The sequence below is a fragment of the Enhydra lutris genome, unplaced genomic scaffold (genome assembly GCF_002288905.1).
Source record: "Enhydra lutris kenyoni isolate GAN:26980312 unplaced genomic scaffold, ASM228890v2 scaffoldscaffold46, whole genome shotgun sequence".
Lineage (NCBI taxonomy): Eukaryota > Metazoa > Chordata > Mammalia > Carnivora > Mustelidae > Enhydra > Enhydra lutris.
Genome location: NW_019154130.1, coordinates 2,668,691 through 2,740,779, shown reverse-complemented (window position 1 = coordinate 2,740,779; position 72,089 = coordinate 2,668,691).

The window sequence follows — 72,089 nt, the reverse complement described above, 5'->3', positions numbered from 1 at the left end:
GCTGGGCAGGAATGCATTGTCTCTTAGAACCTTCTTAGAACCAGAGCAGTCCTGTGTTCCGTGTGGGGCTGGACACAGCAGGGGCCCGTCTGTCTGCTCACTCCAGCTTCCCTGCAAACGGGCCTGCCTTTGTTTTCTGCCTCACCGGCTGTCCACAAACACATCTGAGGAATAATTCCAGGGCTTCAAAGAGAGAAGATACTCGTGTTTCATGGTGTGTTCTTGGATCGTCCGCCCGCGGAGAGCAGAAAGTGGGGCCAGGCCCGAGGGCGGCATGCCTGGGCCGAATGAAGATGCCTCACTTTTGTAATTAGAGAAAGATGAAGGGGTGACGGTCTACTCGGGGTCAACTCTTTAGGGGGTGGGGAATAGTGGTTTGATGATGAGTTTCATCCCACAGTTTTCATTTATTCAAAATAAGAGTTGCTGACACACACACATACACACACGCGTGCGTGTGAGCACACACACAGGTATGGCTTCTCTGGAAAATTCGGAATGCTGTGATGCTGAGCCCATGTCTCCATGTGGGAACAAGTGCTAGAGCTGTGTGGGGATCCATGTTCAAGGACACTTGCTGAAGATGGGAAAGCAACTTGACTGAGGGCTGTCACCTGAGGTGGAGGGCCCCTGTGATGGGGTTACAGTCAGGGAGGGATGGGGCCCAGCTTTGAGCACGGCGTGCGTAGGTGGGAAGTGAGAGCCGAGGGCAGGGTCTCAGGGTGGTGGGTGGAAAATGACCCAGAGGAAACATGGGGGTGGAGGGTGGTTCTATCTAAAACCATCATTTTTTTAAAAAGATTTTATTTATTTATTTGAAAGAGAGTGAGTGAGTGAGCGAGAGAGATTGAGCAGGGGAAGGGGCAGAGGGAGAAGGAGAAGCAGACTCCCCACGGAGCTCCATCCTGGGACTCCGGGATCATGACCTGAGCCAAAGGCAGGGCTTCACTAACTGAGCCCTCAGAGGCCCCACAGCTACACCCATGTAAAGGATTCTTGTTGAAGACAGACCAGGTGGTCGGACGTCACCTGGGGGGTGGGGCTGGAGGCTGAGGAACCCGATCAGACCTGGAGGGTGGGGGTGCTGCTTAGGCCGACTTAGCAGGGTGCTCACTGGAAGGAAGTGTACAGAAACAACTCAGAGAAGGTTCTGGGGCCTGAGTAAAGTTTAGTCAAAGAGCCTTTCTCCGTGGCAGCCACATCTTTAGGTGGCATTCATGCTGGGTTCACTGGGGCCCCCATTTGGGTCTGCCATATGATGTACCTTGTCCTTCCACTAAGTGTCATCCACTTGGAGGCTGTGGATGCTTGAATGTGTGACCCTAATAAATTTGAACATTTTATGTTGATTTAATCAGACGGAAGCTGCCTTGGCCCCTCTGGCTAACCTAGTAGTGTTTAAGCTTTGGCAAGCCCATGGTTGATTACCTAAACCTTTCTTGATCTATACATCATGCGTTTGAAGGGGTACAGGATGAGACAGCCCAAAATATGACTCTTTGCCATAAAGATTATTTTGAGTTGAAAGTAATCAAAACCCAGCAGATGTGGGAAAGGCTCTCTGCCTCCCCCAGAACCATCTACTTAACCTTGGAAAGGAGAGCCAGCATCTGGAAGACAAGTCTTCACGAGGCCCCCGACCCCATAACAGAAGGACCTCATCTGCATAATAGAATTCCCTTGTTTGTCCGACATCTACCTCCACCTTCTTGCCAGTCAGATTTCTCCCCTTTGCATCCTCAGACACCCTACCTTTCTCCTCAGTTCACAGACGCTTCCCATTGCCTCATTGTCTTGGGACTTTCCAGCGTACGTGGATTCCTCATAGGAGTGTCTATTAAATTTGATTTTCTCCTGTTACATCTGTGTCTCATGCCCATCTGAATCCAAGTCCAGATTAGAAGGACCACAGGGCAGAGGAAAGTCTTCCTTCCCGACACATTCTTCTTCTTTTCAATAAGTTTGATTTTTACATAATCTTTACACTCTGCACTCAATGTGGGGCTTTGTTGAAAGACAACCCAGGAGGGCCAGCTGCTCACTCTTAGAGAAGGAGCAGAAGGTCGGGGGTGGGAAGGTTCAGGATCTGCAGAGCTGGAAGCCCAGGGAGGAGCCAACCAAAATGGAGACCCAGGCTGCCCATTCCGAGCCCAAGTCAAGTGAGCCCTCCATGTGCTGATGCGCAGGGAGATTTTCTTCTTATGGGAAGGATGGTTTAGGGGGCTGGCTCCATGTTTCCCCCTAACTGTGCAGAGTGCAAGGCTGGTCACGTGGTTAGACCAAGTTTTGCCCGTGTGCGGAGGAACTATAATTTACTTTCTCCCGTCCCCCTTTTCATCAAGGAAAACCCATTTTCACATCCGTTCTGCTAATTGACATGCCAATAAATCTTCCAAGAAATATCTGTTTCTGTACGTGATATACTAGCTAGCAAGGCACAGGCAGAGTTGACAGGGATTCGTAGAAACTTCTGGAATGTGATCTTTCTAATTAGGTGTTAGCTAATCATTGCCGGAAGTGCGAGTATCTGATTAACTGGTAGCCTTAGGACATAGATGAAAACAAATTACTTTCATGTTACATTGTCAGGGCTAAACAAGAAAGGAAACTCAAGAAAACCCAACAGGGGTTTAGCAGGATTTCTTCAGATGTTTTAAATTCACCCTCGAATTGCAACGACACCTGTTCCATTTCCCTTGAGGGTAGGTAAACGGGAATCCTTGCATAGCTGTAATGTTCCTGATGGTCTCAGAAAGAGTGGACTGTCTCCCATGAATGCAACCAAGAATTTTACTCTCGCAAATTCCGGAAGGAGCTTAACACCTCAACCGCCATCTTCCCCTGGGTTATGCACCCATGGAAATTGCCAGCCACTCTGTGAACTGATAACAAATTGAGCCATTCCAATTCTTCTGCATATTGAGTACTGGTGGGACGTCATTCTCTACCATGGGTAAAAGTGGTTCAATGAAAGGTGGGATATACGGAGAAGGGGAAGCCTTTCAAGGGCTGGCAGTAGGAACAGAGAACCATCCAGCATCAGCCAACACAGACAGTAGACACTGCGGTGTTGGTGTCCCAGCTCACTTCTTCAGCTACAGCATCAAATTCCATTTGGAGTCAGCTAGCCTTGTACACGGGAATTTTAATGAGGCTTTCTTTCTGGCCAGTTAGAGCATCAAACGTCCACCTCCTTTCCTGTTGCAGTGTCTGGTTCCCAGGGAGGCACATGGCTGGGACTGGGTCAGTCGTTATCCCCAGCCCTGGACGCCATGGCCGCCGTCTGAGGCTGGGGCTTGTGAAGCTGATTATTAGAAAAAGTGTGAGTTCTGGGACTCTTGAGAAGTTATCTGAGAAGATCAGGATATTTTTTCTCACAGTACCACCAAACATGTGACCCATTAAAGCCCAAGGCAGTGGTTGAACCTGAAAATAAAGCCAGCGTTACCGAAGACACGGTGGACGAGAAGGGAGCACCCTGACGCAGTGTTTGACGCTCTTAATCTAGTCACGGAGTCCGATCGACTCTTGGACTTTTGGGTCCTATGCAGCCCTTTTGTTGAAACGGATTTGTGTGGGGTTTCCATAAACTTGCACCCAAAAGAGCATCATCACTTCTTTAAATTCTCACTGAACCCACCACGGTGTCCACCCATGAATGGGAAGGAGCACAAGAGAGGCAGCCCCCTGCAGGCCGGTGGGGCACCCATCTCTGGGGGGCGGTGGTCCCAGGCAGGGCACTGGAATGACAGGCAGGAATAAGCAGTGAGTGGTCAGTCTTTAGTCTTTAGTGGTCAGGCGGACCTGGCCCTGGACAGCAAGACAGAGCAAAATCCAGATGCAGACAGCCAATCATCACAGCGGTCCCCAAACAGGGAACTCAATACCAAGAAACAGCTTTCCTATGAGGACCACTGAGAGCCAGCCTCCTTCATCCATCCCCAGGACTGCTGGGTCACGGGACATTGACTTTGATCTGCAGCCCCCACACTCCCACGATGGTTAGACCAAAAGGGCAGGAGAACATTGCAGGACCAGAATAAAATGGGGGAGATTACAGCCTTAAGATTCAGAAGAAGAGATATTCTGATAAAGACGTTTCCTTTGGTCTAAAGTATCTTGGCCCTGACTTTGTGCCCACAAAGAAGGCTGGTCCTGTGGGCAGGAGCAAAAGAGCTCTCTAACTCTTGTCACTGAGGCCCCTGAGTAGACGGGCTGGAAATGTTGTCTCTGACCCTCGTCCATTTTAGGAACTGGGAGAATAAAGGAGAGGAACCTGGGAAAACAGAAGAAAGCTGGAAACAGCAAGTGGAGGGAGGGGCCCTCAATTTCTCTGGCTTCTCCCTATATGAATAAAGCCAAGGGTGGCGACAGATGTACCCTTCCCTCTGTGTAGCCCGTAGTCTCACCCCCACCCCTCTCATGGCCTCCTTTCCACCAGCAAATACCCAGTCCTGAAGGGTTCGTAAACTCCATGAACCGGTTCTCCTGAGTGCATGCGGTGCCGTCTGCCAAGCAGCTAAGAGGAGGAAGGGAGGAGGCTGTGTCCTGAAGGTGAACAGATCTGGGCAAACACAGAAATGAAGCTGGGCTACACAGCATATCTGCTGTGATGCTGGTTTAGAAATCTAATCAGAGGACAGTCTCCATGGACAGAATTTTTGCAGTTATGCACGCTCCCCCCCCGCCCACCGAATTGTGCCTCTTATTCTAGAGTAGAAATGAGATTTTTCTTGGTGCTCTGAAGGCCAAGGGGGCTTCTGTACCTTAGGACTATCATTAATGTCAACGGCAGAGAGTGATTTATTATTAAAGCCGCATAAATATTTAACACTTGGATGCCAGACCCCGCGGCTGCGTTGATGCTCTTAGAGATTTTTGCTCCTTTGCCATCATGGTGAAAATTAAACAAACATCTTAAACGAGCCTCTAAAATTAAACCTGCCCCAAATATAAATAATTCACATTAAAATGAGTGGATTCCAGAGGTTAATGTCTGGTGGTGAAGGCGGTTTCTTCCAGCCTAGTGTACTCCCTGTCCTCATTTCCTTTCCTCTTCCTCTGCTCTGCGGGGCAGGGATCAGGCCTCATCCTAAGAAGCCACTGTGTCTCACAGGTATGTTCATCTTTAAGGTGTGAAGCCTCATCTAAGTCCCTAGGAGTTGCTTTTTACCCCAGAGGCAGACCACCCATCAGCTCAGGTCATGATCTCCAGGTCCCGGGATCGAGCCCCACCCCTCCTGCTTATGGTCTCTCTCTCTCAAATGAATAAATAAAAAAAAAATATTTTTTTTAAAGAAAGAAAACAGCAAGATTTCTTTCTTTAAAGAAGAAAAAATAAGTTCCTGATAAAGATTGATGCCCAGTGAATGTTGGTTGGTATCAACTATCTGCATGCCTTATGTTTTAAAAGATTGTATGTATTTCTTTGAGAAAGAGATTGAAAGAGAGAGAGAGAGAGAGTGCGTGCATGCCCAGGGTGGGGGGGTGGTCAGAGAGAGTGGGGGTCCTAAGCAGACTCTGCGCTTACCGTGGAGCCCAGCGCAGGGCTCAATGTCACGACCCTGAGATCATGACCTGAGCCGAAACCGAGAACTGGATGTTTAACCGACAGCACCCCCCAGACGCCCCTTGTGTGTGTGCTTTAAAAAAACATCCATTTCTGGTAAGAAAGCAGAACTCATCACTTCCCTGGAATTATGGCTGGGAATTCATTTCCCCATCGAAGAATATGGAGTTCAAAGCAAAAGTATGGCAATGTCGATACAAAAACGGTGATTCCCGTCACCTCACTGGGCATTTGAGGAGTTGAGAACACAGGTGCCAAGTTTCACGGTGTCAGCGGGGAACCCACATATTCTAAAAGCACCAGCGTGTGAAATGTTTGTTTCCTACACCGGCTTTAAAGCCGTCATGCCTCCTCAACCAGATTTCTGAGTATCCCGGGTTTCCACACATGTGATTTTTTTCGAGAGGTGGAGTCATGCCGTCGTTAAGGGATGTTCCCGATGTGTCACTGACTGAGAGGCTGTGGAGGAGCTAGAAACCCTCTCAAGTCTCCACTTCTGGCCGGTCATGTGGGAAGAGGATCAACGCCTGTCCCGCCAGGTGCACCATGCACAGCCCTTAGTGCAGAATGTGACCCCTGGTAAGAGTCCAGAATGAGGAACCCGCGTTACCGTGGTGCTGGCCTGGGGAACCAGCCCTCCCCAAGCCCCACACATACCCTGAGCAGGATTCAGTCCCCAGGTCATGGAGCCCGTCGGTTTCAAGACCCCTTCATTGTAGACTAAGGGCTGTCTCTTCATTAGGCATGAGGCGAGGACATTGCCACCATGCCCAACCCTCTCTCTCCCTGGTACCTTGCCACTCCCAGGCAATTCAAGTCCTTTCCAAAAAGCGTTTTCCTTGCTCACTGCTCTTGACCCTGTGTGTTCAGGAAACGGGCAAGAGACTTCAAGCATCACAGAACCAGTTGTCAGAAAGTTTGTGCCTCGTTTTGGAATTCTTGATGGTTTTAAGCAAAATTCCAATGATAGCATCCTGTCTCACAAGTTTCTAGGGCATGATAAGGTACTTAAAACACAAGCTTTAATACTTAGAATAAAAAAGAATGGCTTGAGTGCCCAAGTATCTGTATACAACTTTGGCTTTTGTTGAATTTTTGTTCTGGTTCAGCGGCTCTGGATTCTTCAAGGAGCATAATTACTACTTAAAACCATTATAGATGCAAAAACATGCTAACTGTATAACTTATGGCTAGTTTAAAGGCTTTCCAAGAGTAGTTTTGACCACAAATAATTTCCTTCTTCTGTGCCGATTGTAAAGAGGAAAATTTGTCTGTTGTATAGGATTCCATGTTGCTGGAATGTACAAAAAATTCTCTGAAAGTATCCTGAAGTAAATGAGACACCGTCCCTGCTCTCAAATGGATTTTAGTCTGGTAGAAGAGAATAAAAAACCCACAGATAACTGATGATTTGAAACATCATAATAGTAATTATGAAAATTCATGTCTAATAAGTTCTGATTCTATGTAAAACAATGTTGTAATTTTTTATTAAAAATTAAATCCTCAGGACAACACTATCAGGTAAGTGCCCTTATGATTTCAATATTACAGACACACGGGGTACAGCACCGAGGGGTGAAGACCTTGCCAAAAGTCATGCAGGAAGTGAAGAGAACCAGAGCTGAAACCCAGACAAGTCAGCTCTATAAGCAAATGTTGATGGTGTAGGTACCAAGGAAGCACTCAAAAGACCGTACTAACTTCCCAGATCAAGGGCGTCTACGGAATAACGATGCTGGGAAACGTGGAAACATAAGGGCAAAGGTGGGAAGTGGCAGGGAGTTAATTTAGGTGGGATTCGGAGAGCAAGTGTAGGGAAACTCAACTCCCTCATTCCCAGGCCTTTGCTGAGCACCTGGTATGTGTCATGTGATCTTTTAGGGTCGGGAGTGATGAGGCAGAGCAGGATGGAGGTGGGGTCCTCGTCTTCCTTCTTGGGACTTACACTCTTGGGGGAGAGTCAGATGACACACAAGTCATCCAGAGGATAGCAAGTAGTGATGAGTGTTTGGAGAACCACAGACAGAAGCTCTGAGTACATTCTGGGTGCAGGAATTCCTGCTGAGCTAAGCCCTCCCCACCCTGTCAGGCCCTACCCATGGCTGCTCACAGTCACTGGAATACCTTCATTTCTTAGCTAAATTGTCACCTGTTCAGAGACGTCTTGTCGGACGGCCCTAGCATTTCTTGGCACTTGGTGGACAGAGAGGGCCAGCGAGGCTGGATGGACTGGGGGAGGGAAAAACAGAGAGAGGAAAAGCGGATGCCGTCAAAGAGGGCCTGGCTGGGAGGAGGGAGGAGTCTAGATTTCATTCTAAGACACATGGGAGGATGCCGGAGTGTTTCGAGCAGGACAGTGGCATCCTGTGATCTGTGCTTTTACTCCATCCCTTGGCCTACCCTGGGGAGAAGGGATCATGGGGCTGTGCAGAGACAGAGAAACAGAGGTGTAGACATCACTCTCTGTCTCCCTCTAGAAACAGACAAGTAGGTTAACAGGTGGGGGCTTCCAAATACAGGCTGAGGGATGTGACCTTCATTCAAGTGGCGACAAGTATGCTTTTTAAGCTTGGCTTCTACCGCCCTTCTGGGATGGATGACCGCCGGGGGCCACTGCCGTGGGTGTGAGTGAAACCCCGACACCCAGTCATGTGAATCAGCTCGGTGGGATCTAAGCGTGGATCTCCGCACCGAAGAATTCTGGGCCACGTTTCTAATTCTTCAGCCATCATCAATTTCACTGCTAGTCTACGTCCTCCAAGGTACAAGATATGCCCAGAAGCTAATTTTCAAAGTGATGAACTTAATATCCTTACTAGTTTCATGGCCAAATCTCATTTGGAAAGATGCTTTGTGTGGTTCCAAAAGGGCTTGTTTGTTTGTTTGTTTTGGGCTCTGCCCCCCTTTTGAGGCCACAGTAGGATTTCTAGAGTGGAAGTCCAAAGAAGCCTGTATGGATGGTAGATAACAGATTCAGAGACAGATGTAGATAAGATATAAGGTAGGGATCTATGCAGTTATAGATATGGGCTATATGAAGATGGAGAATAAATACAGAATCCCATGTACAAGTGTGGATCTAGAATAAAGATATGTGGAATACGTATGGAGAGCTGTGAACATGATAGAGGAGACAGGTGCAGACAGATGAATGAAATCGGCCCAAATCTAGAGTACAGCATGGATGTGGAATTTTCCTGCTTATTAGTCTAGCCATTCTCCTGCCACTATCTGTGCCATCAGAGCAACGTTAGCGCCGTGGGTCTGGAAATAAGCCGGACAAAACTAGAAAAACAGTAAAGTCCCAGTGACATCACCCATTGCCAAAAGATTCTCCACGGAAGAAGAAAAATCCCCAAAAAGGAAACTGTGTTTGGCCTTAAACTCGCTTTGTAGATGAGCCTGAAAGATTCTAAAACCTCATCAACCCAGTCTGAGAAAGATCCTCAGGGATCTTTCGTGGCCGCTGGCCTTGAGTGCCTTTTCTGGGCCACCTACGTCATCTCAGGAACTGATTTCCCTGTTGGAGGGCTATCCTGCCTGAATTCACGCCGCAGCCCGCTGGGGATTCCTCACGTTGGCATAAGAGCCCCTCGGACTGTCTCCTTCAGAAAGAGGAGCCCGCGGCCCTTTCAAGAAAGACCATTTATTTAAGGGTTGTTGGCATTTAACACCATATCCTCCTGTGAACCTGTTCCCATGGGTGTTCTCCTAAGGGCGGGCTGTCACTTGCTTGAAGCGCTTGAAAAGTACTAGCAGGAAACATACGTATTTCTAGCAGGTGCTCAAATGTCAAGCCCCGAGGCCGCGTGTCATCGAGCTACAGAATCACGCTCAGTCAGAATAGATCGTGGCTCGCTGGAGAAATTATTGCATCACTAACCAGTCCTCCCAGTTTCCCTCGTGGGTGACTTCACCGGGTTCCAAACTGCAGAAACTAGGGCATGCCATTCGACAGAGAACCTGGGGACTGGCAGGCGCTAAACTTCTCTTTGGGGCTTTATTTTTCTTTGCCTGTTGGCCATTTCATGATGTCTGCCATATTTACCTTCATTTATTTTATTTCCTCCAGACTTTATTTTCTCGTGGCAATTTTAGGTCCACGGCAACCTTGGAGGAAGGACCAGAGATTTCCTCTCTGGTCCCTGTCCCCACACATGCACGGGTCCCCTGTGGTCAGTGCCCCCCACCCACCCCCTGAGATGGATCATTTGTTACAGCTGTTGAGCCCACGGTGACTCACCATCAGCCCGGACTCTGTAAGTTGACATTAGGATTCACTCCTGGTGTTACCCCTTCTGTGGGTTTGGGCAAATGTATCATGACATGAATCCATCATTGTAGAGTGATTCAGAGTGGTTTTACTTCCCTAAAAATCCTTTTTTTTTTTTTTTTTCTATTTGTTCCCTCTTTCCTAACCCCTGGCAACCACCCATCCTTTCATGGTCTCCACAGCTCTGCCTTTTCTGGAATGTCATAGACCTAGAACCCCACAGTATTTAACCTCCTCAGATTGGCTTCTTGCACTTAGTAACATACATTTAAGGGTCCCCTGTGTCTTTTTGTGAACGAATAGCTACCATCCTTTTAGTGCTGAATAATATTCTATTGTCTGGTTGGACCCTATTTACCTACTAAAGGAAATCTGGTTTGTTTCCAAATTTTGATAGTTACGAATAAAGTTACTGTACACATCCCTACGTCCAAGTTTTTGCATCGAAATAAGTTGTCAGTGCCTCTGGATAAATACTGAGAGACACAATGGATGGATTGTTTTGTAAGAGTATATTCAGTTTTGGAAGAAACCACCAAACTGTCTTCCAAAGTGGCCCTACCCTTTTGTGTTCCCACCAGCAACAATGAGAGCTCCTGTCTCCATTCTGACTGGCACTGGGTGTTGTCAGTGTTCCGGATTTTGGCGACTCTGATAGGTGTGTGTGTAGAGGTTGTTTTAATTTGCATCTCCCTGATGACATACGATGGAGCACATTCTCGTATGCTAATTTCCCACGAGAATCTCTTCTTTGGGGAGGTGTCCATTGAGATCTTTGAGCCTTTTTTTTTTTTTTAAAATCAGGCTCTTTTGTTATTGTTGAATTTGAGTTCTTTGTATAGCTCGATAACGGACCTTTACCAGGTATGTCTTCTGCAAATATTTTCTCTCAATTTGTAGCTTGTCCTCTCATTCTCTTGATGCTGTCTTTTGATGGAGTAAAAATTACCAGTTATTTCTTTCATGGGTCGTGACTTTGGGATTGTATCTAAAAAATCATCGCTATGCCCCGGGTCATCTAGATTTTTCTCTGATCCATATTTTCCGGGTGTTTTACAGTTTTGTGTTTTGCAGGCAGGTCTATGATGCATTTGAGCTCATCATCGTGAAGGATGTATGGTCTGTGTCTAGATTTCTTGTTTTGTATGTGGATGCCCTGTTGTTCCAGTATTATTTGAAGAGGCTATCTTTATTCCCATGCTTTGCCTCTGCTTTTCTTCTCAAAGAACAGTTGATTGGATTCACATGGGTCTCTTTCTGGGCTCCCTGTCCTGTTTCACTCATCTGTTTATCTCCGCTTTCGCTAATACCTCATGCTCTCAATTGTAGTAGCTTTATAGTAAGTCCTGATTCCTCTAGCATCAGTCTTCCAAATTTGTTCTTCTCCTCCAATATTACTTTGGCTCTTCTGGGTCTTTTCCTTCTCTATATGAACTTTAGAATTAGTATGTGAATATGCACAGAAATAACTTGCTGGGATTTTGATCAGGATTGCACCGAACCCATAGATCAGGTTGAAACACTTGACATCTTGACAATATTAAGTCTTTCCATCCATGAACCAGAAACATCTCTGCATGTATTTAGTGTTTCCTTTATTTCATTTGTCAGAGTTGTATAATTTTCTGCATATAGATCTTTTTCATATATTATTATAGTTATACCTGAGTATTTCATTTTTGGGTCTGCTAATGCAAATTGTATTTTGTTTTTAATTTCAGATTCTGCTTGTTCATTGCCAATAGATGAGAAAGTGATCGACTTTTTGTATTAAGCTTGTGTCCTGCAACTTTGCTGTGATTCATTTATTTTTCATGGTAATCCTCAAACTGGAATTTGTTCTTAGGGTGATAAAGCAATTATCTATTTGGAATTAATCTTTGTCCTTCAGTAAATGAACTCACGTTGGCCAGAAAAAAAAAAAAACCTGCTGGTTGAAAGAAAGTGTGAAAAGTTTTTGTTTGTTTGTTTTTCCCCAGCTATCCAGGCGGATGTAATGTCTAATTGATTGTCCTCCACCATAGCAGAAACCCCAGGTCCTTGCATGCAGCTGAGGGCTGGGCTGTCACTAAACCAGTGTGCCCCACTTCCATCAGGCTTGATGGTTAATTCTATGTAGCGATTTGACTCATAACAGGATGCTCAGCCCAGACATTTGGTTGAACTTTATACACCAGACATTTGGTGTATCTGAGGTGGTGCTTCTGAGTGAGATTAACATATGAATCGTAACTAAAGCAGATTGCTCTCCCAGGGGTGGTGAGCCTCGCCCAATCAGCTGAAGGCCTAAGTAGAACCAAAAGGTTGACCCTTCCCTAAATAAGACAGAATCCTTCCTGCTTTAAAACTGGGACCTAAGCTTTTATTCTTTCCTTAATATTCTAATTGAAACATTGGCTAATTCTTTATCCTATTGATTTTGTTACTCCAGAAACCCTGACTAATACTACAGGACTCCTTTTCACTTATAGAGCCTGGGTTCCATCTAGGCTTTGGACCACAGGACCATAGATTCTCTTGTGGTATTCACCAGCAACCAAAGAAGCATAAAGGAAAGGAGAACGTCTCAGGTCAACATTGGTGAGATAGAAAGAAATAGGGGCTCTTATAAACCATGCCTGGGAGGAGGGGAGAGTACTCCTCCCTAGGACAAATGTGTAATATAGCTCAAAACTCTTTTTTTTTTTAAGACTTTATTTATTTATTTGAGAGACACAGAGAGAGAGCATGAGTAGAGGAGAGGGGAGAGAGGTAAAGGGAAAGGAAGAAGCAGACTCCTGGCTGAGCAGGGAACCTGACCTGGGGCTCAGTCCCAGGTCCCCAAGATCATGTCCTGAGCCGAAGTCAGATACTTAGGCAACTAAGCCATCCAAGTGCCCCTAGCTTGAAACTCTTAAAGTGCTTGCAAAAACTAGTTTTTAAAAATTCTATTCTAAGCAATCATTTACAAAAATAATTGGATAAATATTCAAAGATGCCAGTGGTTGTCCATTTCAGGGATGGAAGCATTGGCATTTATCTATATGGAAGAATATAATTGAAAGCATTAAATTGATGTTGTAGGAAAACTATCTAATTGCATGAGATATTTCGGGTCTCCTGCAAATTTCTAGAGGCCATGGATAGTTTCCTTTAGAAGTATATATTTTTATAAATACTGCAGAGCCATACATAAAAATATAATGTGATGGAGAAGGGATTGGTAGGATTTTACATGTTTTATTTTATCTTATTGTATATCAGTTTTTGCAATGGATATGACGCTGTTGTATTCAGAAAAAAATACATGACTTTTTTTTCGAAGAAAGTATTGGAAAACTGTAAGTACGATGTCTAAATTATCTAGATCAGCGTCATTACTCAAGCCTCTTTGCAATTTGAGAAGTTAACATTTCTCCAATTTCTGTAACAAATACTCCTTCCCAAGCTAATTTACTCGAGATTAATCATCATAATTCATTGATTATATTCTTACTTTATTATTGCTATGGGTAAAAATAATTTCACTGTAGCCAATATTTGACTAAAAATATAAAGTACCATTAGATTGGTTTATCATCGTAGCTATGTCAAAACAGAAATGCTTTGAGTATAAAATTTTCTGACTACCAGGAGAAAAACAGAAATTTGGTGATGGATTGAAGCACTTTCTAAAATATTTTATGTTGGTCTGTCACTGAAATCAGGTATGAAAACTGGGTGCCTTGTACCTTCACCAGCCCATTTTATCCCGATGAGTCACAAGGAACGTTTGCCAACAGAGCAAACGAAAAAGTAACATTTGAACGTCAGTCTTCACCAATAGAAAGTATATATTAGACTGTCCATTATGTTGTGCTCTCCAGTGGGAGATATTTAAAACTAATTACTTTAGTGACAGAGTAAGACTAGTTAGTGAAATGGATTTATCAACATCCCTCTTCAGAAACCTTGTGCTGTTTGCTGTCACTGGATGAGGTTTTATCAGATTCAAGGTCAAGCTCTTTACATTGAGGACTGCTTGGCCAGTAAGGAAACCAAGCGTCATCTACTGTGTTGGGAAGGTGCCTTTGCGTCTCTGTGCTCTCAGAAGCAGGACAGTCTACAGCAGAAAGGAGGAGGAGGGGAGAGAGGAGACGGGTCTCAATGACCCCGATGGGATATCCACACCCTGAGTCCCAGGCAGAAGTGGGTTGAAACTCATTCAACCCTACTTAAAATGGGTCCATTTTACTGTATGTAAATGACACTCCCTAAAGTTGATTAGAAAACAGGAAAAAAGGAAAAGACATCAAGGTACTTTTCTTGGCAAGCAGTTACATTAAATGAGCTCCAGGTTACACAAAACTATGCAGGGCCATGCTGTTTGCTGGAAACTCCCAAGTTTCCCCAGAAACCTAGAACTGTGGGGGGGCCTGGGTGGCTCATTTGGCTGAGCATATGACTCTTGATTTCAGCTCAGGTCATGATTGCAGGGTCAAGGCATTGAGCCCGGCGTCAGGGTCCGTGCTCTGCTGGGTGTCTGCTTGAGATTCTCTCCCTCCCTCTGCCCCTCCCCCTCAAAGTAAATAAATAAATTTTGAAAAACAAAAACCTAGAGCTGTAGTCTGTTGCCCATATGTATTTAATACATTTAGAACTCAATGACCACATTTCCTTTTCCTTGGAGATGCACATTCCTTCCTTCATCTCAAGCGTAGTGGGGTCAAAGAAAAACAAGACCATCTTTCCTTACATCTCTTGCAGCAAAGAGAAGGAGGAAGGAAAATCAATATGTGTGATCATCATTCTTTTCCATCCAGAGTAAATGGGCAGGGATGGGTCATTTTTCATCTCGGCTGTGAAAATTGGATTATAAGTATTGGAGGAGAAGAAAGCAAATTTTGAGAGCAAAATACGCCCCTAACTCATGGCTGAATGGCCCATTGAGGGATTTTTAACTGTGTCATACAGTTTCAAAATGAGGCTGGGCCTGTGGTTTCTAAGTTTCTATCCTTATGTTTTTTTTAAATCAATTATTAAAATTACAGGATGGGGCACCTGGCTGGCTCAGTTGGAAAAGCATGGACTCTTGGTCTCAGGGTTGTGAGTTCAAGACCCACATTGGGTGAAAACTTAGTAAAAAAATAAACCGACTTAAAAAAAATTGAAAAACTACAACACAGCATTTTTCACTTACATAAGTGTCTTCAGGAGGAATATTGAAGAAAAAGTTGGAATTTTATATGGAAAGACCTATTTTCTGTTGCAGCTTTACCACCAGTTAAAAAATGCAAAGAGGCTATAAGCATGTATTGTTTTTATTCTGTTCTGTGGTTGTTTTTTGTTTGTTTGTTTTAGATCAAGGGTCAGCAGACTTCTTTTGTAAATGGACAAATAGTTAATGTCTTAGGCTTTCTGGCAGAATCAGAATATTATATAAGATTTTATACATCTATTTAAAATAGAAAGAACAGGGGCACCTGGGTGGCTCAGTGAGTTAAAGCCTCTGGCTTCGGCTCAGGTCATGATCCCAGGGTCCCGGGATCGAGCCCCACATCAGGCTCTTTGCGCAGCAGGGAGCCTGCTTCCTCCTTTCTCTCTGCCTGCCTCTCTGCTACTTGTGATCTATCTCTCTGTGTCAAATAAATAAAATAACATCTTTAAAAAAATACTATTTTATAAAATAGAAAGAACAAGTGCACCTGGGTGGCTCAGTCGGCTGAAGCTCTGACTCCTGCTTTTGGCTCAGGTCATGATCTCAGGGTCATGAGATCGAGTCCCAGGTCAGGCTCCATGCTCAGTATAGAGTCTGCTTGGGATTCTCTCTCTCTCTCCTTCTCTGTCTGCTCCACCCCCTCCCCAGGCACATGTTCTCTCTCTCTTTCTCTCTCACGCAAATCAACGGATGCATTTTTCAAAAACAAAAGAAAACAGAAAGCACATTTTTGGCATGTGGGCTTCACCAAAGCAGAGGCAGCCCCAGGTCAACCTCTGGACTGCAGGAGCCCTGAGCCTGGGAACCTGCATAACTTGTTCAAAGCTGCTCACAGGTAATTGGAGGAAAATGGACCAATCCATCTCCCTGCGATTTTCCCAGCTTGCCTACGGTATTAGTCTTCCTGCACTGTTGTAACAAAATTCCACACATAGGAGCTTTTGATGGCCAGAATCAACGCGTTAGCAAGGCTGGTTTCTTCCCTGAAGCTCCCCAGGGAGAATCTGCCATTTTGCCTTTTCCAACTTGTCCAGGCTGTCCACATTCCTTCCTCCATCTCCAAACCCCAAACAAGAGCATCTTCACCTCTTTCTGCGACACTGACCCCTCTTCTGTTCCCTCTTTCAATTATAAAATCTTTATAGTTAGTACATGGAGCCCACCCAAATAATCCAGAATAATCTCCCACCATAAACCAATTATGCACCTTAATTCCCTTGTCATGTGATCTAACACAGCCACAGTTTCCAGGGATTAGGACAGGGACGTATTAGGTGGGCAGGGACCCTTAGTCGGCCTCCGATACCTTGCTGTACCTGGTTTTTCTGATGAAAACCAAATGTTCTAGCAGGCATGTTTCGACCCCCACGGGTCGAAACCAACCTACAAATAACGAACCTACCAATAAGCTACTTTTATAGATATAGATTGAGTTACTGGAGTGTTCTGTTTATTATTATTATTATTATTATTATTTCATTTTTTAAGTAGACTCCACACCTAGCATGGAGCCCAACTAGGGGCTTGAACTCACGACTCTGAGATCAAGACCTCAGCTGAAATCAACAGTCAGACGCTCAACCAACCAAGCCACCCCTGTGCCCCTGGACAGTTCTACGGATAAAGATGATACCCATAACCACATTCTTCTTCTTACCCATCCACTCCCCCAAACATACACATGTGCACATGCCCCTTTCTATCTCACTTGACTTAAATAATACATAATACATAATTAAATGCATAACTAAGGAATCTTTTTTTCAATCATGATGCATGTTTAAATCATAGTGATACACACACAGGACGCATATTCTGTTTCCCTCTCCCCAGGACTACAGAACCAGCGCTTAAATGCAGTGTTAGGAGAAGCTACAATGTTGCATCTCATCCACTCAGAGCCAAGAGCAAAGGCAAGTTGCTGCTATAAAGAAAACATGCTGACAGCAAACGCATAAAAATAAAATTCCGAAACATTTAAATTAGGATCAGGGTGGAGTTTTAGCACGCTCCCCTACTGCTGGAATAGAATGCATCCCATGCTTGGTCAGGATGATCGGCACCTGTATTACTATTTTGTGTAAAAATGTCTGAGCTGCAGAAACTCAGCCAGAGAGACACAGCTGCTGGTTATCTCCTGACCATTCCCAGTGGAAATCCAGCCCAGAACTGCCCTCTGGGATTGTGCCGCTATTTTTATGTTCTTATAGCATGAAATCCACTGCCTTCTCATTTTGGAATAAGTCATAGTTCTTCATGAGACGTGGAATCTCTGGTTTCGGGGAGTCACACCATGGGGTTGTTCACGACCATGGCAACTGTGCTCACGCTCTGTGCGAGACGAGACTGTCTTCTGGGCAGAGAGGGGCATCCGCCCTGGAGAAGGGGCATGGCAGGTCTTAACGACCAAGGCCAGCCAGGAAAGCAAGACCACAGGGCTGGCATCTGTGCACCTGCCAGCTTCACATCCAGTGTCCTCAAAGTTGTGGTCCTACGAGATATGACACGAACACCTGTGACTGATGCCTGAGACTCCCCTTTTCCAGGGGAAAGAAGGAATGAGAGGTTTCTAGAGTTCTATTGGTGCAGGATGTTTGCACATTAATCATAGTAATACTAGTCAGGAACCTGGAGGATCAGCCCACAGGCACACGATGGGGAGAATGGAGGCTTCCAGGCCACCTGCTCCCCCTAGAAGGGTATGCCAGTGTCCTCTCAGATCTTTCCCTCCAGTTAGCACGTCTAGTCCTCTAACCAAAATGTTTCAAAAGGCTCCATAAAGCTGTTGACCTCCAAGCCTCTTGTAAAAATCCCCGACAGTGTTGGTGACCATGTGACTATCTGAGACCTTGGTGATCCCAAAGGTATTGGATTGAATTAGACTGAGAACCGTCTCCAAAGGAAATGACCCTTTTGTAGTTAGGTGCCCTTTCTAACCATAGCTCATTTTTGTCCACTGTTATTTGCTCCGGTCCTGAATGGGAAGCAGTGCCCAATGCCAACCACGCCACTGTAGGAAGTCAGCGTGCACGGATTTGGAGGGATGGCGGGGAAATGTTCATGTGTGGAGTGCAGGTGTTCCGGGTGACATAGCAGACTTAGGGAAACCTAGATTAGGAATCCCTGGTTTCTGGAGGACTCAACCCCATTTCTCTTCTTATGAAATAGTGGCTCCTGAATTGGAGTGGGCATAGGGGGACAGAAAAAAAAAAAAAAAAACTAATGTAATATTTTGCTTCCTAAGTGGACTATGACTTTTCACACATGAACTTGCATTCTTACCCTCAAAGCAGCGGTGAGGACCCATGCACGTCTTCTCACACCTCTCGCACCTCTAGGGCAGGAAGCCGACTCTGCGTCTTCATCGTTTCCCCAGAACTTAGATCTCGAGCTGCCTTGCCAGCCACCAACCACCATTTCAACTCTCTCCCTGGCTTATTTTTAAAGTTGCTGCTATGTTTTAAGTGTCCTTATTTGGAAACCAAAAAACAAATGTTTCCCTATTTTTAACACACACTCCTAGGAAAAATCCACGAAGGGAATTACAGCAGAACTGCCCTGTGCTGAGGGTTGTGCCACAGAAGTGTTCGGCATAAGGTAAACCGGGCTTGGACCCCATCTGCAGGTCCTTCATTCCTCCAACACAGGACCTATTATAAGCTTTGTTCTGTGATTGTCCCTGGAGCCATGGGGACATTTGTGGCAGTTGTAAGGACCTTGTACATTTTAATGCAGAAATTGAGAGAATGAAACAGGGAAACCAATAACCCAGTAGTTCTCTGGCTATGATAAATATGGTAGAGATCATTACGATGCCAGCGGAGTGGATGGAGAGAGAGTAGGAGGGGTTTAGCTCATCATACAGTGGCAAAGAGGGAAAGTTCTCTAGGAAGTGGCATAGGAGCCCTGCACCAAAAGAGGAGGATAAAAAAAAGACCCAAACTGTCTGCAGAGAGTGCCAAGCAAAGAACCGGCCAGACCTAAGGTCCCGTGGCAGGAGCAGGCAGGGACTGTCTCAGAAACAGAAGACAGCTTGGGTGGATACAGCACAGTGATTATTTACTGCCTTGCTAAATATCACAGAGAATGACTAGCAAAACAATCTGGGAGACAGTTTAATTCCCCAGCAGCCAAAGCATGCCTTCCGACTATGGAGATGCACGAGGTTTGCTCTCCGTTCTTCTCCAGCAAACTTCATCTGGATTACCGCGGGAATACATGAACGTTCTCCTAAACTCCCTGGGTGGCATAAAAATCAATCGCTTCAGCAGCTTAGCCTCTGCCTCCAGTCGTTTTTCTGCCGAGAATGACCTGAATGCGGACCATTCACTCTGTGACAGTCACAACAGAGCTGGGATCATTTTAGGAGCGGTATGAGCCACAGACGATTTGATATGAAATTGTTCGTCTGTTAGCATCCAAGGTAATCCGATGAAAACGAAGCCTGGTGTTACCCAGGACGGTCTATAAATTAAGAACTTATTACCGGCTGTGTTCCTTCCCCGGTGGTTGTCTTGCTCACCTTTGTTATTGTTCAGGATTATTTTCATTCTTGCAAATGCTGCTTTTGGGTCTTCCATGGAAATGCCTTCATCTTTTTTTTTTTTTTTTTTACTAAGCTGCTAACGTATTCAGCTTTTAAGCCTTGCTAAGCCTGGTCTGTCTGGACAATTGAGCTACATAGCTTGTGTTTTACAACAAAACAAACCCTGTCAGAGAAGGGAGCCGTGGAAACTAAGTTGCAGATACACCCAGTAATAGGATTTATTTTACAGCGGAGACAAAGTGGAACGAAAGGCTGGCATGCTTCTCTACAACAGAAATTAAATGCAGCCATGATACAGCCGTGGTTGGAAAACAACCTTTGATAATTGGAAGGATTTGAAGGTTTCCTGGAGAGCTGATGATAATAAAGAATTGTTCATTACCTTAAGGTGTCAAAATAATATTTTGATTATTTAAAAATAGTTCTTTGGGAGGTAGACATTGAGTTTTCGTGGATGCTACTGACAACAACAGATAAATCAGCATGGGTTTTCAAGGCTTGCAAAAACCCGGCCATATTTTCCTTTCAGGGTTTTTCTTTCTTTGGGTTAGAATGAGGCCTAGTTATTCTGATATTGGAGCTCAGATGCTAGGTCAGTGTTATGAGTATAGAGCTACTTTGATGGTCTTTAAAGCTTTGACCATTCCTTCCTTAGGAGCAAGCCAATATTCAGTTCAGAACTTTGTGTTTGCAGGGGCCATGGACATCACCTCACAGTTTGGTTGAAATCCCAGGAAAGACAAGCCTCTGGAATGGGCTTCTTTGGCCCCAGTAGGACTTCCTTAAAGAAGCATTTTCTGCAGGGACTAATAGAAGAGACAAAATGGCAAGGTGCTGGGTCATGAGACACGTTAACCCCCCTGACAGACTGATGGACATGCATTTATGGTGGAGTTACTCATTATGGTCTGCTTCTAACCCCCAATCCTGAGCTCAGCTCTTCTGTTTCTCTGATAGAAGTTTCTCTGAGATATCAACAGCCCTAAAAAGAGAGAGATGCTTGGGAGCGTGGATCAGCGATGAGAGTGGGGCTTTGCTGAACAGTCCTGAGGGCACAGCGGATGTGTGCGGGGCTGTGGTATAGGGGGCATCGTGACATGGCATCCAGGAGGCAGGAAGTGTAGACCGTAGCGGTAAACCCTGCATTGGATTCTGTGGCTGAGATGGTGGAGCTCTTCAGAATCAGTGAAGCAAAATCGTCCCCAGTGGGAATAGCGACAAGAACGACAAAAAGGAAGAGTGCAAGAAGTAGACCGTCAACCATGGTAGCCTCTATGCAAATGGCACGAGGAGGGCACTGTCCATGAATTGGTTTTAGATTAACTGTATTCAGAATCATGGGATTTCATACTCTTCTCTACCAAATTAAAATGTTAGATCCTTTGTGTTGCTTATTTTTCTTTCTTTTTTTTGGTCTTTATTTATGTAAGTACTCTTTCCACCCAACATGGGGCTTGAACTCATGACCCAGAGATCGAGAGTCCCTCGCTCTTCCAACTAAGCCAGCCACGTGTCCCTGCTTATCTTTCTTCAAATTGTCTCTGGCTCCTCTTTTGCTCTGAGCGGCATCTCCCAAAGAGCAGGGAAGACTTGCCTCCCCAACTGCTCTGGAGTGCAGGGAAGAAGCCCGCCCTCCACGACACACACACACACACACACACACACACACGCACTCACCCCGCTCCTGTGGGAGGGCAAAGAATGTGTCCAACAGGGGAGATGTCAGGATGCTGATCTCCTTTGTCTCCTTTCCTCGATGGACCCATGTTAATATGGGAAATGTCTGTGGCATCTCAGTTTGCAGGATCCTCGGCTCTGTGACTTGACTTGACTTCTGGTGACCTCCATGACCTTGAACTCAAAGAGCTGCACTTGCTGGGTCAAGCATTAAGAAACCCCTTTATCCCTGATACAACGGCATTTATCTACCCAGCATTAACAGCCATGAAGATGATGTTTTTGATACGAATCTGACTAAAAAAAAAAAAAAAGTTCGATTAGTTTCAAGCTTCAATAATTCACCAAGGACTAACGGTCTTAGAATAAAAGTTGGAAGGAATGCCCGGGTGGCTCAGCTGGTTAAGAAGCTTGTGCTTCATGTAGACCTCGGGAGTCCAGGCCTCTGTCGGATCACCTCACGGGTGCCACTGTCAGCTCCAGGAATCACCCCTGAGGTGTAGTGTACAAGAAGGAGGAAGGGACAGGAAAGGAAGTAAGGCAATGTTCTGGGCCAGCTTTGTCCTAGGAGCGCCCCATGACGCGTTCACTTCATGACATGTCTCTAACCAGGTCCCCAGGCTTGAGGAGGTCAGTTGACGAAATCTTTGTGTTGACGTTGTGCATCTGTAGTCGCTGAGTTAGAATCAGAAGTTCTGGGACTGGGGGGCAGCCAATGTCGGAGACAGCCCAGTGTCCCAGAGTAGCCTCGGTTCCCTGGGAGAGAGGAAGACCTGTCCCCAGGTCCAGGCCAGTTATCACATGTTCCTGCCACACCCAGCACAGTGCCGGTGCATGATGGGAAATTCCCCCATCCCAGAGACGTGGGGCACCATGGGCGGGGGTAGAGGGTAGAAAGGGCGTGTGACTAGAAGCAGACATTGTGGGGGGGCTTGAGCCTGATGCCCTGCCCTGAGCCTGATTCTTTGTCTCTAGAAATGGCGAGTCTGTATAGACGGAAGGGATTTTTCCCATTTGCCCAAATGCAAGGGCTGTTGGAAGGTCCCACGAGATAACACATAGAAAGTACACAACATGCTTTCGAATTCAGAAGGGTATGTTTTCTTATTTCTTGCCGTAACAGTAGACCTGTCTTCATGGGTCTACTTCCCCCTAAAGGGACAGGCATGAAGTGAGACCCTCAGGCACAGAGTCAGTGTTTAAGATAAAATTAGACCATTTCACTCCTTCATTAAATGCCCTCTTAGGAAAATGCTGGGAGGCAGGAAAAATGTCTTCTTCAAAGAATCAATCGGATAGGTCATGGGATCCAGGGCTACATAGAGGGATAACTCTAAGGTCATTTTGTCAGTGTTCCCATCCCCCACACCCCTGCCTCCCCCCCGCACACCTGCCAGCTCACTGGGCTGTCCCCATTCCCCCATGTCTGCCAGCCTGGCCAATGCCCCTAACGAGTTCATTGCATGCACGTGTGCCCCACTGTCTGGGGCGGGAACCACCAGAGACGAGCATCTTTGTTTATAATTCACCCCTCACGAGCCCTTCTTCAAGTCACGGTAAGTGCTGGAATTGTTATGGCCGGGGTCATTCACTTTCCTCCCTCCATCTTGTCCAAGACTTGCCTTGTTCATGAACATTCATTTCTCTGAAGGTTCATTTTTTTAAAAAATGGGACCCCATTCTCTCCATCACAAAACCTGCTTGAGTGACAAAGAACCACGGTAGTCTTTGCAGAAAAAGGAAATAAGGAGCCATGATATTAACAACAACAACAACAACAATGAAACAGCCAAGTGTGTTTTCTGTGCTAAATCGGGCACATTTGATGCGGGGTTCTTCTCTGGGCAAGGTTCAAGGAATAACGTATAGAGAAAAATTGTGTCTTAGCTTGTTTTTTTTTTTTTTTTTTTTTTTTTTTTTCTGTACTCTGGGTAGCCTTTTCTCTCTTGGGTTTAAATATATCATAATAGCCCCTGCTTCCAAGTGTTGTATTGAGAGGAATAATGAAATACCATTAAAGTGGCACTGAGCCCAGTGCTTGACACCCAGTAATTGTCAGATAATGCCCTTGGTGGCTTCAGGAAATGCCACAGTGTCATGATGTTTCCCGAATGCTGGTCTGTGAATGAGGGTCAACTTGGATCAAAGTTCACATGGCCCCGATGCATCTTTTCTAGATATATTCCTCACTGCCCTGGGTTGGGCTGTGTGGGACGCTCCCAGAAGGGATGGGTTCTACCTGGACAGCTGGCTGGAGCAGCTTTAACGCTGTAGTGAGAAGCAGCAGAGACCGCTGAAACCAGCCACCCCGTTTCCTCGGTCAGGTGGGAGAAACAGAAGCATGAAACAGGCCAGGTGAGGGCCTTGGCCGGGGGGAGCCCCGCCTCCCCAGCTAAGGTGTGCGGTCACACTCTGTGCAGAAACGCTTGTGCCAAAGGCAACATAGAACCAGTATTTCCAAAATGTCCACAGTTTTCAAAACATTCAGAAAGGCAGATGCTGGGGAACCTGGGTGGCTCAGTAGGTTAAAGTCTCTGCCTTTGGCTCAGGTCATGATCCCAGGGTCCTGGGATCGAGCCCTGCATCAGGCTCTCTGCTCAGCAGGGAGCCCACTTCCCTCCCCCACCTCTGCCTGCCTCTCTGCCTTCTTGTGATCTCTGTCTGTCAAATAAATAAATAAAATCTTAAAAGGAAAAAAAAAAAAAAAAGAAATGCGGACGCTTCTGTCCCATCTCCAGAACTACACGTTAGAAACAAGTAAAGGAATTTATTTGAACATTATTTGTATAAATAGCACATATTTGCACTCTGCATTTAACCCGGGGTTGCAGGCGGGGGGCGCTCTGGTTTGCAACGTCTTCCAACAGAACGAAGCTTACTTTATCCAGCTTTTCCCTTCCAATCGGATTAGAATATTTGACGTTGAGAGAAATAATATGGAGTGTTGAAGCTTCCCTTGTTGTTCATTGAGCTGTAGGTGAACTTGTGTCCACCATTAAAAACGCACTTCAGAACAAGTCTCAGCCTAGGTATTGTAGGGCTAAGTGTGAAGGTTTGTAGCAGGAAGAGTCTCTCCCACTGAAAATTCCAGATGTCATTTTCTAAAACTCAGGTTTTTGTTTGTTTCTTTGTTTGTTTTTGGTTTGGTCTCTTAAAAGATGGTGCCGTGCTCTGTGTTTCCATGTGTACGTCATTCTTGAAATGACAACAGTAGAGGGATGGGGAACAGATTAGTGGTTGCTGAGGACGGTGGGAGCAGAAGTAAGCCACATGAGGGCTCTTTGCGGTGATAGGGCTCTAGCTGTGGCTGTGGTTTAACCACAATCTCACCCAAAAGACTGTATCTCCGTCTGCTCGTCCTGCCGAGTTTCTCGTCATTCTATCTGATACGTGATCTGCTTTTAAAGTATTTTTCACCCTTGTCTGATTGGTGCGCATCCAACTGAAACCTCTTCCCGCCTCAGCAAGGCTCACTGAGGTCTCGGCAATGGTCTCCTTCGCTTCTGGATAATTGTGGGGTCGGAACACAGTCTGGTTCAAAGTGGTTAAAAATGGTTGTGTCTACAACAGGCTTACAGAACCCATGGGAATCAGATCTTGCGAGGGGGACGCATCTGCTTTTAGCGTTTCATTCCTACCAACCTTTACCTGCTGCCTTTATGTTGAGGTATGGGGAAGGCTTGGGTAGAAAAATGGCTGTGAAATCTTTTGATTACCTCCATTAATTTGTAAAGGGGTTTGCATAATCCCCTTCTATCATGTGTATATCATCGCTGCTTCTGCCTGGATCAGCATTGTCTGGGTAAAAGAAAGACACTGCAAACTAGTTATTCATTCATAAGCGCAGATTAGTTGAGGCACAGAAAAGGCTCTTCTAATGGATTCTTTGAAAGTATCAGTGGGTGATCAGAGGACTCCGCAAATGACTTTGAACAGAGTTCTCGGAGTGAGTGGTGATTAATGAAAAGTAAATTATGTAATAAATTCCAGCACTGACACTGTGATTGGAAAAATCCCTAGCCTGAGAAGTTCTCATTTCAGATTTTGGAAACAGAAAGCTGCTTTTTTCTGAAACCAAATTTTCTCAGATCAAATCCCAGATACGCTATTTACTTGCTGTGTGACATTAGGCACATTGCTATTAATGTGCCTTAGTTTCCTCCTCCATAAAATGGGTATGATACCAACAGTTCCCAAGTACTTTCAGCAGCATGGCATAAAGTATGCAATTGGTAAGTGCCAGCAGTAATTATCATTATCCTTCAAAGGTATTGGTCCGGGAGCCTCCAAGGCACTTTCCATCACACTCAAATGGGTCATCCAAGAAATTGTGATGCACATGATCTCCTTAGCCAGGTGCAGACAGGATGAAGGGTGAGATTGTACAGTAGTCTAGCTCTTTTCTGCGTGCTGGGAACACAGTAAGGAGAAAGCTAAAACCTCACCGTCCACTGAGCTATTTAGTTCAGAACACAGACAATAGACACAGAGACCCCTTCCCCCGCACCACCACCACGTGGGGTGGGTGCCAACGGGTGGAGAAGTAGCTGCAAATTTCTTCAGAGCGTTTCAAGAGTCTTCCCCCATAAAGTGATAGGTCCGTAGGGAACGGAAGGAAAGCAGGACAGATGGGCATTTTGAGGGGAAAATTGTTTCAGATCAGGTCAGACCCTAGTCAATACCCAGTCCTTTCAAGTACTACCGGCATAGCTTTGGATAAGTGGCAGTCTCTCTGAAACTCAATTTTCACATCAGTCAGTCAGGGATTAAAAATATACGTCTCTTCTAAAATGACTGCCAAGATTAAATAACACCTTACATGTAAAATCTCTCAATAATGTTAGTACAATGCATCCACTCAATGAGCTCTGTGCATCTTACCAAGGCTCAGAGACTAAACATCTTTGTCTTTTGCACATAATAGAATTACACTTTAAATTCAGAGCACCAGCCTGGCTCAGTTGGAAGATCATAATATTCTTGATCTCATGGTCACAAATTCAAGCCCCATGGTGGACATAGAGATCACTTAAATAAATAAACTTAAAACATTTTAAAAAAAGAATCACAGTCAGTTCTATGATTATTCCCCCAAAGTGCCATGTCATAGGATATCACACGTTATGACAAATCTTTTCATTGCAATTGTATTTTATGTATTCCCAGAATTCCACATTTGGATGAAATCTGAATAAAATGGACTATTGTAAATGTCCTGCTAGCACATTCTGGAAGTTCAAACAAACAAAAAAAAAAAGTGAAAACATATTTATAGCTACTTACTTATATCATCTGAAAACCCCCTTCTTTCTAAAAATTTACTCAAATCTGAAATGAATAAAAGGCATTGGTAATCATGGTTCTTCTGATATTCTCCTACCTTTTGTTGGTGAGGATTATAAGAACGAGTACTCCTTCCACAAGCCTTCATTCTTTTTATGTCGTTCTTTGTTGATGCAAATGCAAGTCGTTTCAACCTGTGTGAAAATGGCTTTGTTGTACGTATGGGTCGCCTTGCTTAAAATCGAATACCAATTGTTCTCTTTTGAAGGATTTCAGAATGTGTTAATGGCAAGGAACTTAAGGTAATTACAGTCTTCCTTCCATGTATCATTTAGTTCCACGTAACAACAGAAAATGATCTCAGCATGAATGATTCCTGTATATGCTTCTCGGTATGGCAAAATGCTATAGCCTGACCACTTTTTGATTTGATTGCATAACATGGGCAATCAAATGAGATACATAGGAGAATCTTTTGACCAATATAAGTAGTCTGTGATTCATTGTTTCTTTATTAAAAAAAAACAAACACCTGTGGATTATTGGGATTGACTTAATCAGTGTGAAGTTATTTGATACTGTATGAATTGATTAACCTTCTGAATAGATAAGAATGCCAATAGTCATTTTGTCTATGAAAATGGATATGATTCTTACACACACACACACACACACACACACACACGGCTTCACCAGTGAAGGCATCTGGGCCATGATTTGACTCTGAAAGTAGTAATTCTCCTTTTTTTTTCTATAAGGACATTAAAGATGTTCATAACAATGAGCTATGGGAAACGAAGGACCAGGGGACATTGATATTAAAAGGGTATTTGGGAAAATAATGAGTGAACACGGAACAGCCAACTGTTCAACTCTTTGTAGTGACTTTCGTCCAGAATGACTGAACATCTCTCCCCTAATGTGGTATATTATACTCCACTGTAAAAGGGCGAAGGAGTCTCACCAAATGAACATACCCAAATCCTCCCCACTATGATACTGTGACTTCTCCACTATAACAGCTGATTGGTATGGAACACTATTTTCTCTATTCATCAAGTATTTATTGAATACTTGAGATGTGCCAGGAATTATAAAAATAAAGCCCCAATGATTCTTTCCTCGAAAACATAAATTGAACATTGGAAAACTGAGTCTAAGCTAGAGTAAGGCATGGATTAGAAAGTCAGGGATGGAGGATTACACATACAGAGGCTAAAGCAGCTAGGACACACGTCTGGTTCTGGTCAAACTTATCCCAAACTAGTCACCTTTGAGGAAAGGGACTTCAGTTACTTTCAGAGAAAGGGGTGCTCAACTCTTCATCAAGTGTTCCAATGCTCAAATTTTCTCTTAGTTCTGCTAAATTTTGCTTTATATATTTTAAGGCTATGTTATTAGGTTCATACAATTTTGGAATGGGTATAAGTTTCTGGAAGATTCATTTTTCCCTCTTTTTATTCAGTTCCATTAATTTTTGCTATGTTAAAATCTACACTACTAGCTCATACAAATGTAGAATAGTTATACTTTCCTGGGATTAACTTTTTATGATTGTGAATAGTCATTTCTAACTCTATTATTTCTCAGTTTAAATTCTACTGGATCAGATATTAATATAGCTATAGATTTAATTGTGCATTATATCTTTTTCCAACCGTTGTCATTAAATTGTTCTGTGTACTAATTTTACATGTGTATCTCCTATAAGTAATTTATAGGTTTTAAAACCCATCTGACATCTTTGGCTTAATCCTTTACATTTAATGTACTTGAACCCTTGGGCTTTCAGCACTTTTGGGTACACATCTTATGTAGCAATATAAAGTTTACTTTTAATAAAGAATTTTCATGTACCTATTTTTCATAGTTGTTAAGAAGATCAAATGACCAAAAATATGTAGAATTTCTAACATAGACTATGTAATTAGAATTTTTTGATTCTGTCCCTGAACTTCAAGAGGTAGGAGCCTGAAAAATTTTGATGAACCCAGTTGAAAAAGAAGGGCATGGAAAACGTGGGTAAGTCTTGCACTTTGTGTGTAAGTTTAATTTGCTATCCTTTTGGCTATGAACCACAAAGTTCATTAGTTCTTATGATATTTACATCATATACTCTTCAAAAACATGCTACAAAAAATCATTGTCGATGTATCAGGAAGTGTCCAAATGAAGGTATCAATGGGACAATCAGACTTGTCAATTTTAGATCATCTGAATCAGTATCAGAATTTTATAACATATGTCAGCATTTACTGCCCTGGATAGTTCATCTCGGTCATTTAAAATTAGGATTTGGGGGCATGTGAATGGCTCAGTGGGTTATTTGATTTCGGCTGAGGTAATGATCTCAGGGCTGTGAGATCAAGCCCCATGTTAGCCTCTGTACTGAGTGTGGAGCCTGTTTGAGATTCTCCCTCTCTTCCCCCCCCTTCCCTTCACCCCTCCTTCCTCCTTTCATCTTTCCTCCTTCTTCCTTTCATCCTCCCTTCACCCCTTCACCATGCTCTCTCTCTCTTTCTCACACACAATAAATAATAAAGAAATAAGTAATGAAATCAAATAAAATTACTATTTAAAAATCCCTAATTTTAAAAAATAGGGATAAAGGACCCATCTCCAGGATCATTTTCAAGATTTAATGAAATAATTCATGGGAATATTTTGGCACAAAATAAACGTTCAACACGTTTTAACCACTCATTCTGCTTTATTTCCATTATGCTTAAAATTAAGAGAAGTAGGACACCAGCTACTGCTTAACTACTGCTGTGCAGATTGGAAACCTTTGAAACACTTTTAAAAACACATCGGTTTTAATTTTTTTAAACATGAAAGCAATTGACCATAGAGTTTCACATTGGGCAGATTTATAATATTTTAAAATCTTTAAACTATGTGTTTATAGCAACATATTTATGAGAAGATTATGTGTGTGTGTGTGTGTGTGTGTGTTTAATTTTACTGTGTCACCATAGAAATTCTTCTGAAAAATTAAGCAATAGATGAGGCTTCCATTTTGCCCCCAGTTTGTTAGGGGAGATAAAGGAGATGGGGAGGTGACTGACAGAGAATGTTCTTTAATATGCCTGCAACCAATGCCATTCACAGCTAGATAATGAAAGAAAAGAACAGTGGAAGCATGCTCAAAGCCTTCCACCCTGCTTTTCTGCCTCTCCAAACTTGTACTGCACGTGTGCGTGTGTATGTGTGAGCATACACATACACGTGAGCACGCACATACGTGTGTGCATCTACTTGCACACACAGATGTTGTCACTCGTATTGTAGAAGATATTCAAGTTCCACAGAAACATAAGTGAGATGGGTAGCGATGGAAGGATCATTTTTACCGCATGTTCCAAGGCAGAACTCACACTGAGGATGCAATCATGGGTTTAAGTGGAGAGAGAATACTTCTGCTCTGGAGACTTTGCAAGAAGCACGTAGTTATCATAGAGCTCAAAGTACATTTGAATGTGGCATCAAAGGGAATGCTGGGCAGGAGCAGAAGGGTTGTTGGACACTTAGGTTGGTGGAGGAAGAGCTCTTGAACTAGCCATGTTCAAATCTGGGATGATTAATTTTCCAACCAGCGTGTCAAAGTCCTGGTGGCAAAATGGCGGCCTCTACAGATCCCAGGACACAAGCAAGTGAAATCTGCATGGGCATTTTAGCAAAATAAATAGAGACAACTGCAATATTTGCCTGCTTTGTGTCTTTTCTGGCAAGTCTTGATATAAATGAACTATTTACTTCCTTCCTTCCTTCTTTTCCTTCTTCCTTCCTCCCTCCCTCCCTCCCTCCCTCCATTTCTTTCTTTCTTTCTTTCTTTTTCTTCCTTTCTTTCTCTTCCTTCCTTCCTTACTTCCTTTCTTTCTTTCCCTCCTTCCCTCTCTTTCTCTTCCATCCGTCCATCCGTCCGTCCTTCCTTCCTTCCTTCCTTCCTTCCTTTCTCCCTATCCTCCCACTGTGAAAACATGAACTCTGGGTATCAGGGAAGAGCCTGGAGATTCAGTACCTAAAATAACATATTTTCACTCTTAGCTAGAGCAACTTAAGTCTCTTTTTTTGCCTCATTACCCTCTTCCTCAGACTCCATGAAAATGCTCATGCATTATATGGTTCCTGTGTTCCGGGAAGACCCTAGGTTAAAAAAGAGTGAAATCTGAGCCTATTGAAATTCAGCACGAGGAAGTGGAGCAGAATGTGACAATGTTAATAATGCAATTTGCTTCTGAAGCTCCTTGTGAAATTTCTCTTCTCCCCTCCTGGGCACGGCTCAGGTGCTATATGGGAAGCAGTCATTGTCAGAGGCCCTGAATTTCAAATACATTTTAAGTGGAGTGCCAAATACTGCCAAGTAGGGAGTGCTAAATGAACTGCCCCCGAATGTCTCCACTTCTGCTCAGGAGAGGTCAGGAGTATCTGGAGGGACCAGACATCACATCTGACAGCAAGTTAGGGGCAGGCAGAGGGATTTTCTAACTGGGTGGGTTCACCTTGCTGCACATCAGTTTCTTTTTACATAAACTGAGAGGTACCAATGGTCCCACTCAGTGCCGAAACAATAGTATTATGTTTTAAAGTCTGAAAGGTAAATTTTCTTATGTAACTGAAAAATCCAGGTATAAAACAGGCTTTAGGCAAAGTTGGATCAAGGGGGTGGTGGGTGGGGGGCTGCCATAAAAACCTTATCATCGGATCTGCCTTCTACTCTCTGGTGGCTTCAAATTTAGGAGCTTCCTTCAAACTGGTAGCAGAGATGTCTGCAGGGAATTCTAAACTTCATCTTTACAGCTTAGGATCCAAAAGGAGAAAAGTGTACTAAAAACCTTACAATCTTAAACTCAGAAAGTCCCGCATAGTTGGTTACAGACCGTCATTACTGACATCTTCATAGCTTACGATCCCAAAGGAAAATGACAGTTTATTGCTTAGAGAAACTATAAACATGGTGAGAGAGAAATATCTCATGCTCGGGGATCAGAATACTCAATATTGTTGAGACACCAATTTCTTCCAAATTGATCTATAGAGTCAATGACATTCCGCCACCATCCGACCAAGCTGAATGTGGGGCAGATTTTAAGGCACCCCTCCAGGGTTCTGTGCCTCTGTGTAGTCTTCTCCCCTTGAGTGGAGACTGAGTCTTTGACTTGATTCTAACATGTAGAATACGACACAATGATGGGACCACTCCTGGAATTCTATGAAAGATCAAATTGTCTTGCTAGTGGGTTTGCTCTGAAGTCTTTCTCTGCCTCTGCCTGTTCTATGTCTCTCTCATTTGCTGGCTTGAAATAGGCAGTTTCTGTGAATCCCTACAGCTACAAGGGATTGAATTCTGCAAGCAAAACCAAGTGGTTTTGGAAGTGAATTCTTTCCCGGTCAGGCCTTCAGATGAGGACCCAGCCCTGACAGCAGTTGCCATGACTGTGGTCGTAGCGCTGGAAAGCTGGGTGCAGATTCCTGACCCCTAGAATCAGTCGAACAGTAAAGCTGTTGTTTTAAGCAGAATGTTTCTGCTAACAGACGATTATAACCATGAATAAATAATACATTGGGTCTAAAATTCGTAGAGAAATGCAAAGGACCTAGAATGACCACGTAGGGCCAGAAAAATTTCTTTGGTTTGTCTAATAATTAAATTAAGGTAATAGATTAACAGAAGAAAACCCAGTTTCCTCCATATAGGAGTCCCTTAAAAATACGAGACTCCCCTGCATCAGGAAATTGAGGTTTATAAACCATCCTGAGCTAAGGAAAAGGGACCAGGTGCCCAGGGCTTCAAAGGGAAGGAAGATAATTCACAGGAAGATGGGAAGAGCCAGTGTTTTGTAAACCAATGTTTGCCATGCCACACAGAGACCACCGAGTCGTTCTGGTGTAAAAAGTTAACCTGGCTGGCTCATTCGATAGACCATGCAATTCTTGATCTCGGGGTTGTAAGTTCGAACCCCACGTTGGGTGTAGGAGATTATTTAAAAAAAAAAAAAAGAAGTTCCCTCTGTTAATAGCTCTCTTCCTGGTACTGGTTTCCTAACTAAATTCTTTTAAGCACTTTAGGAAGAGGTTAAAAGCTATTCCTGAGTCTGCACAGCACAGATGATTTCCGTTTGAAGTAATCCGCCTTCTAAACTGGCACATTTTGGGGTAACGTATTCTACTCCCCGTCAATCAAAACAATTTCATAAAGCGGAACACCGTTGGAGAGCCTCCATTATTTCTTTTCACAACCTAATATAGAGCTGCTACCTCCACGACAGTCCAGCATCGGCAAATAGATTGACATGCAGATCGTTGGAACAGATCGGAGTCTCAAAACAGGGTCACGCATACATACTCCATTGATTGCTTACAGCATTGCTCTGGTAATTCAATGGCCAATTTTCAACAGAGTGTTAAAAACAATTAGGTGGCCTTATGCATGAAAAAAAGAAGAAGAAGAAAAGAACCTGGATCCTTAGCGCACTGCATTTCCAAAAATTAATTCACACCAAACCGTAGATTAAATTTGAGAGTTACGATGGTGTCTCTTCTAGAGGAAAACGGAGGAGAAAATGTAAATGAACTTCCACTTGGCTAAGGTTTTTCAAATAGGGCAAAAAGAGCCTTAACTATCCAAAATGTTCATTGTGACAAATTCAAAATTAAAAACTGCTTCTCTTCCAAAGACATTTTAAGAAACTACGGATGCATTGGATGGATTAGAGAAAATATTTCAATTATACCTATTTAATAAAAGACTTTTACCCAGGGGTGCCTGGGTGGCTCAGTGGGTTAAGCCTCTGCCTTCAGCTCAGGTCATGATCTCAGGGTCCTGGGATCAAGCCCTGAGTCGAGCTCTCTGCTCAGTGGGGAGCCTGTTTCCCCCTATCTCTCTGCCTGCCTCTCTGTCTGCTTGTGATCTCTGTCTGTCAAATAAACAAATAAAATCTTTTTTTAAAAAAAAGAGTTTTACCCAGAAGGCAGAAAGGTCACTTACAAGTCAATGCTAAGCATACTGACATCCCAGTGGAAAGAAACAATTGCAAATGATCTTAGCAGACACTTGGAGAAAGATATATAAATGGCAACTAAGCTCAAGAAAAGATGCTCAACAACATTAACAATTTGGTAGATGCAGATTCAATTCACAGTAAGACATTACTCTAAGTTCACCAAAGTCCCTAAAACTGAAGACTGAAATCACCAAAAGCTGGGGAGTCAGTCTATTTCTGGAGGGGATGCAAAGTGTTATGGCCACTTTGGAGACGCGCGACGGTTCCTTAGAAGAGTTACGCAAACACTTACCATATGTCCCAGCGATTCCACTCTGGGTGTTTACGCAACGAGCAATGAAAACTTGAGTTTGCACCGAGATTCTAATGTACAAAACGGCTTTGTTTAAAATAGCCTCAGACTGAAAAGAACCCAAACACCCATCTGCAGTAGAAGGATAAAGAAACTGTGATGTATCCAGACAATGGGACGCCACTCAGTAATTGAAAAGATGGAGTCACCCTTACCCAGAAACGTCTACGTGGATCTCCAAGCCGTGCACCAAGGGAATGAGGGCAAATCCCAAAGGCAACATAATGGATGTCCCATGTACGTGGGACTCTGTAAAAGCTCACGTGTAGGGATAGAAAATCAGCGGTTGTGGGGCGCCTGGGTGGCTCAGTGGGTTAAGCCTCTGCCTTCAGCTCAGGTCATGATCTCAGGGTCCTGGGATCGAGTCCCGCATCGGGCTCTCTGCTCAGCAGGGAGCCTGCTTCCCCCCTCCCTCTCTGCCTGCCTCTCTGCCTACTTGTGATCCCTCTTTCTGTCCAATAAATAAATAAAATCTTAAAAAAAAATCAGCGGTTGTGCTGGGGGTTGGACAGTGACCTCAGAGGCACAGGAGGGGACATTCAGGCTGTTAACATTCTGTGTGGCGGCTGGTATCTGGCTGATTACATGGGTCAAAACTTACAGAATTACGCACTTGTAACTTGAATTGTACTGAATGTAAATTGTACCTCAAGAAAGGTGATCAGACCTATGTTAACAGTATAAAATGGAAGAAGACGCCATGAGAATATAGAGGTGAGTAAAACATGGCCCACATCACCAAGAACTTGCAGTCTGGAAGAAGAGACAGACATGTGTGACACGAGCACTAACCCACAGCAAACCGTGATGAATCATATGATCTCCTATGAATCGAGTTTGCGTTTTTTCTAGGTAATAGGGATTCACCACAGTGATTCAATCACAAGAGGTTCCATGTCTCTTATAGAAAAATCTAGTTGGTGATGTTAATTCAGGAGCTCAATGAAGTCAAGGCAGATAGGCAGATGTCTCTGCAATTTTTCTGGCTTATTCCTCATGGTTGCAAAAATCCCGCTGCCTCTCCAGCCATCACGACCTTATTCCAGGCCAAAAAGGATAGCACGAAAGGAAAATATCTGCCAGGTTTCCCACGTATCAGTGTAGCAAAAACTTCCTAAGAACCTCTCCCTCCACTAGAGACAATGCTAAGCTCTTCTTAGTCAGAATTGGGTCAAACTGTCTCCCACAGCCATAAGTAAAGTGGAGAAGAAAAAAAAAAAGACTCCTGCTTTGAACAAAAGAGGAGTTGCTGAGGTTAACAGGGGAAAGCAGAATGCCACAGAATAGGAGGCTAAAAAGAGAATATCATGTAGCAATCAAAGTTAGTGCCGTAAAGGCATTGTAAGAGAGGAAGAAATCAATCTGATCTGAGAAAAAGCACGGAACCAGAATTTCATACTGTGAATTGCAAAGTCTCTTTTACTGTATCTGGGATTTCAGTGTTTTACTCTGGCTTGTGGGCGCTGCAGTGTTGGAGCCGTGTGAGAGGAGAGAGGGAGCCGGGCTCTTCCATCACCCAGAGCCACTGACGCCGAATACAGTTGTGCTTCTGGACGCAACAGAAATGGCTCGTGAGTTTCCCCACAGCCGGAACCCGAGAAACCGGAGGTCATCCTGAGTCCCTGCCTCCCAGCAGTGAGGAGGAGAACTTTCTCCGTCTCTGAAAACACCGGAATTTCAAAGGAGCCTCGATGGAACTAAACCCAGTTTTTGAAAATCAAAGTTACCTTGAGTGTCAAGGTAGGTCATTGGCTTGACACGGGATCTGTCACAGAACGGTGTCTAAGGTGAGTTCAAGCAGTGAGTGAGCTGTAGCCTTCACCAGTTACTCCTTACTCATTAGTCATTCGGATGTTACAGGTTGCTGCCGGTGTGCCAGTCAGTGAGTGTGCTAGATCGTGGGAACAGGCTTTCCCTCCCTGGGCAGGGACCCAGGTCCTGAAGAATCACACGGCCGGATGTCAGTTTGTCCGAGAGGTCGGGGAATTCTCCCACTGGTACCCGCCTGTTGGTTTCCTCCCCGGCAGATGAATGAGGAGGAGCTGAGAAGACGCGGATGAGAGAGATCCAGGAGTCCTGAGCGGAGGGGTCAGCCCATAGCCAAGCCCCCCTGGGGCAGGAGGGACCTGGACAGATACCGGGAGCTCCGTGAAGGTCTCGAGCGGCTGGTGCTAGAAAATGAGAGGGATGTGAGGCAGGACGCAGGTGAGGAGGAGGAGAAGGAGGAAGAAGTGGGAGCCAGAGGACGCTGTTAGTTGGAGGAGGACAGGGACGTTCTTCTTGAACAGGGAGGCGGCACGGCCAGATGGGTGGTGAAACACGACCTTGGCTGCAGTTGGGAGACCAGGTTTGGGGGGAACAGGGATGGAGGGTGTCCTGCCGTGCACGCAGCTGCTGAATGAACAGCACGAGGACATCTCGGGATGCCAAGCCCCGTGCCAAGGGCGTGGGCTGCAGTCCCTCATTGACTTGTCAGCGCAACTAGAGGACGGGAGGAACACGAACATCTCCGTGGTGCAGAGGAGGAAACGGAGGCTCAGAGGAACGCAGGGGTTTGTGGCATTAGGGCTGGGATGTGAATCCAGGTGTCTGGCTTCTCGGGGCGAGCTCCTCACCACGGAGAGCAGTTGCTCGAACAGGTATGAGTGGCCGCAGGTGATGTTTTGCAGGAGGTGGTGTGCACAACGTCACAGACGGTGCAGTGGGCTCCAATAAGACACGAAGGTACACCCCTGGGAGGTGCGCTCGGAATGAAGGATTGCGAACGTACACGCTTGCGGGGACCCGCATGTTGTCCACACCAAAAAACAGGGGGCGGTAGGGTTTCGGGAACGGTGGACTCCCCAGCAAGCGGGTGCAGACGTTGTCCCTTCCTGCCTCGGGCTTGCCGCTCTGCAGGCGTGGAAGCCCAGAGGTGCCCGAGAGGACGGCTTCTCCGGGAGCTGTCAGAGCCAGAACGGAATGGGAAAAATCTCCCAAGCTTCACATGCAGGTAATCAACTCTATTTTTGTCTTGAGCATTTTGCAGGTTAACCCCAAGCTGGCAAAGCAGATGAGAAACTGGCCCTCAGAGAAATCATCGCCTGCAGAGATCTGTTTAAAACCTCGAGGTTCGATTTCTGGTTTGGGATTTGAGCGCACTGAATTGTTTCAGACGACTGGTCCGGACGCCGTGAGCACAGCCTCGTGGGCCCAGTGGCTGCTGCTTCTGAGTGATTCCAGCAGTCCTCGTGACTCGAGGCCGTGGGGACCAGCTCCTGCTACTTAAGACACGGGCTTCATGTCTGAGCCCAGAGGCACGGAAGGATGAACTTGCGGAATCGATCATGAGGCACGGTGCCCAAGGCCTCCCGGCATCTGGAGGGCGTTATCACTCCAAATTACTGGATGTTTTCCACCGTGCATGGGTCTCTGCCCTGCGAGGAATTTAAACCACTGCTTTGAATCACAAATTTAATAAGAAAACCAATAATGGGGGAAAAGTAAGTTGAAGTAAGCGTACAACTTTCTCCTGAGTCAGAAGCCGCCCTCTCTTGCTGATGACTGGGCACGGTTCCCATTAACTAATTAGATTTGCATATGCAAATGAGGCCGGGGAGTCTAATGCTGCCTCAGGCTTCACCTTCCAATAGAAGCATGGACGTATGCTTAGCATCACAATGAAAATAAAACCAAGTTTGAATGGGAAAATCCATTGATTTTTTTTCCCTATGGGCACACAAAAAATAATAATTTAGTGCTTTTTGAACTCAAGCAACTATCAGTCTTCGCCAGTTCTGATTAAACGTCTGAGGAAGCAATGATTCTGTATGTTAGTGAAAGATTGAGCCAAATTGAGGGTTGAGGTCTTTTTAGTGCATAAAACCTATCAAGAACATGAGGGAAAAAAGTGCATTTTTTTTTTTAATTCGAAATAAACTCTGTGCTTTTTCTTTGATGTAGAATAAAGATTTTTGTTGTGTGGTTATTGTTGTTATATGTAGGTTTTGTTTTGCTTTTTTGTTTTGTTTTGTTTTTAAGGTAGGCTCCCTTGGGTGTAGAGCCCAGTGTGGGGTCAAAGGACCTTGAGATCATGACCTGAGCCGGGATCAAGAGCTGAACGCTTAACTACTGAGCCACCCAGGTGCCCCTCTATTTTACTTTTTAAACAAATCAAACCGCTAGGCTTTACATCCCACAAGGGGAGGTACCAAAACCCTTTGGGACACCAACATCCAATGTGAGTTGCTTCAAAAGAGGCTGGGAACTCCAGTGGGTCTCCAGACACACGTGCTGTCGTCGCTGGCGGGCACCTCATTTGTATTATAGAGAGCAAGAATCAGAGACACCCCAATTGTCATGGCATTCTTCAGAGATGGTGGTCTATGTGGGTGGCTTGTGGATTTGGAGAGATCAGAAATCTAGAAAATAGAGAAATTAGGCATATGTTCTCGTCCTCTGCCCAAGTCTTGGCTGAATCTCCTCCAGCTGAGTTTCCTTCCCTTTTGTTGGATCAGATTGGTGTGTCCCAGCACCGAGGAGGGTGTCAGTTTCCAAGTGGAAAGCACGTATAGCCTGTCTATGGTTACTGCGGTCCACCTCCTAACCCTCTGATTGTAAAGAATACTGATAAATTGCATTCCACCCCCTTTCTTCCCAATTCAGCGAGGAATACTATCTATTTACAGAAACACTCTGACAACTTTCTTCTGATAATCCGTTTTTGAAGCCAAAGGGTTCCCTGCCTTAATAAAAGATAAACATGGCTTCTTGTTCCTAAACTGTAGGATCACCCTAAAATGACTACCCTCCCAACCAGAAATCAGTCTATCGCTGAGCATCTAAACCAGCGGCCCTCGACTGGGGCCAGATGAGTCCTCCCCGGGGAAACTTGGCAGCGTGAAGACATTTTGGGTGTGATTCTGCAGGTGCTGGAGACCGGGTGTTGCTATGGCAACCGGCTCGCAGAGCCCAGGGATGCTGATCAGCGTGTCTCGCTTCACAGGACAGCCCACCCCAGAGAATGCCGGGCTCTGTATCAACACCGCTCAGGTTGGAAAACCCTGGTTGAAACCAAATGGTCTACAATTTAGAAAGATTTCTCACTTGAGGGAGAAGGGATTATGTCAGAGGCGAGAAGCAATTCTGTTTCAATGAGGGTCAAACTCTTTTTACAACGTGCTCGTGTCTGTGGTCATCACTGCTTCGGGACCTGCACGGACTTGATTCCTTGGAGACATAGATCAGTTCCTGTTTATCAGCAGAGAGAAAGCCGGGCTGCTCCTCTGCGGATGGTTCCAATTTCAGGCACCTTCCTGGCGGTAGGGAGTGGAGGGGAGCGGCCGGACCTGCACTGAGTTGGAATATGAAGTTCCACATTACAGTGTAGTAGGGGTGCAGAATGGATTTTAAAGATTAGTCTGGGTCATAGTAAAGTTTCAATAATTGATGGCTTTCACTAATAGCTCTAAATTGCAAACCAATGTTCTTTGTTCTCTGCTTCCATAAATTAATGTATTAAGGAGGGGGAAAAAGTCCATATGTGAACCTTGAAAAATTTGGTAAAAATCTAATTTGGCTCTTAAGAAACAAAACCGTGGGGGCACCTGGGTGGCTCAATTGTTAAGCATCTGCCTGTAGCTTGGGTCACGATGCCGGGGTCCTGGGATCAAGCCCGGCAATGGGCTCCCTGCTCAGCGGGGAGCCTGCTTCTCCTTCTGCCACTCCCACTGATTGTGTTCTCTCTCTCACTGTGACTCTCTCTGTCAAATAAATAAACAAGATCTTTTTTTAAAAAAAGGAAATAAAACCATGGTGTCATTAATATCTGATATTTTCAGGAAATGAAGAACTAAAAATCATTAGCTATTATAAGGAAATCTGTATGTTCCTGCCCAAATGTTAGTATTTGTTTTCAACCATGAGGTAATTTTGTGGAAAAATGTCAGTGCACAGAAGTGATAAACAGTTCTTCAGCATATGGGTCCATATATATACATATTTCCTGTGAATTTTCTAATTAGATTAAAAATATGAAAGAAAAACTCTGACTCTTCTCTGTCATAATTTAATTTGACATTTACAAATATTTTGGCAATGTTTTCATTTTTAAAAAGCTTTTATTTATTTGAGAGAGAGAGTGCACTGAGCAGTGGTGGGGGTGGTTAGAGGCAGAGGGAGAAGCAGGGTCCCCGCTGAGCAGAGAGCCCGATGTGGGGCTCGATCCCAGGACCCTGAGATCATGACCTGAGCTGAAGGCAGACGTTTAACCGGCTGAGCCACCCAGGCCCCCTTGGCTAACTTTCCAAATAGGCGTCCTATAGGGGAACAGCCCCACCACGGTGAGTATCCATGAACGAATCCAGAGAGGCCACTGCAGCAAAAGCTGGACCACATGTCATGGGAGCTCAGAAGGATCCCTGGTAATTCTCCTAGAGCACGACAGCGTGGAGGACTGCGGAAGCTGAGACCCTCTCCCTGGAAGGCTATCGTGAGGACTGATCTCCTGGGCTCTGAGGAAGTAGGAGGCTTTTTCCTCCAGTCCCTTGCATGGATCATAGAGAGTAAAAGCACTTAGCTGCAGTCTGGGACTGACTCAGACACAAGGTGGCAGTCGCTTTGTGGTGTCTTTTGGCCCCTTTCAGTGTCATCTCTTCTGGTGTGGGACAAGGACCATCGTGAGCTAACACTGTTCTTTGTCCACATAAGCAATGAACTGCATCTAACAGGGGTTTACTGTGTCTCTGTTGGTGGAATCAGTCTGGTCTTCACCTTAAACTTGTCTGGGCATCTCATATCTATGATGAGGAAGAGCCCATATGGAACTTCGATCAGGGTGTGGGAGCCAAGTAGAGAAGGCAGATAGGATGCTGACTTGAGATAACTCATACTTTCAGGAACTCAAATGCCTCTAGGTTCCAGGGAAGACAATGCAACAGAGGGAAATGGGATTATTGCACATAAATAAGGAACAATGGAAAGTACGGAGAACCCAAGAATCAGGCTCCTTCTATGAGGGGTCTGAGCCAAGCTCCAGGCAACGGTTGCCATGGAGAAATGTGAGCTTGAATCGACTGTTTCTTCCTGATAATTCCATCGGCACATAACGTGCCTTTGAGTCCATTATAGTTGCCATTTATACAAGAGATCCCTTCTGATTTCACTGGTACAACAACATTCTCGTCCTAGTTCTGCTACTTCCAGACTTGGTTGTATTAAGCAATTGATTTTTTTTTTTCTATTAAGGAGGAAATAATATCAGCTTCCATTAGTTTGGGAGATTTCAAATACTCACAAAAAAATTGCAATAACAGAAACCTGACTCCAGACTACCCTAGAAGACAAGGAACTTGCTCATTGTGTATACTAGACAACGGTGTGCATAGCTAGTTGGTTCGGAGACTCAGTGGTGTTATAAGAACGTATTCTCTCTGTCAGAGGTAAAGGAAATCTCCCCAACAATCTTCTTCACACTCTGCACCCAGGGAGGCAATGACTGAGATTCACGGGGACACGGAGCCTGAGAGGCAAGGGCAGGAGCATCATCCCCTAAGGACTCTAACATCCTTCTAGATGGGAACAGGAAGGAACCCTTCCCAGCTCATCCTGTGAGGCTCAAGACTGCACAGATACCACACCCTGCAACACCTCACCTGGGAAGAAAACTACAGATTAATCTCTCTTATCAGTATAGACACAAAAATCCTCGAGAGAAGAGTAGTAACTAATAAAGCAACATGTAGAAACTATGACCACGTGGGATTTATCTCAGCTGTCTTAAGGGCACCTGGCTGGCTCAGTCGGTAGAAAGTGTGGCTCTTGATCTCAAGGTCATGAGTTCTAGCCCACTTTGGGTGTAGAGATTACTTAAAAATAAAATCTTTAGGGGCACCTAGGTGGCTCAGTGGGTTAAAGCCTCGCCTTCGGCTCAGGTCATGATCCCAGGGTCCTGGGACTGAACCCCACATCGGGCTCTCTGCTCAGCGGGGAGCCTGCTTCCCCCTCTCTCTCTGCCTGCCTCTCTGCCTACTTGTGATCTCTGTCAAAAAAATAAATAAATTCTTTAAAAAAATAAAATCTTAAAAAAAAGTTGTTTTAGATCTGGAAATCAATTTATGCGGGTCACTGTATCAATGAACGAAAGTACAATGACCACATGATCATCCCAATAGAGTCAGAAAATGGTTTGTAAAATTCAAAACTCTATCATACTGAAAAGCTTAAAAAAGTAAGATCCTAAGAGAGTTTCTTTGACCTAAAAAATATCACTCACAAACATCCCACCCTTCATGACAAACATAATGGCAAAACACTGTTTCTTTCCAAAGTCGTGGAAGACACAGATGTCAGCTTTTGCAACTTTGTTTCAACATTGTACTGGATATATCAGCCAAGGCAATTAGGCAAGGAAATGAAATGTAACGCATCCAGGTTGAAAAGGAAGGAGTGAAACTATGCTGTTTACAAACGTCATGATCTCGTATTCAGAAAATGCTTAGAAATTCATTTACAAATGTCTTAAACTAATAAAACAATTCAGGAATGCAGCAAGCTTGCAGGAGATAAGATGAATGACAAAAGAAAAAACAATTGTAGCTTCTATATGCTAGGAATGAGTAACACAAAAATTAAATTAAGCAAACAATTCAATTTGTAACACCACCAAAAAGAATAAAATACTGAAGAAAAATGTAAACAAAGAAATAAAAAACTGGTATTTTAAAAACTACAAGACAGTGCTGAAACAAATTAATATTTCTTAAATTTAATTTTATTTACCTTCAATCAATTAATGTATAGTATATTATTAGATTCAGAGGTAAAACTTAATTCTCTAGCAAAGGCAATTTGCCAAGAAAATGAGATAAAAGATGTCAGGATTGGAAAGGAAAAAATAAAATTTGTGCATGCAGATGTTATAGTCTTGTATATAGAACATCCTTTGGAATCTTCAAAAAAACTACCAGGAGTAGCAAATGAATTCACTAAGATTTCAGAATCAAAGATTAATACACAAAAATCAGTTGCATTTCTTAGGGTACCTGGCTGGCTCAGTCGGAAGAACACGTGACCCTGATCTCAGTTCGAGTCTCAAGTTGGGTGTAGAGATTACAAAAAAAGAAACAAACTGAAAAAAATTATATTTCTAGGCAGTGTTGATGAGTAAACCATGAATGAAATTAAGAAACTACATTTATAACAGCAGTAGAAAATTTAAGAATGTATTTTAAAAAGAAGTGCCGATTATATATACACTGGAATCAGAAAACATTGTTGAAAGAAACTTCATTAAAGAGACCTAAGTAAATGGAACGAGATTCCATATACTCCTGGACTGAAAGACTTAATGATGTTAAGACAATGCTTTCTAATGGATCTGAAGGTTACATGCGATCCTGGTCCGAAGCCCCACTGACTTGAAGGCTGACTGGGAGAGCCACATGGGAATGAAAAGATACAGAGCACCCAAACCATCTCGGAAAAGGGAAGACAGCCTTGGGGGACTCACACGTCTCAGTCCTGGTGCTGAATACAAAGCAACAGGACCAAAGCAGGTGCGATGTCAGTGTGGGGCTACATGAGAGACCAATGGACTGGACCAATAAAGCCTTTGGTGAGGAGACAGTGAAGTTCAACGCTCCTTCCCCACAGGTAGGAATGTAACCTTTGGAAGGGAGCTTGGCAGTTCTTCCAAGCACGAAGAATAGAGTCACAAGTTGAGCTAGCAATTCCCCTTTAAGGCACACGCCCAGGACAATTGAAAACATACATCAACACAAAGTCTTGTCTGGTTGTGAATGCTTATAACAGCATTACTCATGATAACCTCAAACAGAAACAACTCAAGCGTCCTTCTGTGATGCCTGGGTAATGAAAACATGCATTATCCATACAATGGAATAACACTATTAGCCATTTAAAGGAAGCAAATGTGGGGCGCCTGGGTAGCTCAGTGGGTTAAGCCTCTGCCTTTGGCTCAGGTCATGATCTCAGGGTCCTGGGATTGAGTCCTGCATCGGGCTCTCTGCTCAGCAGGGAGCCTGCTTCCTCCTCTCTCTGCCTGCCTCTCTGCCTACTTGTGATCTCTGTCTGTCAAATAAATAAATAAAATCTTTTTTTAAAAAAAGGAAGCAGGGGCACCTGGGTGGCTCAGTGGGTTAAAGCCTCTGCCTTTGGCTCAGGTCATGGTCTCAGGGTCCTGGGATCGAGCCCCACATCAGGTTTTTCTGCTCAGCAGGGAGCCTGCTTCCCCCTCTCTCTCTGCCTGCCTCTCTACTTGTGATCTCTCTCTGTCAAAAAAATAAATAAAATCTTTAAAAAAAAAAAAAAGGAAGCAGATGTGACACCATGCATTAAATTTAAAATACTATGCTGAATAAAAGAAGCTATTCACGAAAGCTGGCATACTGTATGATCCCATTCCCGTGCAATGTCCACACTGGGTGAACCTATAGAGCCTAGAGCTGGTGGGGCTCAGTGGTCACGGGGACTGGCCACTAGTGGATGTGGGTGTAGAGATTACAAAAAAAGAAATAAACTGAAAAAAAAACCAACTATATTTCTAGACTATGTCGATGAGCAAACCATGAATAAAATTAAGAAACTACATTTATAACAACAGTAAAAAATTTAAGAAAGTGTTTTAAAAAGAAGTGATGATTATTATTATTTTTATTATTATTATTTTATTTTTGGCTTAATGAAAATATTTGCAAATTGATTGCAATGATGGTTGTGAATATCCTGAAAATTACTGATTTTTTAGACCTTGGAGGGATGATTTGATGGACAACATCTCAACTGAAAAATAAGTTAATAAAAAGTGTCATTACACCTGGCCACACTATTACAGTGTTTAAAAATTATCGAATAATGATTCAGGAGGCTTTTCATTAAACTCCAACTACATATCCAATGTATGTCAATGCTTTCCTTGTGTTTTGGGCACAAATTAGAATGTCTAAAAAATAGTGCAAGATCTCCTTCTGGGCTTTCTGTCCTGGGGAGCCCTCTGTGTTCACCACGACCCAGAGCTGCCTGACTATCAGCAAGGAAACGCTGATGTTTTCCAGGAAAAAAAAAAAAAAATGATATGCCAAGGGACTTTTTCAAATAGGTAATGAGAAGGTGGTATATTTATTCTGTCTTCACAGATTCAATTCATTGGGTGAAACCTGGAGCAAAACTCGTTTTAATGAAATGCTTTGCAAACTGAAACTGAGGGGGAAAAAAAAAGAGGAGCTTCGCTGTTCAGCAATGTTGAACTGACTAAACCGTGATTACTTTTCTGAAAATAAAAATCGTTACATGAATACAAAAAGTCATGGTAATTAGGATTGAGAAGACCAAGGAGGACTGAATTAAAAATGCTCATCTTTTGTTGATCACATATATTTTTCATAAGGAGCCTATTTTTTACTAGCTCAGGCTAATAAACAAAAAAAACCCATTATTGCACAAAATTGTGGAAATGATTGGCCCATGACAGTGTAAAGCTGTTTTCCAAAACTCTCATTTGCAGGGGCTTAGAGAAGTCAAGTTCAGGTGGGTGCCTTCTCGGTTTCTTAATCCGGGACTGTCTACGAGGTTGTTGCCACAAGCCTGCAGGTCACATACAGCAATGGGGGGGGGTGTCAGCAGCTGCCGCCTCATCATCCCCGATTTCCACGAGAATGCCCCGAGCAGGAAGGGAACACAGGACCGCAGCACTGGGCTCTGACCACAGGGCTTCCCCGGAGAATGTGTCCCCAGACGGGTAAGCTCCAACCTTCTGAGCTAACTCCCACGAAGCAAAGCTTCCCTCACATGGACGCTTGAAACTCAGCAGGGCAAGACCAATACCCAGCGGTCTGAGCTACTTTAATGATCCTCGCTAGACCCCGCTAAAAGTGTCGGGGCCACTATTCCCCCTATGCTCACCGGACTCTGAAACTCATTTTCCTTCCAGTACGCACCACTGCCTCTGTGTTTACAGAGAGGAAATGGAATTTTCTTGTGGCCGTGGGGAAGGATCAGAAGAAAGGTGTGGTGTTAAGCAATCCTTTATTGAGACGACGTAGAGAATTAAACCAAAGGCTTTCAAAGGCGGGGAGGGGATGGGTCCTGGAAGGTCTTCATCTACATCTCCAAGTGACATAAATTCCCCACTGGGTATAAATCTATAAAGGGGTATTGTTTTCCCATGACAAGATCTGGATTTGGGCCATTTATGGGTGATGTGAGGACTTGTGTCACCACCGAGAGCTTGGTCCCATCTCTCTTCTATCTCCTGCATTCAGCAGGTAATGCCCATCACCAGGTCACAAAATGACGCTCCCCCTCCACGCTTTACGTCTATATTCCAAGGACGTCAAAGAGGGGAGTGCCGACAGAATTCTTCTCATAAGTCATTTCTTTTTATTTGGATAGGTCTGCCTTCTCTAAAAAATGTCACCGATGTGACATTGGCTCCAACTGGGTCCCATGATGCTTGATTGCCAGGAAATCCAGAAAGTATTTTTGCTTTTCAGTCCCTGGAGTAAAAGAAGATGGGGACAAGGGTTGATTTGGTGGGGGGGGGGGTGGCTAACTCGAAGTATTTACCATAGGGAACTAAATTCTTCAACAAAATGAGAAGTGTTTCCAGGACACCAAAAGAGTGAACAAACACTGCTAGTTGGCACTTCCAGTGAATTTGATTTCATCTCCTCTTTGAAATGATCACGAACTCTGATTAAACATGATTTTTGTGGTTTCCTTTACAAATGTTCCATCAACAAAAAGCAACGTCCTTGTTTGGGGAGACACATCCACTATGATGGCAGAGGGGATGGTCAGTGGACGGAGCTGAAGGACCAAGGTTAGACGTGACTTTGATGCCCAAGGAGAAATAAAAAACCAGAATGGTTCACATTAATTATCAGGTGTGTCGTACCTCAACTTCACTCAAAAATCAGTGAATAACCTGTGGGTGGTTTATACAGCTAAGCAGGGGACCCCCGTTTGCCATCCGATGGAAACCCGAGGAGCCTCACAGCCTGGGAGAGGCTGCCACCCTCCCTGACGTGCTTGGATGTCTCTTTACTATTATCTCCACTTATTTTGCAGATGGGAGTCCTCAGATGACCACATGCTCACTTCCGTTCGGCCTCTGAAGGGCATCAGTCTGTTTTCATTTTGTGGGCGTGTTTTTGTGCTCCACAGAATGGCTAAAAGGGTTGATAATGAAGATGGGGTCAAATGCATGGGGAGATTCTGGAAAAGCATGTCTGACACAGTTGCTCTTCCAAAAGAGGATGTTTTATTAATATTGGCAGCAAGCCAAGGTCCCAGGGTTGGAGTGCAAAGCAGCAGGTTTTCCATGCCCATGGATCAAGCTCTCTTGAAGGTTCTTTGACTTCTTTCCCCGTTGCCTTAATCTTTCTTGGTCAAAAAGAGAAGGAGGTTCGCCCTGGAAGGAATGCAAGCATGGGGCATGTTAAGATCAGAGGAGTGGATGGGAAACGGAAAGCCAATGGAGCTCTCTCTTTCTCCTTCTTGGAATGTTCCATTTGGTCTTCAGAGATGGTCTCCTTCTTCCTTTCTGATCTCTGTCCGCGTGTCACCTCCTCATGGAGGCCTTCCACCCTAGCACAGCGCCATTGCTGTGTGACCAGATCCCACAACGTATGTCTTCATAATGGTTATCATCATGTTCCTAGTTTATCCATGTGCCTGTTCATCTGTCCGGTGACCGCGGCTTTCCTCAGCTTTCCAAGTACCTGGCAGCAGAGACAATGCTCGTTTATCTATTTGAAACTCCGCATCAGGAGCATCTGAGCGGCTCAGTCAGGTAGGCGTCCGCCTTCAGCTGAGGTCATGATCTCAGGGTCCTGGAATCGAATCCCACATCGGGCTCCCTGCTTGGCGGGGAGCCAGCTTCTCCCTCTGCCTGCCGCTCCTCCTGCTTGTGCTCTCTCTCAAATAAGTAAACACAATCTTCAAAAAAATAAAATAAAGCTATGCCTTGATCTTGGGCCTCCCCCCAGGTTCTGCTCCATGATGGAGCAGAGTTCCACCGCGCCCTCTTCACCAGGCTCCGTTCAACCCCACGGAGAACCGTTGAGCCTGGTCATGGTTTCCCACTATCTGAAAGGGAAGCCGAAGGACAACTTTTTTGGCTTCTCCCTTGGGGATCAGAAGGGCTCAAGAAGCGGGAAATTACCCAGGTGTCCGCACAGGATTCAGCTCTGTTGGGGGGCCCTGGTGTGAGAATGTGTGCTGTACACAGTTGGCTGTGTTGGAGGGACCCTGGGGGGGATGCATCCGTTATAACCTAAATTTGTAATCCATTGTTCTATATTAGTACTCTGGGCAATCATCAGTCCTGAGGGGCTTTGATGATGTTTTGAGAACCTGATGGTGTGTGCACACCCCCATTCTTGGTGGTTTTCAGGTTCCCCTTCCTCTGTCGCTCCTGGGGACATCAGTCCGAGCTCAGTGCCCCACCTCACTGCATGATGGCGGACATTCCCAGGACGAGAACTCCCACACTCTGTGGCCATGGCTTTCCTTGCGACTGGGCAGCAAGCTTGCTTCTGGTTTTATTAGCGCCCAAGATAAGGAGAACTGATAATATACTTTCACATTCTTTAAACATGCTATGCTGTAAATTAATCATAGACACCAATTTACAGGCAAGTTCTGGACAGGGTTTGCTTCTAAATGAGCTTCAATCCTAGACTCCTGCTGTCAGTTTAAGCTCTTACCGGAATAGTGAACTCTCATACCCGGGTGAGTAGCTGGGGCTGGGAGACCCTGGGGACAGCGGTGGGACCCGGTGTCCTGTGGGGAGGGCAGATTGTTACCAAGTCGGAACTCAGGCTGAGAGCACGCAAATCTAGTAAGAGGAGGAGGCAGAAATACTGGCACTTCTCTGTAATCTTGCTATTTAAAAAATGTTGGTAACTAATTAAGATGAAATGTAAACACAGCACCTTTAAGGGGAAAGCACTGTAAGGCTCTTTGTTTGGAAATCATCCATTTTCGATCTCAGAACCACACAGACTCCTTCAAAAGCCATCTTTCTTTTCCAGTGGGAGGTGTGGTTATAGTGGCGTCCCTAGCATTCCTTGAAGCTGATATAATGATTCCAACACCCTTTGCACTCAACTTTTAAACACGTTTGTATGGCTAGAAAGAACAGTTATAGGGCGATGTGCCACTGACACGAGAAACCACACTTGGTGTCTAGAAAACTCAGTCAGCCCGCTATGAGAAATCGGAGCTCCAGTGAGTACCGTGTAAAAGAATGATGCACGGTTTCAAATCTGTTCTGCCCATTCAGCTGATAAAAATTGTAAGATGCTATTTTGCCATCGTGGTTATAATCAGGTCGGGTGTGAAGGGCTTTCTGGAAAGCTGCCTCTAAAATTACTGATTCTGCATATTTAATTCCAATATTACAAACTGTGAGATGCTTTTTAAGAGTTCTCACCTAAATGAAGCTGACATAAAGCAGAAGAATTGGAACACAGTCATGCTTTCCCTGGATAGGAGTTACCCGTCAGCGTCTGATGAGTCTAATTCTACAACAGGCATCCCCATTGATTGTTAGCGCAGAGACTTTTTTATTACAGTGCCTGCAATTAAGGATGGCTGAATAATCGTCACCAGCACAAACGGGCTTGCAAGTCACGGCTTTAGGATTTTCGTGTGTTCTTGTTTTCAGTGGAAAATCTTACCCTCCTGATATCATTCCTTATTTTCTAGACGTTGAATCATGAGTAGAAGTAACAGGTAAGGACATATTTCAGAGAGTGTAATTCTTTCTGCCGTAAAATATTGCAAAACAAAGTGCCTGGACGTTAAGTTCTGAGCTCATTACTTTCTACTTAAACCTCAATTTCTGGGGTCCCTGGGTGGCTCAGTGGGTTAAAGCCTTTGCCTTCGGCTCAGGTCATGATCCCATGGTCCTGGGATCGAGCCCCGTATTGCACTCTCTGCTGGGCAGGGGGCCTGCTTCCCTCTCTCTCTCTGCCTGCCTCTCTGCCTACTTGTGATCTCTGTCTGTCAAATAAATAAATAAAATCTTAAAAAAATAAAATAAATAAAAAATTAAGTAAAAAAATAAAATAAATAAAAAATTAAATAAAAAAATAAATAAACCTCAATTTCCCCTGGTGGAATAAAAAGTTTTCATGAACAGGGATTGCCATTTCCAGCTCCGTTTTGTGTTGACCGAGGAAACACCACTGAGATTTTGAATGAACATGGGGGGCCCTTCAGGGCTACGAAGCGCCTCAGCAGCCCAGGTCAGAGACTCCCAAGAATGTGGAGCTCACAGTGGATCCTGCACCGAGGAGAGCTGCTGCTCTCTGCGTCCACATAAGGGGGGAGCAAGCTCCCTTCTGAGTCTGGGGTGGTGGGAAGGGGAGAGAGAAGCCATGGCGGTCTGGGATCTGCCCCAGTGAGGAAGCAGGGAGGTTGGGAATGTCTGCGCATTGATGATCATTCCACTTGTTACTCATGTTCCAGCCTCCTGCCTAGCAAACTGTGGCTTTTTGAGGCAGCTTCTGGGAACATTCAGTACATTCTCAACATGCACTTATTTTGTGAGTGAGTGGGTGGTCCAGACAGGTACCAATAACACGCATGGACGCTGGAGTGAGACACCGCCCCAACCCAGGACACTGACATCTGCTCGCCACTCAGGTCGGGACTCAGCGTGTGGTCCTCAGGTTCTGACATCCTTGTCTGGGTCAGGCGGGACGACTCCCACACAGAGATGCTGGGATTTGGGCCCTAGCCTCAGTGCGAGTTGTGACACATGAACATGGGCATGCTGAGATAGAGGACCCCTCTTTCCTCCCTGCTCAGGGGCACCCCTGTGTGGGCACAGGTCAAGCACCCCAAATGTGCTTTCTTGCACAAACTGATTAAAGACTCCAGGGATGGCTCAAGCCACTGTGGGCAGCTGTCTGTGCAGGGAGAGAGCTCTGTCCTCCTAGTGGCTCTCCAGAAATGTGCCAGGTGAACATAAAGTCATCAATTTTAGTACAATCTGAAAAAGCAAAGCACCCAGAAGATACATCCAGGCTTGGAAAATGCAGTCCAGTAGACTCTCTTCTTCTCTTTTCTCTCACTTTGCATACAATATTGATCGTTTATTTGGGGGAGAAGAACAGATCAAGGCCCTTCCCTGCTGCTACCAGTTTGGTGAGCTTCTGCAGAGGACCCGGCAAATGCATCCTCAGAACATCTTCTCCAGGTTATCACGACACTCAGCCAGTTAACAACATTAACAGTGCCCCTGCACCACAGTGTTACACGTAAGGACTATGTTGGACAGCAGATGCCTAGAATTTATTCATCTTGGAGAAATACAACTTCATAAAACCAGAACTATATAGAATACACCTGTAACTTTATACAACTTGGAACAAACACCCTTTCCCTTCCCCCACAGCCCCTTCCTCTAGGAGTTTAACTCTTCCATATACCTGCTGACCGTTTGTATATCTTTTTTGAAGGAATGTCCTTCAATTCAGGTCTTTCATCCACTTTTAAATGAAGTTATGTTTTATTGTGTAGTTTTCTGTTATGGAGTTGTAGGGGATTGTTAGAAGAAGCGGTTTTATCAGGTAACATGTAAATAGGTTGTATTTGTAAATGTTGGCATGCCATATGTTGTATAGACACACAAATGTGGCAGATAACCCTGCCTGGGTGCAGGTGCCTACAGGGAGATGGTCAGGAAGGTCACCTGCGGGAGAAGCCGTCTGTGTTGGTCTTGGAGAAAGGACCTGGGACACATGGGAGACTCAATCGCTTTTTTGTTATCCGTTGACTTCAAAATAATTAAAGGAAATAAAAGCCCCGTAGAGAGTTATTTGCAGAAGGAATGGAGAGGCATATAAACACAAATGTTTATCTGGAAAAGACAATCAAACACATGCATTTCAAGAGTGAAAAGATACCTAGCCTTTTCTGATGTTTCCCCTTCTCCTCTTCTGATGAAGGTGAATTATTTAACGCCGTCAATAAATTTCCAGTTTTCAATTTAATGAGCCCCACATTTGGCATATTATATTCCATTAGGCTTTCAACTAAACCCCAGAGATAAAAGGTATTGTACTTCAAAGAAATGTGACTTTTTTTTTTAATCTAGTATATTCAACTGGCATAAATTCAGATACACCATATCAGACCTCAGTGAAATCCACATAAGAAGTTTACCTGTTTGTTTTCAAAGTTCTTCTAAATTGCTCTCTTCCCGGCTATAATTGGCCTTTGTGAAAAAAAAGGGAGTGATGTTTGGGTGTGCAAACTGCAAACAGATAAACACATCTGCAGAAATCTACACATTTAGGACCTGTGCTATGAAAGCAGATCTAGAAAATATAAGAGAACAGCTCGGAGAATTAACTAAATATTAGAGAATATAATTGAATTTTTAAAAATGGGAAGTCATGTTTATCCAGATTTGGATCCTTTGGACTTTTGCTTTGCAGATTCCATTTCCAGTCCACTGCAGACAGTAGGACCCAGTCCGGGGCACTGACCCACTGGCCTCCCCATCCTTCTGGCAGAGTGGGAGCTGTGTAGACCTGAGTTGTCTGGGCTGGAAAATGTGGTGAAGTTTCTTTTCCCTGAATTTGCTGACATCCCATGTGCTTGTTGGACCCTCCACCTGCTCTCCATCAAAGCCTGGAAGTCAGACAACAGAGCTTCCTGCCATCCTGCTCCCCGGATCACATGGATGGAGTCAGAGTATAAGCACCATCTTTGGTATGGAGCAGTCAGGATCCATACATGGCCTTGGCAAGCACAGTTTAGCATCTTTGATGAAGGCATTTTCCTATTCCAGCCCCCAAGTTTCTTGTTGACAAACACAGGTGCAAGAGTTGCTTCTTCCCAGGCCCGCTGTGAGGAAGGACTCGGGTCCAGTGTGCCCAGAGGTCAGCTCAAGGCCAGACACGTACCAATGGGTGCACGTGGTTGTTTCGTGGAATGACAAGAACCAGCACTGGTAATGAAGGTCGGCTTTGGGAGGTCTGTTTGCAAGCACTGGGTCTTTTCGTCTCTGTGCCCCCTGGAACATGTTTGCAGACAAGCGCCGCTGAGTTCAGAAATAAATGACCTTCTCAAACCACATGGCCAGCAGTCAAGGCAGAAAACCTTGCATCTATCCTTCTACCGCCGAGTCCATGATCTTCCCTTCCTGTCATGTTTTCTCTTCAGTAGATGCAGATCTTGGGCGTCCTGCTCAAGCAGCTCACACTTGTACAATTACAGAACAAGGTGGATGAAGTGGATGGTCTTATTCGAGGGGTTTGGGGAGGACATCTTCCTTATGCTCAGGGATGAGTCTGGGGTCCTCTTGCTCCTCCAGCCATCGGCCCCCGAAGAAGGACCTCCTCCAGGGGCCATGAAATGGTGGGTGCCGCCCACACTGAGATGATAGCGTATTTTGTTTGATCTCAACAATATTAAAAAAAAAAACAAAACTTTGTACTATGTAATTTGCAAACATAAGCCAAAGTAGAGGGAGGAATGTGACATTCTCCAAATATGCGTCATCCATTTTCAATAATTTATCACCTGGCAGAGGGGCGTTGGGTCCCCTGCCACAGAGCGAAGACCTGTGAGTTTGGGATCTTTTAAAAGTGCTGATTCAGACAAAAGACAGAAGAAGTGGTTTCTGACCTCAACAACCATCCAAATGAGATGCAAATGAATAGAAGTCCGTCTGCAACAGAGTACTAACCTACGGGGTACACCACAACTCCTTGCCACGTGCTGGCTGGGCCCGGTGGTTTCCTGGAGGAGGTGATACCCTCTGGGCCTTGGAGGAAGTTCAGCTTTGCGGAGACAGAATTGGGGTGGGGGTGGGGGGTGGCGGATTTTCAGAGCCACAGAGTGAAAGCTCTGCTCTGACCACTATAGTCAGGTCCGAACTCACCATTCATTTCCAATCCCACAGGGATCCCCGAGATGAGGATCTGTGGATGCCCTTCTGGGACCAGCATCGAGGCCCTCCTCTTTTCTTCCCACCGGACACAGTCACCCCAAATTCTAAGCCTCTAATCATGGAGGCTGGCAAGAGTGTCAGCAGGACGGACGTTTCTGGGGAGGCTCTTGGGAGGTGGACCAAGAGGTTCGGCGGGAGGAAGGGATGGAGGAGGGGGGATTTCCTATAGCTGGGGAGCAAACAAGCTTTTAGAAGCAGAGAGCGTGGTTGCCTAAGGCTCCAACCCTCTCTGCAGCCTATGGTTGAATCTTTGTAAATTACAATAGTAAGAATTGTAGCAATTACAGTAACAATAATGGTAACAGCTCTGAGTTATCGATTCCACATTGCACTGTGGCCCTGAGCTAGCATTTCACTTGCAGTATCAAATTGAGCCAAAGCTGCCCGCATACAAGATAGTTTGTATCGATATTCCCATTTTATAGAAGAGAACACCCAGGCAGGTGCAAACCACACAATCCAGCAAGGTGGTTGGGTTCCTAACTGTCCGGCTGGGGACTGGGGTCAGTCCCCTAACACTGATCAGACACATCCCCGAATTCTGCCGGGTGGCAGGGACCAGAGGATTTGAAAATCTGTTAAAACCACAGCACAACTTCTTTTGGCCATTGATAAACTGTGGGGAAACTTCTCAACCTGGAGGCACAGCTGAGACCAGAAATCAGACCTTGCCCTCCTCACTCCCAGATCCCTTCTCTCCCCAGACTGCAAGCCAGTCTTCCCAAATCCTGCAATTGAAGTACAAACAGGTGAAATATTGCTGCAGAGTGTTCTCTCTGGCAAAGGCTGAGCTGCAAATTATTCCTGCAGAGAGGGAAACAGAGCTGTCAGAAGTGGCCGGGAAGGAAGCGAATGTTACTGTGAATTTGTCAAACCTTTGCTAATGGGAAGAACCAAGGACCTGCAGAGAATCAAGTCCAAAATTAATTTCATTTTTGGTTTTTTTCAGTAGGTGATCTGGATGGGGATTTTTTAAATGGCTTTAACCGTGTCAAAGTGGGGTCTTTGACATTTCACAGTTTAATTTAGCTGGATAAGGTAAAATATTAAAAATCAAAGATACCTACGGTGACTTCTCCTAATAGGTATGTGTTATTATAGAGATATCTGGGTAATTGGTGGTGTAAAAAAAAAATCATCAAGGATTTGGTTTGAAATCCTACAGGATGCTGTTCTCAGTTTACTGGGAGAAATGTGTACACACTATGTAGTCTCTTCCATGATAGAACAGCTTATGTATGTCTGGGGACCCTCTCACCATCATTCTGGGAGCTCCCTTTGTCTTCTAATGCGCTAGGTCTCCTTCTCAGATCCCAGGGGTTTTTCTTACTTGGTTGGTTTATTCCCTTATTTTGGGAAAGCACGGTATCCTGTAGCATCCTGAAATTATAGTAGATAATTTTTTGAGGTCTTACATATCTGGAAGATGTCTTTATTCTACCCTATTCTTGGTCCCTGCATCTCACCCTTGAATATACAAATCAATTTCTTTCAAAATTTAGAAGGCGCTGTTCACTGGCAGATAGTGGAAGAAAGCAAGATTTGATCTTTTGGGAACATGAAATACGCAACTGATTCTTCTATACAAAGAGGAGTTAGACACCGGGCAGAGAGTTTGGAATGAAATTAATGATTGTGATCAAGTATACAGAAAACCACACACTTACCCACACAGAGATTGTTATTAATTCAAGAGAGAAACATTAAATATTGGAAAGCAAAATATTCAGAGGATACCACGAGTCTCCGTTTGAAAATTTTTATCATACTTTTGAACAAAACGAGGCTCAATATACAAACGACGACAGCCAGACCATAAGTGACCTTAGAACCTGGACCCAAATCCCAGCCTGTGCAACAACCTGTCCAGAAGCCGGATCAGAACAGCCAAAGCAACTGGCCCAGAGAGGTCAGAACTTGGTCAGTGACTTCCAGCTTCCCTCTTTTGTATCCCCATCTCCAAGTCAAGACCAACCAGTTCCCTGAACTCTCCCGTAGGACAACCCCCTGCTAGTTAGCTAGCTTTCAGTTTCCTCCTTGTGCCCATCACATCTCGTCTGAGCACCACAGCCTTTCCCCCAGCCCTGCCTGTCTCTGTCTCTGCAGAACATGAGTGAGTGTCACGGACTTCCTTTGCTGGGGCGAGCTCTGAGTGATGCCCCCGTGGATGCCCACGGTGGTGGGATTCATCTGTTTCCACCATAAAATATTGATCCGGGGAGGGTCGTGCTCTAACTCTGCTGGGAGAATAAAGGCAGGGAAGGATGCGTGTGTGATGGAATGGAGAAGGGAGAGGGGTTCAGGCATGTCCTCCAAGGGGTAGGAATCGTGAACACCCACAGATGAGCCCAAGAGTAAGATGCCAACCCAAGTATGTTAGAGTTTGGGAGGTAATCCCGAAGGAATCAGCTATAAATGCTTGACTTTAGTCGAAGACAAATGGGCAAGGATGGCTGTGGTAGTGATAAGCCTTTCAGAATTCTCTGACTCCGTGGGAAAAAATGACCTCAATAAAACGAAAACAAAACAAAACATACATTTTGAGAAGAATTGCATTTATTTCAATGAACACACACACACACACACACACACACACACACACACCAGTAACAGCACTGCATGTTTTGGAAGGCTACAACTCCCAAAGGAGATGTGTCACCACATGTGGGTGGCAGGGTAGGAGGTGGAAATAGGACTCTGGGTGAATAAAGAAAATGAAATAAAGCAGGAGTGGCACCTTGCACAGACCAAGGTCAAGGACCAAGTACACTGTGAGGAGCGTGAGAAAGCACATGCATCTCTGAGCAGGAGGTCAGGACGAGAAATGAGATGGAGAGACATGGAGACGAGGAGGACAGATTTGGTGAAACGAAAAGAAATAAAGACATTTAAGCGTCCTTGCAGAGAACTCTGATGCTCTAGACAGTGACCGTGGTTCTCCCAGCAGATCTGGGATTCACACGGTAATTTACAAACTGGTAGCGAGTTACCAGTGTCCAAATCTTGTCCCACCACCTGCTTTCCAGGTGACCTCAGGCACCGAGCTTCCATTCCCTTACCTGTGATGGGGAATAATAATACCTACCACTTAGCGTTGGTGACAATTACATGAGATAATATATGGAAATCTCCCACCACAGGGCTTGACAGATAATTAGGTGTTAGTGAATGCTTGGAACGATAATTATGCGATGTTCCTGGTTTATTTGGATTTTTAATGGAATTTCCAAAATTACGTCTTATGAGAAAAACAGATGTGTTTTAATCGCCTTTCTGCCTCTCCCCAATCTGCAGCTCTCAAAAAACACATTTGCATGTTTAATTGTAAATGAGTGAGAAGAACACATTTTGGTGAGAAAGAGGGAGACAACCAAAGGCAGGGCAAGGAGACCTCTGAACCCCAGCTCGGGGCTGGAGCTGTGGGGTTGCAGATGGAAAGAATGCCTGACCCAAGTGGGTATTAGCAAGTTCTTAGATCAAAACGATGCAGGCAGGTCGGTCTGAGGACCCCGAGGGGGTCCCCACAGGACCAGGCTAGCGGGTCCCTGGCTTTACAAAGGAAGGAAATCAAACGTGAGCCAGCAGGAGATGGGAGCAGAGTTTGTTGTAAACAGAGAAAGAGCAGATATAGACTGGGTAAGTGTCTGGGAGACTTAGAAAGGAAAGGAGGGATTCTCATCTTTGTTAGGGTCTAAGGTTTTTATTGAGGACCTCGGTCTAGTGTGTGTGTCCCCTAAGGCATCCAGGAGCCCATTGCAACAAAGACGAGGGCCCAGGTGTAATTCCTTGGAGCCTGGAGACCTTGGCGTCAAGATGACCAGCCCTGGTGGTCGAGAATACACATGATAGATTCATCCCGACATCCTCACCAAGCTCTTCCTTAGATGCTGTCATTTGTAGGGAAGTCATTAACCCTGTGTCCCCTGCAAGGAGGACACACACTATCTGCACAACAAGGTATGTGTAGAGCGGGGTGTAGGTCCCAGCAGAAATAGAAGCCAGAAAAGAAGCAAAGAGAAACAAAACAAAACAAAACAAAAAAAACAAAACAGCTTTTTCTCTTATGGGTGGGCAGTTCCCTTCAGGTTCCTTGTCTCATAATTCTGAGAAATCAAATGGCACAGGAGCGGCTTTTCGTGAAATGGGGCTCTCTCTCAGGCACCCTCTCTCATCCCACTTTAATAAAGACATGGGTCAGAGACCTGTTTCTCTTTCTTTTGACTATGAGGGAAACGACAGCCCAAGGAGGAGGAGAAACAGCGTCAGACATCGGTTCCAGTGCGATGGAGGAACAGAGCGTGGCAGGAATTCTGGGAATGAAACGATTTGGATGGAAAGAGGCAGCAGATCTCAGCAGATGCTGAGTGGGAAGCAGGCCCAGCACTGGCAGGTCTGGGATCCATCCTCCGTGAAATAAGAGAAGGGCAGATTATGAACTCGCCTAACTGTAAAAGGTTGCCGTTAACTATTACTAAAATCCTGGTCAAACCACAAAATGTTACGTGTCCCCAGACCAGATGTGGTCCATAATTGGACAAGTTTCGAGCATTTTCTTAAATTCACAGGAGATGATCTTGTGTCCTTTTGTTACAGATTGGAACACTGGAGCCTGAAGCGGGGTCAGGCATGTGAAGTCATTTGTGAACACGGGGACGGGCTGAACCAGGAGCTCACATCCTCCACTGTCCTGTCCAGGACTCTGGAATAGAGAGAGGACAGCACCCGAGCTGGTCCTCGCCAAGGAGGGAACCAGGCTCTCAGCTCCAGGTCAGGATGCGGGGGGTGTGGGGGGCGGTTGGGGGAGGCTCTGTTGGCTTGTTAAATATGCAACTTGAGTTTATGTCATTAAGAGCAGGCATAGGTCACATTTTACTGACTTTATCAGGAAGCATGAATTATTAAGATGCAAACACCTAAACCATCATTTGGGTCTTGTGTTCTGATACGCCTGCATTTCTTGACATCCCAGAGACCTCAAAAGTGAAGGTAGTGCAGTCTGTCTGGACCTAACCGGTTTCCCTTTCCCGATCTGGAAAACGTGGGTGGAACTGCAGCTTTCCGAGGGTATCCCAAACAAGTGAATGCGTTGCCTGCTCTCGTTCATCCCATCTTCCGCTTTTCCTAAACCAGAATTCCCTTTTACACATCAAAAAACCAACAATGTGTACTTCTGTAAAAAGAGATGAATTTTCCTCTGGCAGCAGAAGCTAAGGAATAATATATTGCTTCCAAATTGTTTTAAATTAGTTGAGGCATCTTATCCATAAAAGACACACTCGTAACTACGTGCTTTTGTCTTTAATATAAACAAGTGCAACTGTGTGTCATTGGTAGACAAACCAGGGCAGAAACACGGGTGATCCTGTTTCAGACAAGTTTCAGAAGATGTGTTTCCTGCGGGAGTCTGGGTGGCTCAGTCAGTTAAGCGTCTGCCTTCAGCTCAGGTCATGATCCTGGGATCCTGGGATCAAGTCCCGCATCTGGTTCCCTGCTCAGTGGGGAGCCTCCTTCTGCCTTTCCCTCTACCCTCCACTTGTGCACATACTCTCTCAAATAAATAAATAGAATCTTTAAAAAAAAAAAAAAGAAAATGTCCTTCCTGTATCTTCAGATGACTTAAACGAATCTCCTACAGCTTGTTCTACTTCTGTATTCTTAGCCACAGACAAAGCCACAGACAAAAGTGTGCCTCTCGGTCATAAGGCGACACGCTTCGAGAACTCAGGGTTCGGTCACGTTGTCTTTCTCCGGGCTTATTTCTGGCTGAACTCCTCTTCCATTCATAATCCCAATGAAAAAAAAAAAAAAAAAAAGGGGGGGGGGGAACATTGCTTTAGGGATGGAATATATATTCCTCCTGGAATATTAAGTTCTGCAAGGGAGGTCATTATGGATCGACGTGTGCTCTTCCCAGAGGGGAGCCGTCAGAGTTTTCTGAGCTGACCTCAGTGGCTAAAGACACTGCATGTCAGAAGGATGGAAAGCGAGTCTCTGGTCCCGTCCAGGACCAGTGGTATCACCTACGTCCCACCACTGGCCCCCAGTGCTTTGGGAACACAAAATATTACATGACGATGGTCCTCCAGTGATTCTAGACTCATTCTGGGTTTAAGCGCACCTGCACGCCCTGGGGACTTCACAGATGAGCACGAACAATGTGGGTAGATCTCAAAATCCGTGTGCAGAAAAGCATTTTAGAAGCAGGACAGAAGTCAGAGCATCGTTATTTCCATGAAAAACACCAAATTGCCGCATATTTTCTATGTGGATTTTAGGACCATTTCAAACATGTTGGTGCTTCTGGACAGAGCAGGAATGGAAGCAGAGATATGGAGGAAAAGGAAAAAAATAGCCTGAAATAAAAAACAGGATCCTCACGTGAACCAATAGGGATAATATGGTACTCGTGTATGTACTTGGGGCCAAGGTGGGATAAGCCATCTGAACACGGTAGCAAAGTTTCAAGCACATTTCCCAGTATCGTGGGCCCCTATGTGTGTGGATCTCAGTCCATCAGTAACCAGTGTTGTGGTTCTCATGCCTGCTAACTGCCTTCAGCAATGGTCGTCGGAGACGTTGGGGGAAAAACAAGGTTCATCACGTGTGAGTCCAGGAAGTTCCATGGCATGCAGGGGCCACCCAGCAAGGTGACAGGTAGAGTGAAGGGAGTGCAGGGACCTGAGGTTCTCCTTTTATCTGGGTCCAGGATGCGGGCTCTAGGGTTTCACGGGCTCACTATTAGTTGGTGAATTTAAAACATAAAAGTGGTCATTTAAATTTCTTCCTCCTCCCTCTTCCTCTCCACCTTCTCCCTCCTCCTTCTTCTCCTTCTTCTTCTAATTCCTCCTCCTCCCTTGTCCTCATTCTCCTCTTCCTCCTCCTCCTCCTTCTTCTCTGTCTCCTCCATCTCCTCCTCCCTCTTCTACTCCTTCTCCTTCTCCTCCATCATTTCTTCCTCCTCTGCCCCCTCTTCCTCTCAATTTACTTCTCCTGTATTGTGGGAACGAGCAGATCCACAGCTGGAAGGAGGAACAAAGCCAGGAAGTGGCATCTGAGGTGATTTTTGGCTTTCTCTGGGACTCACTTTGAAGGATCTGGCTGAGGCTGCCTGGTATTGATCTCCCATGTGATTGACCATGAGGTCCTGAACACTAGAAGTCTTTGTTGTCTCTCTCTGATCAAGGAACATCAGTTAGGCAACGTTTCTACTTATTTGTTGCTATAGATGATGTTTAACCCAATTTCAAAGCTCAAAGTCCCATAGGGCAAATGTAAAGTTTAAAAATAAAACTCCTACATAAGGCCCTACCTGGGCCCCTCTGGGTATATCATTTTATACTTTTGTGTACACACGTTTAGTTTGTCCTTTAGAAAGAATTCAGACTCCTATACTCAGAGGGAAACCACAATCTAATGCATGCAAGATTGGCTTATATTTTTCCAAATGCCAGAAATCAAGCATTCATCTTACACGCAATTTAACTGACCAATTGTCACTCAGATCAAAGAGAAACCAATCAGAAAACCATAAATCTAGAGGTGCCTGGGTGACAGTTAAGCCTCTGACTCTTGAGCTCAGCTCAGGTTTTGATCTCAGGGTTGTGAGTTCGAGCCCCATGTTGGGTTCCATGCTAAGCATGGAGCTTCCTTAAAAAGTAAATAAATTAATTGATTAAAAAAAGAGAAAACAAAAAAATCTATATTAACTTTAGATTAATTTGAAGTCAGATTTCCCACAGTAGGCAGATACATAATTACCATTTGTCTGGCATGTGTCAGCTCTGAAAATGAAAACATGTTGAAATTTAAGAAAAAAAAATGGGAATCATGGCCAATGACAGGCTGGTTCTAGATAGTTCACAGAGAGGGCTGCGTGTCATTCATCTTGATGTTTTGGGCACAGAGCATAGACATCAGACGTAATGTTCATTGAATGACATAATCAGATCAAGTGATAAATAAGCAGGATGTGAATGAGAAGCAGATTTTACTGGAAAAGCATGGGGGAGATGGACTATCTCTGGACCTGTCACTTATTTGTGGGCCTTGGATAACATGAATTAATGTATCTGGGCTGTGGTTTAATCCTCTCTGCAGCAGGGGACTGACCTGTGTGTCCCATGGGTCCCGGCTGTCATCTTTAGTACTCTCCAGGTCAGAGACAGGCATGGGGATTGGTGTGTAAGGTCATGGCTGTTGGCTCTAAGTGGACCAAAGGGACAGGTCAAGGCTCACCTCTAAATGATTCACAAGAGCCTGTATCACTTTGATTTAGAGCAGCAAATGGAACAGATGGGATTTCCGTGGGGGGCTCTGACTCACAAAGACACATTAGCCACATGCTTATAATGCATTTTTCAAGAAGTAAAGTCACCTGGAAACATTTTCCCCACCCCATTCTCTCACCCCTGGATATGTTTCTGCTTCTGTTTTCAGGTTTTTTTTTTTAGTTTTTAGCAGGTGAAAATTTCTACGTCTTCCTCCTAACATTTACTAGGCATTTATGCCAAAATAATCTTCCATCTATCACTCTAGATGGTGACGAATGGGAGGGCATTGGGTTGTTTTACGTTGCCATGCTGCCCTTGGCAAACCGTATTTTCCAAAATGGCCACCGTGATCTCTCCCATCCCATGTGCTCTTCTTCAAAGCAGTGTCGATACCGCTCCCGGTGAGCCGTGTGGTCTACGTACCCCCCCCTTGAATCTGGGCGTGCCTGTCATTACGGCCGAAGTCATGCTACGTGATGTCCAGGGCTAGGTCATAAAAAGCTTCCTCCCAATTCTTTAGGCGCACCTGCTCTTGGAACTTGGCCATCATGCTCTGAGGAAGCCCGAGCAGTGAGACGAGGCTGAAGATGCCCAGAGAGGGCCCCATCTCACAGTCCTAGCTGAGCTTCTAATTGACAGCCACCGGAGGAAGTCCTGTTCAAAGTGGGTCCTTAGGTCCCCATTGAGTTACCTCTGCTGATGCCCTGGGCAGAGCAGGGATGAGCTACTTCTGCCAGGCGTCGGCCAGTTTGCAGATTTGTAAACAAAATAAATCACGATTTTTCAGCCTGTATGTTTAAGGGTGACCTTGATATGTTGCAACAGATAACCCGAGTTTTCTTTTCTTTTCTGCCCCAAGGAAAACACTTATCAGTGTTCAATAAGATGAAGTAAAAAAGTGAAGAATAGATACATTTTTTCCCCCTCAGCTTACTTCCAATAGACTTGATGTTTCCTTCCAGATTTAGAAGTTAGAGGGCCCACCATTTCTGTGGGGGTGTTGGATATTTTTATTTGTTTCTTTTCTTTCACTTTTTTTCGTGAACATTCTAGAACTTTAACATTACTGCCAGCGGTAGAAGAAATCGACCCAATTTTTTGACAATATTTGGTTAATTTGAAGACACATATTCCACATGATATAACAGATCCACTTCTAATCATTGATCCTGGAAAAATATATACGTATGTGCCTCAGTTCATATACTAAAATATTCATAGCTGCTCTCGGCAGAGAGTAAAAGAAAATTTGAAAAATTGGAAGGAATTAGGAGACATTTACCCCAGGGCAGCAAGCAGACACCTCGAGAAACCAGAAATCTCTAATGAGCTGCTGATGAAAAGCAGTTTGAGCTAACGGCTGTGACACAGACACTAGTCACACTAATCCCAGGTTTGTTGTATTCAAATTCTGGCTAGGATGCGTCCTAGAGGTATAACCTTGAGCGGATACCTTAACCTCTTTCCCTTATCTGCAAAATGAGGTTACCAGCGGCACCTACTTCACAGAAGTCTGACGATCAAGGGTGTCAGTGCAGGCATGGCCTACGGAGAGGGACTAGTGTTTGCAAAGATGGATGGCGGGTGCGAAGCCTGACATCACGAAGACAGTGAGCTGGAGACCATTGACATCGGTGCTAGCTCCCTTCTTGCATTGCTGCATGCTGGGAGGTAAATCATCTCAAATATTAGATGGGAAAAACAAACAAAAAAGATATTTGAAAAAGCTGGAGAAGAACCAAGGTAGAAAGGAATGCAGAGAGCTGGAGGACACGGTCAAGGGTCAAGACTGTCACGCATAAAGAGGCACCAATGACATAATGGTTATTTATATCTTCGTGGGTAAATAAATGCCAAGAAGGCAGAATTGAAGACCAATACTATTTCATTCATACAGGACACCATGCAACAAGGAAGGATGACCCAGATTCCCAGGACAGCAAATCTGGCTTTCTTTTCTCCTTCAGTTTGCCCCTAATTTCTCCCATTCCATGAATCACTCCAGACATTCTCTGTGACCTTCCTGGGAGGGACGGCTTTTCCTCCTCAGGAAAACTGACTTTGAAATACAACTTTAATATGCATTTGAAAATCAGTCAACCCATTTTTTTTTTAAAGAGATCAAATACACCTTTGAAAATGAGGGGTCCTCGTATTTGCTCAGAAGAACAAGAAGACATGTCACTTTGAAGATCCATAAAGGACTCATGATGGTCGTTTGAAGGACAGAAATGTTAAGAATATTTTTATTAATTGGGTCTTTAAGCAAATGAATGTCAGGAAGTTCTTTTGGTGTGTTGGATGCTGGGGTCCATATCAGCATCTCCAGAGGCTGGTACTTGATAAGTTCCCACTATAGGTTGGTTAAATAAATAACAGCTGAGATCATCAAAGGCCAGGGCATTCGTACTCACACCATCTATGACCTGTGATGCTGTTCTTACTAGCCAGTTCCTGGATGAGTGTTGAGAAGCTAAGTAACTTGCCCAAAGGCACCTGCTGGGAAAGAGTAGATCCAGGATTTGAATGCAGGAAGCCTCACCTGAATCAGAACCCTCAACCTTTCAGAGAACTCTCTAGGAGGGGAGAGAGAAAGGAGGAATATAAAGCAGAAGCAGAAAAAGTTGAAAATGGAAACCGATGGAAGCATCCAGTTTGGAAACCATCAACAATCAGAGGACCTTGTCCAGGGACCCACCCAGCTGGGAGGAGACGGCTGAGTTTGACTCGCCATCTTGCGGAAAGCAAGATCTACATTTCCTTCTCTAGGAGCCTCAGAAGGATGACTAAATGTGTCCGGGATGTGCCTGTTTAGTCAAGAAAAAGAAAAAAAAAAAGATCGTTGCAAGATTATTTTGGAATTGTTCAAGTTTCGAATTATGTCATTTCTTCAGGAATGACTCATGTGAAGTATATTCTCTCTCCATGTGCATATATTTTTGAATATTTAATTTTGTATCGATGAGATCATAGGAACTGCTGTATATTTTACTGCTGTGAGCCTGTGTTAAATTGTCTGCAAAATAAGGATCAAAATAGTGTCCACATCACAAAGATAACATGATGATGAACAGAGATCCTATTTTTTAAAAAGACCCCTGTATAATGTCCCCCTCTCTTTGATTCAGATCCCAAGTCCCGATGTCAGAGTGAATGATCTGAAAATCACCAGTATTTTTATTTTCCTGGCTAAACGAGTGCCATAATGGAGCAATATCATTAACTAAGTTTACAATCTATTCGACCAACCAGCTGTGAAATAATGCGGTGCTTGATTGCTCATTACTAATTTGGATGGTATCTATTATTTCCAATTATTCAAATACAGTAATATTGAATTAGCATTTCATATCACACTATAGTTCAGCTGACATGCCTCGAATTGGAATAAAATGCAATTTCACTACGGATTCACAGAACTGCAATTTTATTTTGTTCCCTCATCGGTTTACTCAGGCCTTTTCTGGGGAATCATCTTGGCAAGTCCCCTTGGGCTGTGGGCTCTCTGTGGGGCTCACTGGCTCCAAGTTTTCAGGAAGGGAGAGATGCGCTCGGTGGTAGGGGCGGTCCTATGCATGGGACCATGTTTAGCAGCACCCCAGGTCTCCACCCACTAGACGCCAATGGCCTTCCCTTTCCAGTCATGGTAACCAAAAATGTCTCCAGACCTCACCAAATGTATCCAGGGCAGGTGGGAACCAGCGAACAAAGCCTTTGAGATTCTTGCTGGGATTGGACACTATAGAAACTGAAGAAGGGGCTCAGGCTGGTCTCTGGATTAAAGGAAAACGGAAACGTGGAGAGAAATGTACAGAGGTGCCCTGGAGGAAGAGAGACTCCCCGTTATTTGCAGACACGGTGTGTGTGTGTGTGTGTGTGTGTGTGTGTGTGTGTGTGTTGGGGGTGAGGGGGTAGTCACAGGTCCTGGCAGAAGGCTGCCCTGTTCATACGTGGGTGGGATGCACACAACTCTGGGGTCATAGTTCATATTCACAGTAATCTTAGATTTTTATAATCCTCAAGATGATATTCTTGTGGGCAGCACCAAATTTTATTGAAAAAGATGGCTTTTATTTGGTTGATGGATTATTTTTTTTTTCCTAATTTACCTTTTGAAAGTACCATTCTGGTGAGCTACGGAATTGAACAAGGAAAAGCAGATTGTATTTATGTAAATATTTAAGGGAAGGGAGGTTTTATTGCAAATGGTTGGGTGGGAGCGTATTAGTGTGAAGGAGATTTGGGAAAACATGTGTGAGAAATTGTTAACAGCGCTTCCACCTGGACTACGGGCCCAGCGACCGATGCGCTTAGAGTGACTTTCTCCTTATACATTCATGAATAAATTGTGTATGACTTTTGTAATTTAAAAAAAGCAAAATAAGTTAAAATACAATAAATTTGTAATATCCTTTTATAATTAAAATCGCACAAAGTATCTATGTGTTTCCAAGAAAGGACAGCACACGGAGACCTTATGTGGTGAAAATAAATTCCTAGAATCAGGATATTCCTTCAGGGGTTTCTGCTGTAGGACAATCTGGGACCTTCCTGGAGCCTGTTAGGGGCTCGCCATGACTCGTGTCTGCAAAGCCTAATGGAAACTTCTCTATATAATAATTCACTCACGACTTTCTTCTGGTTCATGTGCACCAAGGAGATGTTGCCCTTTCTTGCCTAGTCTTGATTTCCAGGTGATGAATGTGTGAGGTTGAATCCCATTAGTTTGCAATTTTATTTAGGGATATGCAGTAGATTACATGGAAGGGTATTGGAGAATGATGACACATTTTTCACATCTACAGACTCTCTGGATATGGCTTTTATTAGATGCCAGAAGTGAGTCCATAGTATATCAAATTCATGCTCAGATTTCCCATTAGCCTCTAACAAGTTAAGATCCAACTAAATGATACAGGGTGCAGGAAAGTGGTTGCCAAATATTGCAATTTTCTCCCCAGACCCATAAAAAACCTTCCCTAAGACAAAAAGAATGAAAATTAATTGTCATACCTTCAACTCAATAATGCAGTGAGGGCTGGCCTGCCTTACTCATGCCTCAGTGGATACAGCTCAGAAACACATTGTTCAGGGGTTGAAAATTATTTACCAGGTTTGGAAATGCCTTTTCGAGGGAACTGCTTATTTAAATTCTTTACCTTTTAAATCAGACTCCAAAGTTAAAGAGGGAGCACAGCAGGATGTGAGGAACGTTCCTGATTCCAGGGACTTCGTATACTTTGAAAAATGGCTTGTTTTATTTTTATTCCTCTTTGATGCATAAACTTTGAGCTTCTGTCCTGCACAACTCACCCGTAAACAGAAGCCACTATTGAAATCTTTTCTTTAAAAAAAAAAAAAAAAAAAAAGGTATATGTTTTAGGAAACCTCTACCAAACAGGAGGAAAAAGCTATTGGCAACATTGTTTCCTTTTCAAAAGATACTTCTGGAAAAGAACCAACTTTGTTCAATGTTTCCACTGGCTTTGAAGATAGCTGTTGAACTCCTTTGACTAAATCCAACCCAGTCAGCTGAGATTGAGGTCAACATTATCAAAACTGTACCATAATGCAAAAGTTTCATTTAATTTTGCATCTAGGAAGGGGGTGTATGGAATGTGCTATCCTGATAATAAATGCACAGAACAAATCCATTGCACACATGAGCTCTGGGGAAGGAGGTAGGGTACGTGGGAAGCAAGACAAGTAGGACTTGGGAGAACACAAAGCTCGAGGTATTGAATGGAAAAACAATCCATCTGAGATGCCTAGAGATGGGTCTTGTAATACAGGCAGGAGGGAGACCCACTGACCATCAATTCTGTTTTTGTTTTTTTTTTTAAGTGAGATCTATGTCCAACAAGGGTCTTGAACTCATGACCTGGATCAAAAACCCAATGCTCTACCAACTGAGTCACCCACCCAACCATTCTAACTTTTTTTTAAGATTTTGTTTATTTATTTGGCAGAAAGAGAGAGTGGGAGAGAGGGAACAAAAGCAGAGGGAGAGAGAGGGAGAAGCAGGCTTCCCTTTGATAAGGGAGCCTGATGCAGGGCTCGATCCCAGGACTCTGGGATCATGACCTGAGTTGAAGACAGATGCCTAATGACTGAGCCAATCAGGCGTCCACCACCCATTCTTAAAACATAATTATATCTTTGCTCAGAGGTCCCTTGAGACAAACTCATTCATTCATTCTATAAGTATCTATTGGGTGTCTAATATCATCCTTTGGTTTAGATTTTCTCATTTACAAGCTACTGAGGGAAAAGATGAACGTGGTCATGGTGCTATTAGAGACAAAGAACCTTGAACCTGGTGTCTTGGTGGTCTGTTGGAATGTAACATGGCAAATTCTCAGGAAATTTCCAAAAGAATCCTTGGATGTCTATCTGCACTTTACTTACTTTTTAAAATTTCTAAATAATTTTAAAAGATTTTCTTTATTTATTTGAGAGAGAAAACATGTGCACGAGTGGGGAGGGGCAGAGAGAAAGGGAGAAGCAGGCTCCCCGCTGAGCAGGGAGCCCAAGGCAGGGCTTGAACCCAGGACCCTGAGATCACAACCTGACCTGAAAGCAGATGCCCTACTGACCGAGTCACTCAGGAGCCCTTGCACTTTGCCTCTTTATTTCATCCCTCCAGAAGAGTACAGGAAGATAATAGATCATGCGAGATACTCTACACTTGTTCCTATAAAATATCTATGTTGCCACACTTAAGGAGCATCGATGAAGTTCATTTATTCAGTCTGCTTGATGTGTTCAAGTTCTTATGATGGAAAGGTGGGCCCGAATAAATCAGAGAGGGACACGTCCCTTTGTGCCTGAAATGATGCACGAGAAACTTGGATCTTATGCATACAGGAAATAATCAGATCAGGCTTGGAAGGAGGATGTTAACCCATCTGTAGCATCCACAGCTTTCTGCCCTGGGGAAATTATGAGGGTAAGAAATTCCCTTCCTCCTCACCAGGTCAGAGACCCCTCATAATATCTGGGAGCAGGTGGCAGGGACTTCTCTTTCTCCCACCCCACCTGTGAGCAGGAAGAGATAGTTCAGGTACTTGGACTATCTGATAACTGGATTTTCCTGTTTTCATGGAGAGGTGGGCAGTCTGGGTCCTGTGTTTGATGGCAAGTGTGTGGCGGCCAAGCCTGTGTGAGCAAATCCTGTCTCCAGATTATCCTGAATCCTCCCTCTTATTGGAGTGAAGCAAATCACATTATTCAGCTCAGAGGAGAGACACGTTCTTAACGTTGGCATTTCCTTAAAAATGGAAAGCATTTAGGAAGCATGAGGGGAGCGTTGCTGAGGAAGGGTGCCTCTGGGACGAATCCAGGACCATTACAGGAAAGCAGCAGACCGGAATGTGTGCAGACAGTGGCACGTACTCCCAGTGGATGGAGAGGGAAATCCTAATCCCTCAAAGACTGGAAGTCACTTAGCTCAGGGTTTGCAGAGATTTCCAGGTGGCCAGAGGCAGGGATCCAAAGGAAACATTGTGAATCATGAGCCAGGATGACAAAGAACGGCCTGACCATCAGAGACCTAGAAACAACCCTGAGGACTTGGGACTCTGTCTGAGAGTCCCAAGGAGACTGGAGAGATGATGAAAACACAGATTGCCATGGTCAGAGTTAAACTCTGAACCATCGCTCTGGACTCTGCACAAAGAATGAATGAGCTGAACCCACGTAAGGGGCTGGGAGTGGGGTGGGCAGCAAGTCAGGAGAGAGGTCATGGTCATCCCGAGCAGTGTGGGTGGGGGGAATAGAGAAACTGGAGAGACTCCAGGGGTCTTAAAGATAAATGTGTTGTGTTTATTGGGGCCTGAACAGGATTTCTATCGCTTGCAACAGAAAGGATCTTGAGCTCCGTGGTCCTGTGATTGTTTCTGAATGTGTTCCTCTCTTTAGAGCTGTAAGCTCCTCAAGACCATGTGTCCTCTCGTGGACCATCCCATGTCTGTGTTGGCCAAGTGCGTGCGTGCCAGTAGTGCTCAGCTGATGACAGCCGAAGGGACGACCGACACGTGTTAACCGCCTCTCTCCTTCCATCCATCCCAATATCATCCTTCTAGGAGAACGACGGTCTGATGACAGGGATTGGGCTGATATTTAAGTCTGGTCTACCCTTTTGGGGTAGAATCCTCAGAGACAGTAGGGTGCTCTCCTCACTCCCTTTTAACCCAAATAACTATCAAAACTCTCAAAAGAAATTTCAATCATTGCCAAAGACAGTGGTATCGTCCCCCAGGGGCTCTGGACCTGTGCCGTCAGCAAGAGAAGAAGGTGTCCATACCTGAACGCACATCTCAAATAGATACAAAAACCGAACAAGCCTGAGCATCTGTCTCAAGTATGGAAAACAAAGCAAAATACCACTGCACTTTGCGTAATGAAGTGCACCACTAACCCAGGTCCCCAGACACCAGCCTCGCCCAGCCCATCATGGTCAGCTTTAGACCTGACTCTCGGGGCTTGGCTCCCCCACACACAGTCTACGTACTCATGTGTGTGAGGGAGCCCTCCCCGATTCGGAACAGCATCTGTAAAAACACCCCTCAAACACCCTATTGTGAAGAACACAATTCTCTGTGTTGCAGAGAAAATACTTATTTTCTACGCTGTGTTTATGATATGTGAGAGTCAAGAGTTTCCCATTAAGCGTTCTCAGCTTTTGCCCATGATGCAGAGCATGGTACACCCTGGGGCCAGGCAGAGGGGGACACACACAACACAGGGAGACCCCAAATGGGCCACCATGTGCTTCACATTGGGGCTTCAGAGGTGTCCCAGCTACCCCAGGTACTCAGAAGCGTTCAATGAGATGTTTTCAGACTCTTCATGCAGTTGAAGTTGGGAGCTGGAAGACATCTGAGGGGCTTGGGGTGACTGGGGAGTGGTATAGGATGGAGACAGATGGAGGATCCTTTCTCCACAAGGTCTCGGAATGAGCACGTATGTCCTGCTTAGAAGGAAGACTAGAAGACCATAAGCCCTTGGAAGCATTCCGACTCCACACGTGCAGCATCTTCAGACCTGAAACATGGGCCTGGCAGAAGGCATAAGATTTGAGCCTTTTTGCTCTAGGCTAGTTAGTTCCTCAGGAATAGAGTTGCCTTGGATCTAAAGAGACTTTTCATTTCTGAACGCTCGTGTATTTGTTAGGGGGAGGGACTCTAGTTGAGAACATGCTTGAGAAGGCTCATCTTTCTTCTATCAGCCAATGCTCGTCTCCCTTCCCTGGGAGCGCTTACAGAAGTGACCGTAGGCAAGGCTGCAGAGGAAAAGCCAGAAAGTCAATGCACTTGGGCATACGTGGAGAGACACGTCAAGGGTAGACATCACACACTATGCATGTTGGTCATTTATACTCTTAGTTTAAATTTCTGCGAAAGCGGATAGCATACATCTTCTCAGTTCCCTCAAGATCCTGTACCTTTCATGACATCCTCATCAATGTCACAGATGTTAATTTTTGTTGTCGCCTGCTGCAGCCCATTGAGTTAACATCTATTTGAGCAGGAGAGCTTTCTGGAGCTGGCCGCGTCAAAGGGTGAATTATCTTTTGAACCTGAATGAAGAGGTGTTTAACGAAAGAGAAGAACCTGAAGGGAAATCTGATATAATGACTAAGTATTTTCTGTTTGTGATCAAATTCCCTTGTCGTTTTTGGACTAACATGATTGGGGCCCAGTAGACTGGAAATGTAACTGGACCCATTAAAAGATGCCACATAAAAAGGGAACTGGGTCATGGTCTTCTTTTTTTTTTTTTTAAGATTTTATTTTTTAAGTAATCTCTGCACCCAACATGGGGCTCCAACTTACGACCTTGAGATCAAGAGTCACACACTCTGCCAAATGAGCCAGTTAGGTGCACCTGACCTAAAAAGGATTTTTAATTGATATATTTTCCCCTTTCACTTTAGGTACCAAAGATCTTGGAACTGGAAATACGG